Source organism: Aythya marila, assembly GCF_965140915.1.
Source record: "Aythya marila genome assembly, contig: HAP1_HAP1_SCAFFOLD_169, whole genome shotgun sequence".
In the NCBI taxonomy this organism is placed as follows: domain Eukaryota; kingdom Metazoa; phylum Chordata; class Aves; order Anseriformes; family Anatidae; genus Aythya; species Aythya marila.
Genome location: NW_028137768.1, coordinates 267,053 through 339,141, shown reverse-complemented (window position 1 = coordinate 339,141; position 72,089 = coordinate 267,053). Strand labels below are relative to the sequence as shown.

General features: G+C 48.7%; 2 protein-coding genes across 2 annotated transcripts; both read left to right on the top strand.

Annotated features, from left to right (window-relative positions):
• Positions 1-26,618: 26,618 nt before the first annotated feature.
• On the top strand, positions 26,619-27,551 carry LOC309890549 (olfactory receptor 14C36-like; the record flags this gene model as incomplete). The annotated part of the gene is made up of 1 exon (XM_082784976.1): positions 26,619-27,551. The coding sequence occupies one exon, from the start codon at positions 26,619-26,621 to the stop codon at positions 27,549-27,551; it is 933 nt and encodes a 310-aa protein (XP_082641102.1).
• Positions 27,552-40,731: 13,180 nt separating this feature from the next.
• On the top strand, positions 40,732-41,655 carry LOC309890548 (olfactory receptor 14A16-like; the record flags this gene model as incomplete). The annotated part of the gene is made up of 1 exon (XM_082784975.1): positions 40,732-41,655. One exon carries the CDS (start codon positions 40,732-40,734, stop codon positions 41,653-41,655), a length of 924 nt encoding a protein of 307 aa, XP_082641101.1.
• Between the last annotated feature and the right edge of the window lie 30,434 nt (positions 41,656-72,089).

Here is a 72,089-nt window from a genome sequence, read left to right as displayed (position 1 = left end):
CTTACTCCTAACCCCAAATCTCACCTGGCGTGGGTTAGCCAAGTCCCAAATCCATAAGGCCTTACCGTACACACTCTTAGCTCATTTCTCACCCTATTCCTCAGCCTTTCATCCCTAGCATTGAATTCCAGCCTTAACATGATTCCTCAACAGAGCCCTGAAGAAAATCCCAACAGATAACAGCATCTCCAACCTAGACACAGACTAGAAGCCAACGCAGTAAACACAGGCCTCCCTCTAATACTCTGCCCAAACACTAACCCTGGAAGGCAAAATCTAATCCCTAAACCCTAACCTGAACACCTACTCCCCAAATCCTGCATTCCTGTGGTCTAGTCACCTAACTGAAACAGTTTGGCCTCATGAAGCTGAGCAGGGCATGAGAGGTCCTGCAGCAATCACTTGGTCATGGAGGAGGCAGGTGAGGTGACATGGATGTGGTCAGGTCACAGGACTCAAAGAGGAGATGGGTGGGGATGTTCTGCTGAGGTCAGCTGTGCCTCAGGCTCTCACGAGGCAGCAGGAGGCCCATGGCTATGCAGGTGGTTGTCAGGGCACATTCTCAAAGCTTGTTTGACTATTACTTGAACTCCACAGGCTGGAAATACTGCACTGAGCACTTTGGGGAGCTTTCCAGCTCAGAGTAGGGTTAGTACATGCCCTGAGCCAAGCTGCAACATCCCTGAGGAGTCCCCCTGGACCTGGAATCACCAGCGTGTGTGTCACCCAATGTGTCCTGTCAGGAAATGCATGGGTGTGCAGAGCTGGGCCATGATAGTGTGGTCCCTGTTGCTCTGCGATGCGTGTGTGTGTGTTGGGTTTGGTGCAAACACCTAGGCTTGTTTCTAATCTCCCACCTAAGCACAAGTGTGGAATAGCTCACCCCCTGCCAAAACCCTCCTTATTCTATCTCTTCCATGGAGGGAAGAGCCAAAAAAAAAGCTCTGAGCAATTTTCCCAGGGTTTTCATCTGCTAGCAGCCCCAAAGCAGCAGCAGTGTCTTGCCATTGCTGGCTCATAGGTCTGCTGGTGCTCGTCTGGGCTCTGCTTTTACCTTGCAGGTGGGAGGTTGTATTGGGTTTACATGGAATTGGTAGGGCACGGTGATAAGTGTTTTCAGATTCTAAAGGGGGTTAGGCAAAATTCTCTGAAATTGTCTTTCTCACAGGAGAGATGCTGTCCGTTTCTCTAACTGGAAAGCTCTTCAAGACTTGAAGGAGGATGTACAGCCTCTAGGGTGGGTTTCAACCTCCCTAAATTTACTTATGTTTAATTATAAATACCTAATCCCCACTCACTCCCAGGGAGCCACTCAGCCTGTCTACTTTCCAGGGCAATCCCACTATATTATTAAGCTGGAACAGAGCTTCCCTGACATTACTGGCATGGTGGCTCAGCTTGAGCTGGAGGACTGAAGTATGCTTTCTTCCCTTGTTCAAATTGAAGTGCTTGTGAGGAATGCTTTACATGTGGTTGATGCCTGAGTACAGCCTTGGGCTCCTGTCTCCTGGTAGCATGGTCACATGGAAGTGGGCAGGATCTTTAATTTTCTCACAGATGGATTTTGTTGTAGGCCATGCAATGGGTCATGGTCGGAATAGAGGTGTCTCTTTGCTTTTACTTAGCCAGCTTAGATAGATGAAAGAAAGGAACATTTTCACAGCCTACTTTGGGTATGAAAGCCTAGGAAACATTTAGATGAAGTAGGAAGTACTTCAAGTAATGTAAGCAGGCCTAGAAAGTGACCTATTGACTGGACTAGCTATGTGCAGCTTATGAGTGTTGCAGCTGTTTACATGCCAGCTTCAATCAGGCTCATGAGGCTTCATCTATTTTAACATTTCTTGTGCGCACCAGAGCCTCATCTGAACTGGGAACCGAAATACCATCCTCCCTCCTCCTCCTCTTTTCTAAACACTAGACCAATATTTCTTAATGAGGATATATATTTTTTTCCCCTTTCCTTTTTCTCCCGTTCTCATGTATATTTATGAAACAAAAAACAAAACAAACCTATCCCTTACCAAATCATTTAACAAAACAAAATATATTTTTATCCTTCAGTTCTGATCTGCTCAAGCTGGTACTATTATGATGATGATTGACTGTGCATTGACATAAGTTGATCTGTTTTCTTTTATGGAAAGAAAATTCTAATGACTGGAGCATTTTTTTTTAATTTAATTTAATTTAATTTAATTTAATTTAATTTTATTTTATTTTATTTTATTTTATTTTATTTTATTTTATTTTATTTATTTATTTATTTTGTTCTACTCTTGAAAGAACAGCTTATTTAAAGAAGCATAACAGCTCTTTCTCTGAGCATTTAATGAGAGGCAGCCAGTTGAATCACTTCCATCAGCCTGAAGCTCTGGTTCCTGAACTTTGCATGGAAGTCCTTCATTGCATTTTTGCTTGAATTTGAGGGCAGTGTCACCACAGATGAAGACACGGAATGAAGAACAGTAATGCAAGCATACAAAGGGTAGATACAATGAAATGGCTTCTGGAGACTGACTGGTCAAAGACTCATACAAATGTTCTGCACTAGAAAACATTTTTGACAGAGAAATTAAACCTGAAAACACCTTCACTCTGTCTTCATTAGAGACCAGTTACAACTTTTTTTTTTTTTTTTTTTCTTTTGAGATGAATCCTCAATAGTATCCTCATTAAACTGTCTGGTTGTTTTTGCCTTCCTCTGCTGCAGTTGGCACTGACCTCCGCTGGAGGCAGGATATGAGACCGGATGAATCAACAGTTTGACTGGTATTGTGGTGGTGCTTCTAAGGTAGTCGCCTCCATGATTATCCCCTTATGGCTAAAGAGATGTTCATTCCCACATCAATAAAAGGTAATATGGCTGAGAAGCCTGTTTATTCTAATTAGTCTGTTTATTATTGAAGTGTTTTAGAGCTCCCTTCTGAGCTCTACTTTTGAAGGCTTAATTCTATAACTAGATATAACTATGTATGGGCAGATTCAACTTTCAGGATTTGGATGCACTATACCGGGGCACATCCTTGAGAAAGGTGGAATTACTTCTGTGAACTAAAACAGAAGGAGGCTATCACAGTTTATCACTTCAATATAGGCCTTATGTGTTACATAGCCTTGTGCCAGCTCTTTGCCTCTGGCTAAATTGCACTTCAAGCCCTGAGTCAAATATGCAAATTGAAAGCTACCTTGAGAGTCAGGGTTGGAGAATGTTCTACTTGACTGGGGATAAAATAAAACTTAAATAACATCTTTGGATTTGGTTAAAAATGAGCTGGTTAAGCAGCACTGGCTGCTTTATCATAAGAAATGACAGTATTTGCTGTAAGTGGTGCCTAAAAAAGACATGAAACTACTTGATCTAATTGGAACCATTTCATAATATGTTCATTTTAAACATGAGCAGCAAATTCTATCAGTATGGCCAGAGAACTTTATCAAGAGAACTTTGTGATGCTTAGATGATGATTTTTACCATTTATTATTACAGCTGTGGCAAAAATAGTAGTAAACTTTTACAGTTTATTTCTCCCAGTAGAATAGACACATATGGTCACAATTACATCTATGGTTATCACCATACCGTAAGAACCTTGTTTTAGTATCTTAAAATATCAATAATTTAGGCTGAAACATACTAGGTGGGTATACCTATATATACCTATAGCTGAAGTGTCTGGAAAGTTTCACTGCATCTTTTTACAAGAACGGAGGTAGAAAAACTGTTCTAAGGTTGGAACTGTTCTCCAACAAAATTAGCGTTTGGATCAAGCACTTGGAATTCGTCAGCAAGTTTATCTAGTGTTAAGGATGGGGCTTTCAAAACTTCCAATAGTTAGTTCAGATTTGATCAAATCACAGTTGCTGAAGATATTTCTGGAATGAACTGTTTGGGTCAGGTGACTCAATGCTTTTTTTTTTTTTTTTTTTTTTTTTTTTCCTCATGGTAAATTTTAATACAGAAATTAAAATTACTGCAAAAAAATGTTTTTAATGCCATGGAATCTTGTCCAATCTTTATGACATGTCTACGGCTTTCTTCCTGCCTTCTCTGTTTTTATTTTTATAGTTGCCTGACCTGGGTGAGTTACGTTGCCCTACTAGCATTAGCAAGATTTGATTATGTGCTTAAAAGTTGATTCAGATTTTGTGATCAATACCCACTTGTTTTGAAATCCTGTTGTTAATGTTTATGAAAAGACTTATTTATTGACAAATGGTACTCCTCTGTGTCTAAGGACTTCCAGAATGCTTCAGCCTATGTGTCTTGAATAATGTTTTTATTTTAGAATATTAGAAAGCTCTATAGCACATTATCATTCATTAATGGAAATAGCATCCAGGTGCATTATATTAAATAAATATTGTGTTTATTGTATTTATTTGAGTCATATATCAAAATTCTGGAACCTATAATGTTACAATGCACACATGCTACTTGATCTCCACCTACTATATTTTACCACCAGCAGTTATTGCCATGAATACTGCACCAAATATATCAAAAAGTTGCATGAACTCTATCATACAGGAAAATTATATATTATATTTTCTATTTTAGAAGTGTATCTGATTTTAAGCGGCACTTAGGTACTCACTCTAAGAATTTTTTAGTAGGAAGAGTGCGTGCTGTAAAGCTTTAATAGGATGTAAAATGCTTCATTAAGCATTATCTAACATGTCTAAAACAAAATGCAGACTAAATATGTGGTACTTTGGATGTTATTATAATTTCCCCTAGCATCATATGTAGAATTACAATGCCAAGTGATTAATTTCCACACTTAAATGTAAGCAGAAAATGAAGTTCTAAGTTTGATTTCAGAATATAAATGTACTGCGGTAGTGGAGAATAATTAAGGGCTTGATGTTCTCGTGTACTTTCTTGCAGATGGTTGGAGTCCTGTTAACTGAACCATAGGCTCCACATGGGAGAATAGGTCTGCCCAGGCAGACTGTAGTGCTCATGTCTCAGGCTTTCAAATGCACTGGTGTTCAGACCTTTAGGACTCCCTTTGTCACTATTTCGTAACTCTTTGGGGATAAGGAACAAAAAAAGACTGGATTTGGGGACGTGGCATTTTTCAGGCTCAAGACTGGCGAACTATACCTGATTAAACTGGTGTTTTTCAGAACTATTTTCCAACCTTTTTGCCATTTGAAATTCTCACTGTTGGAGCAAAATGTGTGAATGGCAATACTGTCTAATAAGCAATAAAATGAGAAGAGATCATGTGTTATTCAGACTCTCAAAAACAAATCTGAAAGGTTTTTTGTTTGTTTGTTTGTTTGTTTGTTTGTTTTGTTTTGTTTTGTTTTTTGTTTTTTCCTTGATGTTTTGTCTCAGTGCTAAGATGCTTGAAACAGGGTCTAATCACATTCCCTGCATGGGTATGATCTTCATTGTTTCTGTTCAGATTTCTTAAAATCATTGCAAACATCTACTGACAGTATCCATTTAGAACATTTCTCAGATCTTTCCTGTACTGATAATTATTTGGCAGGGACCAGGACTTGCTACTACAAGACTGTTTTTTACTAGGGTGAGACTACTATCAACGGAAGGAGAAATTTGTTGGATTATCGGAAATCCAGAGGAAACCAGCTGTGAGGCCTACCATTGAACACTGCTCTATGAATGCCAAGCAACATCTAAAATGTTAAAAATAGGCTTCAATCCTTAGAGCCATAGGCTTTCAAACCTCAACGTTTTTTCTAATTGTCTTGGTGTGAGAAAGCTACTGATACTCTCATTTCTTGAGTAGTTCCAGGAAGAGAAAGTCTGAGCCTCTTGCTGTGTCATGGGTTTACGTGGCAAGGTTTTGGTGTTAGGGGGCCACAGGTGTGGCTTCTGTGAGAAGGATCTAGAAGCTGCCCCATGTTTGGCAAGGGCCCCACTGCTGGCCAGAGCTGAGCCAGTAAGTGATGTTGTTTTGCACCTCTGTGAGAGCAGATTTAAGAAAAAAAAAAAAAAAACACAACACTGCGCCACGCAGCAGCTGGGGGAGTGAGAGGAGTGAGGAACAGCCTTGCAGGCGCCAAGGTCAGTGTATAAGGAGGGGGAGAGGTGCTCCAGGCATGGAGCAGAAGTCCCCTGCGGCCTGTGGTGAGGCCCATGGTGAAGCAGGCTGTCCCCCTGCAGCCCATGGAGTACCACGGTGGAGCAGGGTTCCACGCTGCAGCCCGTGGAGGAGCCCACGCAGGAGCAGGTGACCTGGATGGAGCTGCTGCCCGTGGGGGACCTGTGCTGGAGCAGTGTGCTCCCGAGGGATGGACCCCATGGTATGAAGCCATGTGGGAGCAGTTCTGGAAGAGCTGCTGCCTGTGGGAAGCCCACGCCAGGTCAGTTCAGCAAGGCCTGCATCCTGTGGGAGGGACCCCACAGCACAGGGGACAAGAGGGATTGAGAAGGAGTGGTGGAGAAGCGCTATAGACTGACCATAACCCCCATTCCCCCACTCCCCTGCGCTACTCGGGGGGAGGAGGTGGAAGAGGGTGGATGGGGGGGATAGGTGCTTTTGGTTTCTTTCCTTTGTTTCTCGCTTTTCTAGCTGCTTAGGAATAGGCAATCAATCTGACTGTCTTCCTATGCTGAGTCTGTTTTGCCAGTCACAATAATTACTGCGCGTTCTCCCTGTCCTTATCTCAACCCTTGAGCCCTTTTGATTGTATTTTCTCTTTGTTCCTCTTTGAGGAGGGGGAGTGAGAGAGAGTTTGTGGTGGAACTCGGCTGCCCACCCGAGTAAAACCACCACACTGTGTAAGGAGAAAAGCAAGACAGAGCACACATACCCACACTTCAGGTGACATAGCAATCCAGGTGGCCACACTGTGACCTGTGATGTTTATGCATGTATCTACTCCTTAGTGTTTTTCCCCTAAAACACTGTTCCTTTCAGGGACAGGATTACATACTGCTTTTTCTCTTTAATCATCAACTTGGTGATTAGTTTAGGTTTAACCTGACTTAACTACTGCATGTGTGAATATTTTTGTGTGGCTAACCTTCCAAATAATAAATGCAATTACTTTTTATAAAATGAACTTTTTTTTTTTTTTTTAAAATAGCTTCCTCAGAGATCTGAGTCCAATCTCTGTTAGCCAAAATATGGTCTTGAATCACGGTTCCTCACATTGGTGTGAGTGTCTGCCTGTAATGTGCTGTGGAGGTTGGCTATTAGGCTTTGTGCGTGGCAGCAAGGTCATTTGTGAACCTCATTCACTGCAAACAGGGAAATGTCAGAGAAACTATTGAAACGTATCGTTTCTCTCTTCACACCTAGTCTCTACTTTTCATCTGCAGTCCCTTCTCATCTACTCACATTTTTCTTCCAGCACAAGTAGCAAAACAGATGGGCTCACAGGTCATGTGGAATTTATGCTGTTACAAACGTGTGTTACTGGCTGCAAGATGCTTCTTTTCCTCTTGTTCAGTGAACGGGACTAGATAAAGCACTACACATCCCTGATACAATTGCTTTTTTTTTTTTTTTTTTTTTTTTTTTTTTTTTTTTTTCTGGCTTCATCCCTGATGAATTACTTGTATTTTGAAAATATATTCTTAAATATACCTCGGATTTTTCCCTGCGTTTCCTTTGGTGAAGCTTGATTCTTTTTGGCTACTTTTAATTTATTTAATGTTCAGTAAGGGTCTGATTTTATTTAACATGCAAGTGCAACTTACCCCCCCAGTCTTAATGGCATTGCAACCACATGCACTGCACTATACATTTATTGTAATACTCCTCCCAGCTTTCACTGTATTCATTGTGTCTAGTTTATTTCTAGTCACTATATCCACATTACCCTTTTCCTGTGGCCTGAGTGGCTTTTGAGCATATTCCATAAGGAAGCAATCCTTTTTTACTCTTATAATCATGCTTGCTTAATAGTTTTTCCCACTAACATTTTCCGAGGAAATGTCTAGGTAATTGAATTCCTCCACTGGATCATTACGCTGGATTCGATACAGACTTCCTTCATCTGTAAAAACGTTTCCTGATATGCTTTCTCATCCTCTTCTGAAAGTCTCTGGCAAGGTCCAAGGACTAACTTTTTCCATATCTCATTCTTCTGTTTACTTCAAACAGTCCCGGTTGTGTCAGCCAAAATCCTAGTGTCATTTATTTCTGTTTATTCAGTATTCTCCCTGTACGCAAATTACTCCCTCCCTCATTACTTTTGTTTTACCTCACCCATCCGCAAACTTTATCCCTTGGTAATTTTATCTCCCAGTTGATAGCTTGAATTAACCAAGTCTCTGTCATTCCAATGTAATCATAATTTTCCCTCAACACATGTTTCTAATACAGCAATCTTGTTACATATGTTTCTAGCATTTGTAAAACACATTCATCCTGTTCTTTGTCCTTTCTGATCACTTTTTTTTTTTGGAATGCGTAGAAAGAAAGGGTTTCCACATTGACTTAATTTACAAATTCAGTGCCCCTTTCTCTAAGCGTTAATGTCCTTATCTTTTTTTGTCTATGTGAACTCTGGCTTCTGAGCAATACAAGAAAATTAAGACTCTTTAAATTACTTTTCTCATCTCAGTCTGAAAGTGTTTCTACAGAGAAAATGTCTTTTGATTTTGAAGGGTTGTTAAGCCTTCTCTTTAGGGAAGAGACCTCAAACTTCTCTTCACAGAGGATTTTGAACCAGTATACCAGTAGTTTGCCTATAAGATCAATCCTTTGCCTCCTTTATTCAGATTGCCCTTTGAAAGTTACTTAAATGGTAGACCCACATGATTAGTTCTTTCTTTGTCAAGCAGTCACTCATGCTGTCAGTCCTCTCTTGGTGCCAATACCTTCAGTGTGGACTAAAATTCCTGGAAGCTTTCTGACACCCTTTCAGTATTTTGAACTTTTGTCTGGTTGAGAATTGGAATATTGATTTACTTGTCTGGGTTGCTTATACCACATGTCGTCGTTCCCCCCCTTTTATTTTCTTCACTGTTCTCCTTTTCTGACAGAGATAGGGTGATACAGAAGAGTTTGGATGCTTATTAATCAAAAATAAATCGAATTTTGGAAATGGAAAACAATCACTTATCTATCTATTTATCTATCTATCTATCTATCAACAATCTATCTGTAAATGGCAGAGAGCTGCTCTCTAGCTATCTTGCAGCTGCCCAGGGAAAGTACAAATCTGGGCTCAGAGGGATGAAATAATTACACCCTGTTCTGTTTTGAACCAGTCTAATCTTCACTCCAGCTGCTTCTGCCTAAACACAGGGCAGCACCTTAACTATCCAAATGGCAGATCAAATTGTAGATTTACCACTTTTCCTAATCTGTGAAAAGCGCAGTTCAAAACTATGTGTTTCTTAGTTGAATAAAGCCTGAAGAAAAAGTGATTCTTCCGTAACTCAGATTTATAGCTTCGCTCTTCCTTTCCTCCTTTCTCACTTTCACTATGTCCTATTGTCAGCTGTTCCTCTCCAGTTGCCTTATTTTACAGCTATTGCTTCCCACTTCTGATGTATTTACCTATAACCCATGTCTACATCTGCACACCAACCTTCTCTTGTCTAGCTAACCGGAGACATATTTCACTGCAGTTCTGTGAGCTGCATGAGCTCTTATGATTCTGCCAGCTGATGAAGATTGACCTGCTGTAGAGGGAACGAAAAACTGGGACGTCTTTTCATTCTTCCTGTCAGTAAAACACCTGCTTCTAAGCCTTCCATTAAGAAAAATAATAATAATAAAAAAATCCACCATATTATATTACAGTAAAACTACACAGTGCGGGGAGATTGATTTAGGCAATATGTGTTTATCCGGACTGGAATATACTTTGAAGTCTGAGAGTGAGGGCCTCATACTTCAAAGAGCTCTAAGGATTTATGGAACAGATCGTAAGACTGAGAGTTCCGTATGAACCCATCAGCGTGGACACAGATCCTGGAATCTAGATGTTCGTGTTTGACACATGACTGAACACATGAACCATAAATAACACTGATCCCTGTTTGTAGGAGATGAGCCTTTGATGCGTGGAAGTGGTTCTATTTTGCTGTATCATGGGATAGAGAGCATGGGAAGCAGTGCATCACTCGTTAGTTCAGGAGTGACTGATAGATAGGGTGGACCTTGCTAGCTCTTGTGTAATCTGTTTGCTACTTGGAGAACTCCTTTCTTTCTGCAGTGAGATATATCTTTCTCAGAAGTAAATGGAATCTAATTATTTGTGGGCTGAAATAAGAACAAATGGAGATATAGAAAGAACTATGTCTAGATCAGCAGAGCAATGAAGAAAAAGTCCAAGAGAGGAAAAAGTGTATGACAGCATAAGAGAGGAAAAAGGTAATTCAGAATGCAAGTGAATGCATGTAGCAGAAGAAACTAAACAAAGTTACACAACACGATTGTAGAAATAGATTAAGAATACGGATGTAAAAGATAAGTAATAGAGAGTGAAAACATGATTACACCAAGAAAACTGTGTTTAAAAACATGCATTTACCTAACTTAGTACTTTAACTTGCAAAATACCATGGCATCAGTGCCAAAGATTACTTGACTACTGTTAGCTTGTGCAGCACTGAAAGCATAATCATGTCAATTGCTTATTTGCAGGATTTTTCGTACTTCTAAGAGTTGATGTGGAAATGATCCGTTCTGTATCAGTGCAATTTCTGAACACTTGACAAGAGATACTGTGGCTTCCCCTTCAGAAAAGAATCTCGAGAGCCAAGTACAGGGGGACAATCACTTCCCTAGCCCTGCTGGCCACACTGCTTCTTATTCCAGCCAGGATGCTGTTGGCCTTCTTGGCCAGCTGAGCACACTGCTGGCTCATATTCAGCCGACTATCAACCAATACTCCTGGTCCTTCTCCGCCTGGCAGCTCTCCAACCACTCCTCTCCCAGCCTGTAGCTCTGCTTGGGGTTGTTGTGCCCCAGGTGCAGGACCCGGCACTTGGCCTTGTTGAACTTCATGCAGTTGGCCTCAGCCCATCGGTGCAGCCTATCCAGATCCTCCTGCAGAGCCTTCCTACCCTCGAGCAGATCGACACACGCACCTAACTTGGTGTCATCTTCAAACTTCCTGAGGGTGCACTCGATCCCCTCATTCAGATCAGCAATAAAGATATTAAAGAGGACTGGCCCTAGTCCTGAACCCTGGGGGACTCCACTAGTGACCGGCCTCCAAGTGGCTTTAACTCCAGTTAAATGTAACTGGATTACAACAGCAGGCATGCTTCTAGCCACACATGCCTTTTTCCAGAGAGCAAGCTGAAGAACATGGCAACCCCCAGGCTGCTGCACCCTGAGGGGCAAGGGCAGAGCAAAGCCCAGGCTGGCACAACACAAAGCGTTGGGGACGGCCATGGCTGCGGAATGCTGGCCCCAAGGGCGGTTGGGCGGTTGGGCAGTCCTGTACCGGCTGCCCGTGCTGACGGGGAGGCTGCTCTTCTGGAGAGGTAATATCACCCTAAACCACACTCACCAAGGTCCACAGCAAGCAGGAAGGTGATTCGATTGTTCCAGGATGACAGTGAGCACTCCAACAGGATGATGGGAGGCGGTAAGACTTGGTGAGATGCTCGAGAACCTCTGGCACAGAGACAGGGTCATCCTGTGGTTACACAGGGGTACTGCTCCCTTTGTTCTTTCTGATATTAAAGCCAAACACACACAGCGGTGGGAAGAGAGCACAGCACAGTCCTGGCTTCTCCCCCCTGAGAAGTCATCTGGAAGGAACTTCCAGCGCTCTCCAGGACAGGTAAGATCGCCCCAACCTATGCCCAGCAGGCTGTAAGAGCAAGGAGGACGGTGACATGATCGGGCCAGGAGGGCAGTGACTGCTGCATGAGGATGACGGGACATGGACAGCCTCAGTGAGTAACTGGAGACCCTCAGGCACAGAGGCAGGGGCTGCCCGTGTTCACAGAGGGATGCTGCTCCGTTTGGTGCTTCTTCTCTTTCACCAAGAATCACACAGCGATTGGACCATACCTCAGTACAATCTTGACCACTCTCCCCTTGAGAAGTCATCTTTGAGGAAGAGCTGCCAATGCTCTCTAGGACAGGTAAGATTGCCCCAACCCACACCCACCAGGTTCTAACAGCAAGGAGGACAGTGACATGATCGGGGTAGGACGGGAGTGGTCACTGCATCAGGATGACAGAACAATGACAGCCTCAGTGAGTTGCTGGAGACCCTCGGGCACAGAGGCAGGGCCAGCCTGTGGTCTCAGGGGGATGGCGCACCGTTTGGTGCTTCTCCTTTTGCAGCCAGATTCACACAGCGATGGGACCAAACCACAGCACACTCCTGGCCGCTCTCCCCTTGAGAAATCAGCTGGAACAAGAGTTCCCAACGCACTCCAGGACAGGTAAGATTGCCCCAGCCCACACCCCCGATGGTCCACAGCAAGCAGGAAGCTGACAGAATAGGGGCAGGATGGCAGTGAACGCTGCATCAGGAAGACTGAACAAAGACGTCCTCGGTGAGTCTCTAGATACTCTTGAGCAGAGAGGCAGGGGCTGCCCGTGTTCACAGAGGGATGTTGCTCTGTTTGGTCCTTCTTCTCTTTCAGCCAGAATCCAACAACGATTGAACCAGACCAAGGCCGCTCTCCTGTTGAGCAGTGAGCTGGAATAAGAGCTGCCAACGTTCTCCAGGACAGGTAAGATTGTCCCAACCCACACCCGCCGGGTTCTGTTAGCAAGTAGGAAGCTGACACGATCAGGCTAGGACGGGAGTGACTGCTCCATCAGGACAACGAGACACAGACGGCCTCGGTGAGTCACTGGAGACCCTTGGGCAGAGAGGCAGGGGCTGCCCGTGCTCATAGAGGGATGCTGCTCCTTTTGGTAGTTCTGTTTTGCAGCCAGAATCACACAGCACACTCCAGGCCACTCTCCCCTTGAGAAATCAGCTGGAATAAGAGCTGCCAATGCTCTGCAGAACAGGTAGTATCCCCCCAACCCACACCCACCAGGTTTTAACAGCAAGGAGGACGATGTCATTATTGGGGTAGGACGGAAGTGGCCGCTGTATGAGGACGACGGGATAATGACAGCCTTGCTGAGTCGCTGGAGACCCTCGGGCACTGAAGTAGGGGCAGCCTGTGGTCTCAGGGGGATGCTGCTCCATTTGGTGCTTTTTCTCTTTCAGCCAAAATCACATGGAGTGTGGACCAGACCACGGCACAATCCTGGCCACTCTCCCCTTGAGATGTCAGTTGTAAGGAAGAGCTGCCAACGCTCTTCAGGACAGGTAAGATTGCCCCAACCCACACCCACCAGGCTCTAACTGCAAGCAGGACAGTGACACGCTTGGCGCAGGACTGGAGTGACCGCTCCATCAGGATGACGGGAGATGGATTGACATGGTGAGACACTCGAGGTTGTTGGGCACAGAGGCAGGGTCAGCCCCTGGTCACACGGGGATGCTGCTTCGTTTTTTCTTTCTATTACTAAAGCCAGACACACACAGTGATGGGAAGCAGGCGACAGCACAATCGTGGCGACACTCCCTTTGAGAAGTCATCTGGAAGGAACATCCAGCACTCTCCAGGACAAGTAAGATCACCCTAACCCACACCCACCAGGTTCTAACAGCAAGCAGGAAGGTGACATGATCGGGGTAGGATGGTAGTGTCCTCTGTATCAGGATGACGGAACAATGACAGCCTCGGTGATTCACGGTAGAGCCTCAGGCAGACAAGCAGAGGCTGCCCGTGGTCATGGAGGGATGGTGCTCCTCTTTTTCCTTCTCTTATTAAAGGCAGACACACACAGAATTGACTCCAGACCACAGCACAATCCTGATATTTCTCCCGTTGAGAAGTCAGCTGGAAGGATCTTCCAGCATGCTCCAGGACAGGAAAGATCACCCCAAGCTACGCCTGGCAGGCTGTAACAGCAAGCAGTATGGTGACATGCTCGGGCCAGGATGGCAATGACCGCTCCATGAGGGCAACAGGTCATGGACAGCCTCGGTGCGTCACTAGATACTCTTGAGCAGAGAGGCAGGGGCTGCCCGTGTTCACAGAGGGATACTGCTCTCTTTGGTGCTTCTTCTCTTTCAGCCAAAATAACACGGAGTATGGAGCAGACTATGGCACAATCCTGGCCGCTCTCCCCTTGAGATGTCACTTGTAAGGAAGATCTGCAAACGCACTCCAGGACAGGTAAGATCGCCCCAACCCACACCCACCAGGCTCTAACTGCAAGCATGAATGTGACATGATCAGGTCAGGATGGGAATGACCTCTATATGAGGATGATGGAACACAGACAGCCTCGGTGAGTCGCTGGAGACCCTCAGGCAGAATGGCAGGGGCTGCCCGTGCTCACAGAGGGATGCTGCTCTGTTTGGTGCTTCTCTTTTGCAGCCAGAATCACACAGAAATGGCACAAAAACACAGCGCACTGCTGGCCACTCTCCCCTTGAGAAATCAGCTGGAATAAGAGCTGCCAACGCTCTCCAGGTCAGGGAAGATTTCCCCAACTCACACCCACTAGGTTCTAACAGCAAGCAGGACAGTGACATGATCGGGGTAGGACGGGAGTGACCCCAGGATCAGGATGACGGAACACAGACAGCCTCAGTGAGTCACTGGAGACACTTGGGCACTCAGGCAAATGCTGCCCATAGCTACAGGGTGATGCTTCTCCGTTTGGTGCTTTTCCTTTCAAATAGAAACATCCCTAGCGATGAGACCGGACAATGGCTCACTGCTGTCCTCCCTCGCTTTGAGAACTCAGCCAGAAAAGATGCCAACGCTCTACAGGACAGATAAGACAGCCCCAAGACATTCCCCACCATGGTGTCATTCTCGGACCAGGAGTGCAGTGACCGCTCCATGTGGACAACGGGACAGGGACAGCTTTGGTGTGTCGCTAGAGACCCTCGGGCACAGAGGCAGGGGATGCTCGTGTTCAGAGAGGGATGCTGCTCTGTCTTGTGGTGATTCTCTTTTAGCCAGAAACGCACAGCGATGGAACCAGACAACGGCACATCCTTGCCGCTCTCCCTTGAGAAGTCAGCTGTAAGGAAGAGCTACCAACGCTCTCCAGGACAGGGAAGATTTCCCCAACCCACACCCACTAGGTTCTAACAGCAAGCAGGACAGTGACATGATCGGGGTAGGACGGGAGTGACCCCTGGATCAGGATGACGAAACACAGACAGCCTCAGTGAGTCACAGTAGAGCCTCGGGCAGAGAGGCAGGGGCTGCCCATAGTCATGGAGGGATGCTGCTCCTCTTTTTTCTTCTCTTATTAAAGCCAGACACACAGAGAATTGACTCCAGACCACGGCACAATACTGGCCTCTCTCCCCTTGAGAAGTCAGCTGGAAGGAACTTCCAGTGTTCTCCAGGACAGGTAAGATCTCCTCAACGTACGCCCAGCAGGCTATAACAGCAAGCAGGATGGTGACACAATCGGACCAAGATGGCAGTGACAGCTCCATGAGGACGACGGGATACGGACAGACTCGGTGAGTCGCTAGAGACCGTTGATCACAGAGGCAGGGACTGCCCGTGCACACAGAGGGATGCTGCTCCTTTTGGTGCTTCTTCTCTTTCAGCCATAATCACACAGCGATTGGACCAGACCAAGGCACAACCTTGGCCGCCCTCCCCTTGAGAAGTCATCTTTGAGGAAGAGCTGCCAAAGCTCTCCAGGACAGGTAAGATTGCCCCAAACCACACCCACCAGGTTCTAATACCAAGCAGGACAGTGACATGATCAGGCCAGGATGGGAATGACCGCTCCATGAGGACAATGGGACAGGGACTGCCTCGGTGAGTCGCTAGAGACCCTTAGCACAGAGGCAGGGGATGCTCGTGTTCAGGGTGGGATGCTGCTCTGTCTCGTGGTGCTTCTCTTTTGTAGCCAGATTCACACAGCGATGGGACCAAACCACAGCACAATCCTGGCCACTTGAGAACTCAGCTGGAAGGAAGAGCTCCCAACGCAGTCCAGCACAGGCAAGATCACCCCAACCCACACCCTTGATGGTCCACAGCAAGCAGGAAGCTGACAGAATGGGGGCAGGACAGCAGTAAATGCTGCATCAGGAAGACGGGACACAGACAGGCTTGGTGAGTCGCTAGATACTCTTGAGCAGAGAGGCAGGGGCTGCCCATGGTCACAGGGAGGTGCTGCTCCGTTTGTTGCTTTTTCTCTTTCAGCCATAAACGGCACAATCCTGGCCTCTCTGCCCTCTTGCAATCTGCTTGACGGTAGAGCTGCCAACGCTCTCCAGGGCATGTATATGTAAGTTCGCCCCAACCCACATCCACCAGCCTCTAACAGCAAGCAGGAATGTGACACACTCAGGCCAGGGGGGCAGTGACCGCTCCATGAGGACGATGGGACAGGGGCGGCCTTGGTGAGTCGCTGGATACACTTGAGCAGAAAGGAAGAGGGTTTGTTCATTGTCTTTTGTATTATAAAAAACAAGGAGTTCTCTTTGAGGAGCAGGAGTTGCGAAAGCTCCCTGCTGAAGTAAGGAGCTGTATAATGCTTGGCTAGACGCTATGAAAATTCTTTTGCTTAAATTAACAAAAAAAGAGAGCCCCCTCCCCTTCTCTCTTTCTGCATCTCAGTTGCCTCTTTTGTTCAAAGACACTGTTGCAAAGCTCATGTAACCACCTCCTGATAAGTTGTTAAACTCGTGTCTCAACTTCCTGCCTTCCTGTCTCATGCTGGGCCAACATGACCAAATAAAAAAAAAAAAGAAGTTGAACCACAATGCCGAGGAAGACTACTGCCTTCATCTTCACGATCACCAGAGGGACAGTGACGACCCCCTAGCAACAGTGCACGCAGTCGCAGAACATACCAGGATGTGCTGCGTAATCCTGGAATTACCAAGATATAAAAAGGGACACTGGCAGGGGTGAGGTGTGCGCCGTTGGTGGAGCAGAGACTCCCTGGCTGCCCAGCGCGGTTTTGCTTGCTGTTTGCTTAATCAATAAATTCCTTTCTATGCTTAATACAATGCTCTCTGAAAATTAATTAAGGGGGCAACTTATAACATTGGTGAAGAAGAATGCAGCCTAATGTACGTCCATTTCCTGAGCCATGGCTGGCCCCAGCATGGGGGCTGCTGAGGAAGCCCAGAGTTGCATTTATCCCATCAGCTGTGGTGCCAGCAAATAGTAGCTGTCCTTTTACTGGCCTGGGAGTGTCCGAAAGGTGCTGGGACTGATGGCAAATGTTATCCTGCAGGGGAATCTGGAGCTGCCCTGTGCCTAGGGCAGGCCTCTTCTGCTGGCCCGGGGACTGGGGTTGGCCCTGCGGGACACAGGCACTCTGTGCTGGGGATCTCCCAGGCAAGAGACCAGGACTCCTACAGCTTCACGGACCTCCATTTCCCAAGCCATGGTTGGCCCCAGCCCTGGGGTTGCTGGGGAGGCCCAGAGCCACCTTTGTCCCAGCAGCTGTGGTGCCTTGCGAGAGGCTGCAGCTGTGGTGGCCATGCCCAGAGCCCTGCAGCAGCCTGTGGTGGGCACTGCCCTGGGGCGAGCCCAGACTGGGCTGTTGGGCTGGGATGGGCTGGACTGGGCTGCACTGGGCTGGGGAGAGGACATCGAAGTGGGTAGAGGTGGGCAGGGCCTGGACTGGGCTGGGAACTGCCCGGTACAGGGCAACAACAGCATCAGGGAGTGGTGGGAGCATGTAGGGGAGGGCTCCCAGCAGGGCTTGGTGCTGCAGAGCCAGGGCTGCACAAAGGAAGGCCAGAGCTGCAGGGGCAGGGGAGAGGAGGCCGCTCTGGGCCCTTGCTGTCCCAGGCAGAGCAGGAAGAGGGCCCAGGGCATTCGTCCCCTCGCCATGGCCTGCCAGGACCTGCAAGGTGGTCATGGAGCATCCAGGGCCAGGCTCTGCACTGTGGCCACAAGCCCGGCGTGCCCTCCTCCTGCCATGCTCCATGCGGTGGCTGCAGCAGAGGGGACCCCAGGCCAACCCCTACATGGGACACTGCCAATCACATCACCCCAGCCCTCTCAAGCGCCCTCCTTGCTGCTCTCTGATGCACACCAGGACCTCCCAGTGCAGGCCGGCCAGCACATCTGCTGAGGGCCAGTGCAGCTGCTGCAGGGGCAGGGAACTCAGCATGGCCCTTGCAGCCCCCTGCCCTGGGCCTGCCTCTCCCCTTGGCCTCGGCCCTGGCCTTGTCTCTGCTGGCATGAGCGCTCTTGGCATGTGCTCCCTGGCCTCCCCCCTCCTCTAGACACCTGCTGCCCACTCAGGCTGCACCACCCCTTGGGCTGCTTCTCCTGGCCTCCCCCACCCCACTGCCTTGACTCCTTATCTCTGCTGGGTCCCCTCTTTGTCACCCAAATGTGTCCCTTGGCTGACAGCTCCCTCTGCCCTGCCCCACAGGATAGTAAAGATGGGGTGGGACATATTACCATAGTGTGTGGAAGTATTTTTGTAATCTGCATTGGTGATGGCACAAAAAGACACTTCCTTCAGCAGTGATCTACATCCTTCTTCAGGTAAATTTTCAGGATCTCTGTTCATCACAGGAGAAGAAATACTGATGGTCATGAGCACTTGCATTGTCATCTCTTTGTCCATCATGGTGTACTCCCTCATCTTTCAGGCACTTCCACACATCTTGAATAAACAATCCCCGTTGAATGTCCCCTTTCCAGCTGCCTGTCTAGACCTATGCATTTCCCATGGTTCTTCTCATTTGCCCTCCCCTTACTCTTTGATCATTCAGACTTCCCTCACTGACCCAGTTGCTGCTTTGAGCTTCATTGAGTTCAAGCTTGCCCATCGATTAGCAGTCTGACTAATTGTTTCTGTAGCAAGCTCCTCATCATTTATCATTGAATTAAAATAATAGTAATCTTAATACCTATACTTTCCTATTAATCAGTATAAAACACTTAATTTACAGTCATCCTTTTGCGAGGATAAACCAGTAAGGTAAACCTGACTGGAGACATACAAGATGAGGAGCTTGCTTTGCTGTTTAGAAAATTGCTGCATGTTTTCTTGTTGTTTGTTTTAAAATAAGGAAAAACCCTTGTGTGCCTGTGTGCAGCCAGTTTTCTAAGGAAAGCAGGTGGGAGCTGGTGCAAAGGGGCTGTAACACCCAGCTGCAGACTTCAGTGCAGAAGTGTGGAGTAGCAAAAAGTGATTCAAGCACCTGGTGGCCAATGAGAGAAATGTCAGGGTTGGGGTGGTGAGGAGCAAGGTTGTCCATGCACTGTCAGACCTCAAGAGTCTGATTTTCCTCCCTATGGACGTCTCCATAGGAGAAGCCCTGGATTAATATCAATTGAAGAAAGATGCTCAAAACTGAAATGCAACAAAATTCATCCTTTAAAATGAGAAAAGATTTGTATTAGGTGCTTTTTAAATTTTCCTCCTTAACTACACCACGAAAGCTCTCCAATTAGCTGTTCAAGTCTAGAGGATATGAATAACATTATGGAATTCTTTAGTTGTTTAGGTTCTTTAGTTGTTTCTGCATTGTAATGAGTTCCATGGTGGATTCTGGTGCTGTCTGTGAACCTGAGGTAATGACAGGAGAATGATGCAATTGCTTGAGCAAGTAACGTCAGAAGGAAAATTTGAAGTGACTTGGAGTATTAATGGGCCCCACTGAGGGCCGTTACCAAGAGATTCTCCTCAGGGACTTGTTAGGGCAGATAATTGGAGGCCATGATTACAGATAGGCAAAGCACTGTGCTGAGAAAAGTCTGGGTTTGTTGTGTTGAAGTAAAAGGGCCAGGTCCTGACTCCAGCCACTAGAAGGGAATGTCCTGCACTCCCGTGTCTGGCTCTGGGCTCTTGCTTGGGGTCTGTGGGATATGGTGGGCAGTGTGATGCCACAAGAAGAACAGTGGTATGACACCTCCCTGCCTCTGCACAGGGTCTCAAGAAAGCAATGAGCCCCCTTGCAATGACTGCATCTCATCTCCTCAGAAGCTGTATCAAAGGGGACAAAAAAGTCAGGGCTGCTGGGGCCTTCCCTTCTTGCCAGCACCCACCTCTTTATCCTCTCCAGACTTTCCTATGCTGCCCCACACTTTGTCCTATTTCCTGGAAGGCTGCAGACACCCATCTCTGTTCTTCACCTTGCTGTCATGCTGGCATTTCCGTGGTTTCACCGATGTTTTGTGAACCCTCACCAGCTGTTCCTTCAAACACAAAGCCACGATCTGATCAAAGACACTCTTTGGGTGACCTCTAGTAGCACAGCACAACTTTTTGAGGGACATTTATTCTTCTTCATGGCCAATGCCAACCTTCCAAGGTGCATTTTCTGGCAGGTTTTTCTCTACTGCTGTTTCCTACTACCAAAGAAAGTTCCACCTGGGTGGAAACCTGTCCTAAAGTAGGCTTCCCAACCCATTGGCCTTCTTGCGGCCTGTCAGTCAACCAGACAGAAGTCACCTCACCAGCATCTTCCAAACCACAGTCCTGCTACTGGCCTTGTAGCTTCTTGTGTAGACACACCCAAGCCTTGTGCCTGCTGCTGTCCAGTCATGGACTTAAACAGAAGGGACAGGACAACCCATATGTGGGCCTTCTTTCTGTCTGGGTCCTCCTGGGTATGGAGGCAGAGGGGATCCCACAGTCAGCATGTCAACCAGGTACCTTCTGCTGGCCTACCAGGACCACTGGCAGATGTCAGCTGAAAAGTACAGATCCAGGGTATAAGTGTGACCTGTCAACTACTTCGGATGGAAATGACCTCACAGTCCCTTTCTGTGACATGTTCCTGCTGCTGTCCTATCAACCGCAGAGACAGAACTGACCTCACAGTCCCTTTCACAGGCCAATTCCTCCTGCTGGCTTGGGAGATCCTGAGGCAGAGCTGAGCTCATCAGATCATTCCCACCCATCTCCTCCTTGTGGCCTACAAGCTGATCAAATCCATGGCCCCTCACATTCATTTTGAATGCCATGTGACTGCACAGCAATCTCACAGTTCCTGCCCTGCCACAAGGGAACAAGAACCTAAAGTTAAGGGTTAAGAAAAGGGTTAAAGGTGAGAAGGTTAATGCACAGGAAGACAGGCTTTGAAAGTTAGTAGTTCATGTGTGGAATTAGGGACTGTGGTGAACCTTGCTGGTTGAGAGATCAAGCAGATATTTAGTGGGAGGGTTTGGTGTTCTGCTTGTGGTGTCAGGTCTGTGGTTAGGGTATGGGCAAGCTGTTTGTTTGAGGGTTTTGTTTAGGTCTGCAAGAATACCAGGGTTAAATAGAGCATTTTAATGCTATAGTGAAGTGCAGGGATGAGGGTGAGCAATAGAGGAAAGGTAATGGAAAGGGGTTATGGACTAATTTTGGCTTCAAGGGATATTGTGGTCAAAATTAGAGCAGTGGATTCCTGTCAGGGTGTGAAGTGGCATTTAGATTTAGGTATTAATGTAACAGGTTAAAATAGGGTAAGGCCCTTACATGACTGCTTTAAGTCAGCTTTATGGTGGGATCAACATTTCCTGAATATTCTTACCTCTTCAAAATAGTTAGCTTCTGCTGTCCAAGCTCCTCTTTCCTCCCCCAGATCTCACATCTCTCCTGGCCAGGCTCCTCCTGCCTTCCCCTTAAAGAAGTTTTTGCCAATATCCAACCTAAACCTCCTCTGGTGCAACTTTAGCCTATTCCTCCTTGTCCTATAAAAGGACACGTAGGAGAATAGACCAATGCCCACCTTGTTACAGCCTCCTTTCAGGTACCTATAGAGAGAGATATGGTCGCCCCTGAGTCTCCTCTTCTCCAGACTGAACAATCCCATCTCTTTCAGCCTTTCCTCGTAGGACTTGTTCTCCTGACCCGTCTCCAGCTTCGTTGCACGTCTCTGGACTCGCTTGAGAACCTCGATGTCCTTCTTGTAGCGAAGGACCCGAAACTAAACACAGTACTCAAGGTGCGGCCTCACCAGAGCTGAGCACAGCAGGACAATCACTTCCCTAGCCCTGATGGCCACACTGCTTCTTATTCCAGCCAGGATGCTTGTTGGCCTTCTTGGCACACTGCTGGCTCATATTCAGCCAACTATCCACCAATACTCACAGGTCCTTCTCTGCCAGGCAGCTTTCAAACCACTCATATCCCAGCCTGTAGCTCTGCTTGGGGTTGTTGTGCCCCAGGTGCAGGACCTGGCACTTGGCCTTGTTGAACTTCATGCAGTTGGCCTCAGCCCATCGGTGCAGCCTATCCAGATCCTCCTGCAGAGCCTTCCTACCCTCGAGCAGATTGAAACACACACCTAACTTGGTGTCATCTGCAAACTTACTGAGGGTTCACTCGATCCCCTCATCCAGATCATCGATAAAGATATTAAAGAGAACTGGCCCTAGTCCTGAGCCCTGGGGGACTCCACTAGTGACCGGCCTCCAACTGCTGGTCACTAGCAGAGTCCTCCATTCACCACAACTCTTTGGGCCCAGCTACCCAGTCACTTTTTAATCCAATGAAGTATACACCAGTCTAAGCCACGAGCAGCCACTTTCTCCAGGAAAATGCTGTGGGAAATGATGTCAAAAGCCTTACTGAAGTCAAGGTAGACCGCATCCACAGCATTTCCGTCATACACTAAGTGTGTCACTTTGTTATAGAAGAAGATCAGGTTCGTCAAGCAGGATCTGCCTTTCATAAACCCATGCTGACTGGGCCTGATTGCCTGGTTGTCCTCCAAGTGCCTCATGATGACACTCAAGATAACCTGTTCCATGAGCTTCCCTGGTACTGAAGTCAAACTAACAGGCCCATCATTTCCTGAGTCCACCCTCCAATCGTCATTGTAGATGGGCATCACATTTGCTAGTCGCCAGTCGACTGGGACCTCCCCTGATAGCCAGGACTGTTGATAAACAATTGAAAGCAGCTTGGTCAACTCTTCCACCAGTTCTCTCAGTACCCTCAGGTGGATTCCATCTGACCCCACTGATTTGTGTACATCCAAGTGCCACAGCAGGTCTCCAACCATGTCCTCATGGATTATGAGGGCCACATTCTGCTCCCCATCCCTTCCACCAGATCAGGGGGATGGGTATCTAGACAACAACTGGTCTTGCTGCTGAAGTCTGAAGCAAAGAAGGCATTAAGCACCTCAGTCTTTTCCTCATCTCTTTCCCTAAGTTTCCTCCCGTATCCGGTAAAGGATGGAGATTCTCCTTAGTCCTCCTTTTTGTGTTTCTGTATTACAAAAAAACATTTTCTGTTATCTTTAACAGCCATAGCCAGAGTGAGCTCCAGATGAGCTTTGGCCTTTCTAATTTTGTCCCTGCACAGCCTCGTGACATCCTTATAGCCCTCCTGAGAGGCCTGCCCTCTTTTCAAATGTCCTGTCGTGGTTTAACCCGACCGGCAGCTAAACACCACGCAGCCGTTCGCTCACCCTCCCCCCTCCCTCTCTGGGACGGGGGAGAGAAATGGAAAGTGAAGCCCGTGAGTTGAGATAAAGACAGTTTAATAAGACAGGAAAAAAAAATAACAAAATAATAATAACAATAATAATAATGATGATACAATGGTGATAATACGAAAGTAATAATAGTATGTACAAACAAGTGATGCACAATGCAATTGCTCACCACCCGCTGACCGATGCCCAGCCTAACCCCGAGCAGTCCGGCCCCCTCCCCCCGGCTAGCCACCCCTATATATTGTTTAGCATGACGTCAGATGGTATGGAATACCCCTTTGGCTAGTTTGGGTCACCTGTCCTGGGTCTGTCCCCTCCCAGCTCTTACTGCACCCCCCAGCCTGCCCGTTGGCAGGACAGAGCAAAGGCTGAGATGTCCTTGGCTTAGTATAAGCACTGCTCTGCAACAATTAAAGCATCGGGGTGTTATCAGCACTCTTCTCATTCTAAGCCAAAACACAGCATTCCACCAGCTACTAGGAAGAAAATTAATTCTGTGCTAACTGAAACCAGGACATGTCCCAAACCCTCCTTTTCTTCCTAAGCTCTAGCCACAACTCTCTGTTCAGCCAGGCCAGTCTTATTCCATGCTGGCTCATCTTTGGGCATGTGGGGACAGTCTGCTCCTGAGCCTTTAAGATTTCCTTCTTGGAGTGCTCAGCCTTCCTGGACTCCTCTGCTCTTCAGGACTGTCTCCCAAAGGACTCTGCCAACCAGTGTCCTGAACAGCTCAAGGTCTGCCCTCCGGAAGTCCAAGACAGCAGTTTTACTGATCCCCCTCCTGACTTCACCAAGAATAGAGAACTCTACCTTTTCATGCTCACTCTGCTCAAGCCAGCTCCTGACCACCACATCTCCCACCAGTCCTCCTCTGTTCTTGAACACCAGGTCTAGCAGGGCACCTCCCCTGGTAGGCTCACTAACCAAATGGGTCAGGAAGCTATCCTCGACACTATCCAGGAACCTCTTAGAGTGCTTCCTCTGAGCTGCATTGCATTTCCAGGCTATGTCTGCAAAGTTGAAGTCCCTCATGAGAACAAGTGCTGGTGATTGCACAACTTCTGCCAGCTGCTTGTAGAACACCTCATCCATCTCCTCATCCTGGTTTGGTGATCTATGAGACCCCCAGCACGATGCCTGCCTTGTTGGCCTTCCCGCTGACCCTAACCCATATGTACTCAACATTATCATTCCCAGACTCGAGTTCCACAACATCAAAACACTCTCTAATATAAAAAGCCACACTGCCACCCCTTCTGTGCTGCCTGTCCCTTCTGAACAGCTTATAGCCATTCATTGTAGCAGTCCAGTGATCAGCGTAGTCCCACCATGTTTCAGTTATTGCAACCAAGTCATAGCTTGCTTTTTATTTCTTTGCTCTTGAGAAATGGCTACAACTATATTATACTGAACATACATCAATAAAATCTCTGTTTATGGCCCAGAGGGATTTGGCACTTCAAATATTACACTAATGTCTCTCTGGCACCTCCATTTTCACCTGGTGTCTGCATCTGAACAGCTTCCTCCTGGCCTCTGTCTTCATTCAATGTGCTGGGAGCTGAGACAGGCAGCTGACATGCAGATTCCTGATTTGTGCATATTTAAAACAAGGCAAGAGGAATCCCAAATCCTGTGAGCTTGTGTGAGGCATGGGAGAGGCAACTAAGCCCCCTTCTAGCATCTGGACTGCAAATAAAGAAGGAGATGCCTTGACTGACCCAGCTGAAACTCTTCCCTCAGGAGAGGGAAGGCTGGGTGTTCTGACTAAAACCAGGATATGGAAAAAGTGATTCTTGGACATCATACCTCTTCTGAAATGAAAAAGGACATTGTCCCCTATCCAATGGAGGGAATCAGCATGAATGTTTACTTCGGTGTGTTTCAAAGTTGATTTCCCTGGAGGCCCAGGGATGTGTCAAGAACTCCCTGTGCTGCTGAGCTGGGCCGGGCTCCTGGGCCCAACGGGAGCTCCTGGCAAGCGGGCAGTGAGACAGAGAGACAGCTCTGCCCAGGAGCAGCTCCTCTGCACAGCACAGCAGCAGGGCTGGTGTGACACTGCCTGCAGTGACACTGCCTGCAGGGGTCAAGGGTGGCTGAGGGAAGGGAGGGAGATGTTAAAGGCAGTGTGGAGGGGGGATGCTGAGAGCTCAGTGCGGGAGAAATCCTCACAGACCTGAACAGGGTAAGTCTCTGGCTTCAGGGCAGCACAGCTGTTGTTCCTGGTGCCATCTCCAGATTTGCCGGCAAATCCCTCAACCTATGGGAGCTTTCAGGAGGACTCTCAGTGTTTGGATAAGAGGAGAACAACAAGCTCCAGAACAGTGATTATCTGCCATAAATAACTGAAGGACAGGACATGATGGTTCTTTCTCACAGGGCTGGCTGCAGCCAGGTTGCAGTCAGGGGTGTCCAGGGCTGTGGTGCAGAGTAGGGTCCCTGCTGTGCCCCAGGGGCTGTGTGCTGGGGCAGGGCCTCTGCTGCCTGCCAGGCTCAGCACTCAGCCTGCCTGGGGAGCTGCCCAGGGTGCTGCAGGGAGAAGCTGTGGGTGGAAGCAGCCCCCCTCCCCTGGCAGGGCAGGGCAGGGTCCTGCTGCTGTTGCCCAGAGGCTGCTTCCTGGGGTAGGCAGCTCTCAGCTCTACAGCATCCCCAGGGCATCTCTGGGGGTGACTCTTGACAAGATGAACCAACTCCTGCACTACCTGCATGGAAGGCACTCTCTAGAGTCTCTGCTCTCATTTTCCTGCCCTGAAGAGCAGTCAGGAGAATGCAAAAGGAGTTGTCTGGTTGTGTCAGTCAGTGAGGCTGTTAGATTATTCCACTGAAAGAGATCTGTAGGTCTGTGAGGAATCTCACAGTTTTCCACCACACTCTATAACCTATATACTTCTTTGTTTTGTGACAGATTTTTGGATGTTGTACTCAGCACCTAAAATACTGAGATGCCTATGGCCACTGGACACCTGAGATCCATCCCCACTGGTTTTCAGCAGACGCTGTAGGGCAGTACTGACTCTGGCTGAGCCCACACAGGATCTGTCTGGTCCTTCTACACCCTTAGGAAGTAAAACTGAGTGCTAGAGGCAAGAGCACATCTTCCTAAAAGGGAAGGAGTAGGACAACCTCCTCTTGCTGAGGAGGTTTTGATGAAACATAATCTATAGCTATAGGTATTGCACAGAGAAATCTCTCTAAATTGTTCTGTGTCTTTTCCACCATTGACAGCCATCCATGCTCTGAGGCAGCAAATGTCCAACAGCAGCTTCCCCACTGAGTTCCTCCTCCTGCCATTCGCAGACACGCATGAACTGCAGCTCCTGCACTTCGCGCTCTTCCTGGGCATCTACCTGGCTGCCCTCCTGGGCAACGGCCTCATCCTCACTGCTATAGCCTGCAACCACCGCCTCCACACCGCAATGTACTTCTTCCTCCTAAACCTCGCCCTCCTCGACCTGGGCACTATTACCACCACTGTTCCCAAAGCCATGGCCAATTCCCTGTGGGACACCACAGCCATTTCCTATGCAGGTTGTGCTTCTCAGGTATTTTTCTTTTTCTTTTTCCTTTCAGCAGAGTTTTATCTTCTCACCATCATGGCCTATGACCGCTATGTCGCCATCTGCAAACCCCTGCACTATGGGACAATAATGACCAGCAGAACTTGTGCCAACATGGCAGCAGCTGCTTGGGGCAGTGGCTTTCTCTATGCTGTGCTGCACACTGCCAATACCTTTTCCTTCCCCCTCTGCCAAGGCAATGCCCTGGACCAGTTCTTCTGTGAAATACCCCAGATCCTCAGGCTCTCCTGCTCAGATGCCTACCTCCAAGAAGTTGGGCTTATTGTGGTTAGTGCCTGTTTATTATTTGTGTGTTTTGTCTTCCTTGTACTGACCTATATACAGATCTTCAGGGTCGTGCTGAGGATCCCCACCCATCAAGGACGGCACAAAGCCTTTTCCACATGCCTCCCTCACCTGGCCGTGGTCTCCCTGTTCATCAGCAGTGGCACATTTGCCTACCTGAAGCCTCCCTCTATGTCCTCCTCTTCTCTGAATCTTTTGCTGGCAGTTCTATACTCAGTGGTGCCTCCAGCAGTGAACCCCCTTGTCTACAGCATGAGGAACCAGGAGCTGAAGGATGCAGTGTGGAAAGTGATGTCTGGAGTTTTTCAGAAGCAATAAATGGCCTGTTTTTTTCTGCATATCACTTATAATGTAACTCGTTATATTCCCAAATGTTTGTTTTCTGTGAGTGTGCCTTGCTCACGTATGTTTAAATAAAAGAAACGACCCTGCAGTGACTTTCTTGCCTGAGATCCTTCCTCAGATACCTTTGGTGGAACTGCAGGGGCACTTGGCTGTGTGCAGAGGTGGAGGGGAGAAGAGTCCTGGCACAGCAGCATTGCCAGGGAGCCCGAGGGCTTGGTCTGTCCTGGGGTGCTCTCTTTCACCTCCCACACTCTCCTTCAGAGCCCTTCTCTTGCTGTGAGTTCTGATTGCTTTTGTTGCTTGCTCATTGAGCAGCTGTGGGGAAGTCCTTTGTCCACAGGCCAGGGTCTCTAACACAGCTGGCTCCGTACCAGCACCTCCAGCATGAAAGGCTCAGCTCTTCTCCCACATCTCATCTCATGGATATTGCAAAGGATCGGACTTAAAGGAGGCTCCTTGCTTAGCTTGTTTCTCTGTGGGCTCAGGGCGACGAGATCAGCTGATCATCAAGGATCAGCTTTTAGGCAGGAAGGGCTGATTTCGGAATTGCCAGCTGGTGTCTGGCACCCATAGAGATGGTGACTTCACTTGCCTGTATCCACAGCATGCAATAGGTGTGAAGGCAGGCAGGTGTCTTTCTGGAGGGAAGTGGAAGTCACCAGGAGAGCCCAGGGGATTGGCAGGGACAGTGTGTGCCAGGGAGTCAACAGGACATGGAGCCCCCAGAGCATGAGCATGTCCAAGGTGGAGCCACCCAGAGGTAAGATGCTAAACTTGGGATGGAACAGGCAAAGAAGAGCTCTGCAACTGCAGGGAACACAGCAAGCACAGAGAAAGCAGTCTGCTGAATTAGTTGTTAAACCTCTGGTGAAATTTCAAAGACTAGATTGAATGAATCACTCCAAAATGTCTCTGCCATTGAAAATGAGTTGGACTCAATGAGCTTTGTGTGTCTCTTCTACAAGGGGAAGGCGAGGAGGTGAGGTAATTTGCAGATGTCAGCAGCAGGGACACTGCCACTGCCCTCCACTTTTCCACTTGCTGCTTTGGGGGCATTCCAGCCTGGGCCGCTCTGCTGGGCTTGGCTGGGGAGAGGACAGGGAGGTGTGGAGAGCTGGGGAGGGTCTGGGCTGTGCTGGTCTCCTGGCAAAGACAAGGAGGAGCAGCAGAGCAGGGGCTGGGCTGGGCCCTTGTTCTCTGGACACCCTGGCAGATGCTGTCCCAGGGCAATGGTCCCAGAGCAGCCCCTCACAAAGACCATTCCCAGCACTGGGCTCTTGACCCAGCTCACACAGGTGGTTTGGAAGGATGTGGAAGGACACCAAATGACTACATCAGGAATCCACGCTTGCCCTGTCTATATGAGACGGCCCATAGTATTGGTGCAGTGAGATGAGCCTGAGTGAACACAAGTGCCAGAAACTATTCCCTAAGGCTGCTATCATGTGGACAGACAGAGTCTCAAGGTCCCCTCTCTTTAGAGGTATGGTCTCCTGGGAAACCAGCTAAATAAAGCAAAATTAGACATCATGACTTTCACACCAACTCCTCTGTAGAATTCTCACCATTTTCCTAAAATTCATTTCTTGATTCATTTTTCCACACAGAGATGGGCATTTCCTTCAGGATGCACTGGTGTTGCTAAATGCTACGTGGGGAAACATGAGGGACTGTGCAGGGCATCCCCTGCACCCACTGCTCCTGGGGGGGGGAGGACGTAGGCTGGGAAGAGACCTCCTGAGCGCAACTACTCCTTGTAGCCCTGTGGATGCTGGCTGTGAGGTCACTTCTGTCCCAGCCCCTGGCTGGCCAACAGCAGAGAGGCAGAGCCTCCGGGGTCATAAAGGCTATTAGAAAGCTGCCCCCGGCAAGATGACATGTATGGGAGGCCAGGGGAAGGCCAGGAAAATAAAGTGGCAGATTGGTGGAGAGAAGACTGAAGTGGCTAAGAGAAAGGAAAGATTTGGAAGAGAGAAAAGGGTTTCAGGTAAGGGTGCTGATGCTGGAAAATATTCAAGTTTGGCAATATTTCTTACTTGCAACCTTAGGACATACATGTAGTTCTACCCGAAATGCCATCCCTCACCCTGAACAAATCCACTGCTCTAATCCCCAGCATCAAATCCTACCTTGAACTCAAACTCCAAACACATCTCCTGTTACCATTAGTCTTAACCTATTGATCACCCTTATCTCAGGCCTTTAATTTATATTATTAAATTCACAGTTTTAATAGCAGCCCTTATCCCCAAACAAAGCAGATAATAAAACCGTAACCAAAAATCTAGCCCATACCTTAAACAGTAACTGGCTACCCAAAGCAGAACACCAAAGCCTCCCTCTAAGACTCTGCCAAATCCCTAAACCTGGAAAGTAAGATCTAATCCCTAGACCCTAACCTGAAGACCTAACTCCCAAATCCCTGCACTCTGATCATGTAATCAAATCAGGTTGGCCCCAAGAGCCTGATATAGATCTGGCCAGGTCATAGGGCTCAAGGAGATGGGTGGGGATGTTCTTCTGAGGTAGGTCACCTGTGCCTCAGGATCTCAAGAGGAGGCCCATGGCTGTGCAGGTGGGTGTTGGAGTATTGTGCCTAAGGGCCTGATAGGCCGCCTTCAGGCACATGGCTGGTGTATCATAGAATGATAGAATATCCCGAGTTGGAAGGGACCCATAAGGATCATCGAGCTCAACTACTGGCACCACACAAGTCTACCCAAAAATTCAGACCATATGACTGAGAGCACTGTCCAAACCCTTCTTAAACTTCAGCAGGCTTGGTGCCGTGACTATGTCCGTGGGGAGCCTGTTCCAGTGGGCGACCACTGAAAACAATAAAATAATAAACAAAGAAAATAATTTGGCGCCTGCCCCTCCATTCTCCCTCATGAGGAAGCTGTAGACCACGATGAGGTCTCCCCTCAGCCTCCTCTTTTCCAGGCTGAACAGGCCAAGTGCCCTCAGCCGCTCCTCATACGTCTACCCCTTAGGCCCTTCATCATCTCTGTAGTCCTCTGGACGCTCTCCAATAGTTCCACAAAGAAACCCATGTGAGCCTCACCCATAACCTAAATCTCCCCTCTTTTAGTTTAAAACCATTCCCCCTTCTCCTGTCATTAAGTGATTGAGAAAATAAAATAATAAAAAAAAAGCCCTCCATCTTTTTAATAAACCCTCTTTAAGTACTGACAATTTGCAATGAGGTCACCCCGGAGCCTTCTCATCTCCAGGCTGAACATCCCCAGCTGTCCCCCGGGGGTCAGTACTGGGTCCAGTCTTGTTCAACTTATTCATCCTAGACAATGCAACAGAGTGCAACCTTAGCAAATGTGCTGAAGATACAAAACTGGGAGGAGGGGCTGATACTCCAGAAGTCTGTGCCGCCATTTGGAGGGACCTCGGTAGACTGTAGAGCAAGGCAGTGAGGAACCTCCTTAAGTTCAAGAAAGGCAAGTGCAAGGTCCTTCTCCTAGGAGGAATAACCCCATTGTCCTGGTTTCAGTTAGCACAGAATTAATTTTCTTCCTAGTAGCTGGTGGAATGCTGTGTTTTGGCTTAGAATGAGAAGAGTGCTGATAACACCCCGATGCTTTAATTGTTGCAGAGCAGTGCTTATACTAAGCCAAGGACATCTCAGCCTTTGCTCTGTCCTGCCAACGGGCAGGCTGGGGGGTGCAGTAAGAGCTGGGAGGGGACAGACCCAGGACAGGTGACCCAAACTAGCCAAAGGGGTATTCCATACCATCTGACGTCATGCTAAACAATATATAGGGGTGGCTAGCCGGGGGGAGGGGGCCGGACTGCTCGGGGTTAGGCTGGGCATCGGTCAGCGGGTGGTGAGCAATTGCATTGTGCATCACTTGTTTGTACATACTATTATTACTTTCGTATTATCACCATTGTATCATCATTATTATTATTGTTATTATTATTTTTGTTATTTTTTTTTTTCTTTTCCTGTCTTATTAAACTGTCTTTATCTCAACTCACGGGTTTCACTTTCCATTTCTCTCCCCCGTCCCAGAGAGGGAGGGGGGAGGGTGAGCGAACGGCTGCGTGGTGTTTAGCTGCCGGTCGGGTTAAACCACGACAGTCTTTTTGGCGCCCAACGTGGGGCCCGAAAGGTTGAGATAACGGCAGATCTGATCAGAGTGTGTTAAACTAAAATTGGTGTAAGGATTAGACCTGCTTAATAGTCACTTGTCATGATGCTGATTGCTTTAATCACAACTCTGCTGCGCCTGTTTTCCAAATTGAGTATTATAGTACATTATTTTCCGTATTTGCTCTCTGTAGTGTTGTTTCTCCTCTCCGGGCCCTGGTTTCAGACCATTATGGTACTAAGTGTTATAGCAATGGCTTATGAGACGATAAGATATCTGGTCATGACTCTAACTTGGTATTTATACTCAGTAACATCGTGGACTCTGTACTTTGGAAACAGCATCTTGGGAACTATTAGCAATTATACCTATTGTTTTTCTCCATTAGAGAGTCAATCTGTGGAGGGGAAAGGGGAGGATATTTTTCCTTACTTGCTTACTCTCCCTTTCTCCTTCACCACCCCTGTATCCTCCTGGGTCACTCTGCCTTCCTCCTTCACCACCCTCTTATCCCCTGAGCTTGTCACAATAGCTCTCCAAGATATTGAATATTTCTGGAATACTCAGAATACCATAGTCTTGTTGTTCTGCCTCATGAATGCACTTCAGATTCGGCTTAAAGTTAAACAACTACTTATGAAGCTCATCCGGAGATCTGCCCGGAGGCAGTATAGTTGTGGGTGGCAGGGAGTATGGGTGGATATGGGCAGGCATCTAGAGCAGTTGGCACCCCCAGTGTGTTGGAAATTCACCCCTGAACAATGGCAAAATCCTCAAAAACTGGCAGAATGCTTGAAAAAAAGGTGTAATGATTCTGGCAGTTCCAAAGTAACACAAATCATTGTAACGTGCTGGGGCCTGGCTCATGCCTATCGAGCTGCCATTGATACTGCTGTCAACTTAGTGACAGACCCTGCGACCACTCCAAACCCTGTGACAGATCCAACGGCCACTGTGACCCCTACGGTGGATTCTGCAGCCGCTCCAGTCCCAGCTCCTGCAGCCGCTCCAGTCCCAGCTCCTGCAGCCGCTCCAGCTCCAGCTCCTGCAGCCGCTCCAGTCCCAGCTCCTGCAGCCGCTCCAGTCCCAGCTCCTGCAGCTGCTCCAGTCCCAGTTCCTGCAGTCGCTCCAGTTCCAGCTCCGGCCGCTACTCCAGTCCCAGTTCCTGCAACTGCTCCAGTCCCAGCTCCTGAAGCTGCTCCAGCTCCAGCTCCTGAAGCCGCTCCAGCTCCAGCTCCTGCAGCTGCTCCAGTCCCAGTTCCTGCAGTCGCTCCAGTTCCAGCTCCGGCCGCTACTCCAGTCCCAGTTCCTGCAACTGCTCCAGTCCCAGCTCCTGAAGTCGCTCCAGCTCCAGCTCCTGAAGCCGCTCCAGCTCCAGCTCCTACTGCTGCTCCAGTCCCAGCTCCTGCAACTGCTCCAGCTCCAACTCCAGCTCCTGTAGCCGCTACAGCTCCGGTTCCTGCAACTGCTCCAGCTCCTGTAGCCGCTCCAGCTCCTGTGGCCGTGTCAGAGAAACGAGCTGTAGCAGTGCAAGTTGACCCTGCAGAGGGCATTCCAACCCCTGTGGCAGACCCTGTAACAAAGTCAGAGAAACGAGCAGTAGCAGTGCAAGCTGCCCCTGTAGAGAAGGTGAAAATATGGTATAGAAATTCAAGTCGTTTAGAACGCAGAGAGTCTTCTGCCAATCCAGGTAAGGCTTCTGCCAAAACTAAGTATAGAGATGACGAAGATGATGACGACGCTGGGCCGTCAAGGATTCAGGAGGAGGAAGATGAGGATGCCGAAAGAGCAACAGTAACTACCCGAAGCCTAAACGAGCGCGAGCTACGAGATGTGCGAAAAGATTTTGGTCGCTGTATAGGTGAGCAGCTTGTCACCTGGCTGCTCCGGTGCTGGGACTCTGGAGCCAATTGTGTGGAATTAGACGGCAGGGAAGCCAAGCGGCTGGGATCCCTTGCTCGAGACGCCGGCATTGACAAAGCAATTGCAGATGGAGCACGACCCACCAGCCTCTGGAGGCGTCTCCTCTCAGCTGTGAGGGAAAGGTATCCCTTCAAGGAAGATATTTTATGTCTACCAGGCAAGTGGACCACTATGGAGAAGGGAATCCAGTACCTGAGGGAATTAGCCGTACGGGAAGTGATTTATGAGGATCCAGACCTCAAACAAACATCCACAGATCCAGATGAAGTCAAGTGTACACGACCCATGTGGCGGAAGTTTGTACGGAGTGCACCATCATCATATGCCAGCTCATTGGCAATAATGGCCTGGAAAGAGGATGAGGAACCCACAGTGGGTGAAGCGGCTAAACAACTCCGGCAGTACGAAGAAAGTCTCTCCTCTTCCTTACAGGCCTGCGTCTCAGCTGTGGAGAAACTTTCTGAAAAGGTTCACCAACTTGAAGAGAATCTATTGTCCTCCCCACCTGAACCAACCAGTGCCCACCGACCAAAGGAGAACACTTGGGAGAAACTTTCTGAAAAGGTTCACCAACTTGAAGAGAGATTATTCTCCTTCGCACCTGTACAAAGCAGTGTCTCAGCTGTCAGGGGTAGGCGTTCACCCACACAAGGAAGACGATATGGTGGGTACTCACCCCGTGCCACCCTGTGGTTTTACTTACGAGACCATGGAGAGGACATGAGAAAGTGGGATGGAAAATCTACCGCGACCCTAGAGGCACGGGTACGTGAGTTGCAAAAGAAAACAATCAGGAAAAAGGGATTCTCCGAAAAGTTTGCTGCTCCAACTTCCAGCAGACAGTCCTTCAAACACAGAAACGAAGAAGATTCTGACCAGGATTAGGGGGGCCCTGCCTCCAGCCAGGGGGAGGAAAGGGACAATCGAGTTTATTGGACTGTGTGGATTCGATGGCCTGGCACATCACGCGCACAGAAGTATAAGGCTTTAGTAGACACCGGTGCACAATGTACTATAATGCCATCGAGCTATAAAGGACCAGAGCCCATCTATATTTGTGGAGTGACAGGGGGATCTCAGCAGTTGACTGTATTGGAGGCTGAAGTGAGTCTGACTGGGAATGAGTGGGAAAAGCACCGCATTGTGACTGGTCCGGATGCTCCATGTATCCTTGGCATAGACTATCTTAGAAGAGGATACTGCAAGGACCCAAAAGGGTTCCAGTGGGCTTTTGGTATTGCTGCCTTAGAGACAGAGGGCATTAAACAATTATCTACCTTGCCTGGTCTCTCAGAGGACCCCTCTGTTGTGGGGTTGCTGAGGGTCGAAGAACAGCAAGTGCCAATTGCTACCACAACTGTGCACCGGCGGCAATATCGCACCAACCGAGACTCCCTGATTCCCATCCATAAGCTAATTCGTCAATTGGAGAGCCAAGGAGTGATCAGCAAGACTCATTCACCTTTCAATAGTCCCATATGGCCAGTGCGAAAGTCTAATGGCGAGTGGAGACTAACAGTGGACTATCGCGGCCTGAACGAAGTCACGCCACCACTGAGTGCTGCAGTGCCGGACATGCTGGAACTTCAGTATGAACTTGAATCGAAGGCAGCCAAGTGGTACGCCACAATTGATATCGCTAATGCATTTTTCTCCATCCCTCTAGCAGCAGAGTGCAGGCCACAATTTGCCTTCACTTGGAGGGGAGTCCAATATACCTGGAATAGGCTGCCCCAGGGGTGGAAACACAGCCCTACCATTTGCCATGGGCTGATCCAGTCTGCACTAGAGCAGGGGGAAGCTCCTGAACACCTGCAGTACATCGATGACATTATTGTGTGGGGTGACACAGCAGAGGAAGTTTTCGAGAAAGGGAAGAAAATAGTCCAAATCCTTCTGAAAGCCGGTTTTGCCATAAAACAAAATAAAGTCAAAGGACCTGCACGGGAGATCCAGTTTTTAGGAATAAAATGGCAAGATGGACGTCGTCAAATCCCAATGGATGTGATCAACAAAATAACAGCTATGTCTCCACCAACTAACAAAAAAGAAACACAGACTTTCCTAGGTGTTGTGGGGTTTTGGAGAATGCACATCCCAAATTACAGTCTGATTGTAAACCCACTCTACCAAGTAACTCGTAAGAAGAATGAGTTTGAATGGGGCCCTGAACAACGACAAGCCTTTGAACAAATCAAGCAGGAAATAGTCCATGCAGTAGCCCTTGGGCCAGTTCGAACAGGACCAGATGTAAAGAATGTGCTCTACACTGCAGCCGGGGAGAACGGCCCCACCTGGAGCCTCTGGCAGAAAGAACCTGGGGAAACTCGAGGTCGGCCTCTGGGGTTTTGGAGTCGGGGATACAGAGGATCTGAGGCCCGCTATACTCCAACTGAAAAGGAGATATTGGCAGCATATGAAGGAGTTCGATCTGCTTCGGAGGTGGTCGGTACTGAAGCGCAGCTCCTCCTAGCACCCCGATTACCGGTACTAGGCTGGATGTTCAAGGGAAGGGTCCCCTCTACGCATCATGCAACTGATGCTACATGGAGCAAGTGGGTTGCACTGATTACTCAGCGGGATCGAATAGGAAACCCCAGTCGCCCAGGAATATTGGAAGTGATCATGGACTGGCCAGAAGGCAAATACTTTGGGATATCATCAGAGGAGGAGGTGGGTCGTGCTGAAGAAGCCCCACTGTACAACCAGTTGCCAGAGAATGAAAAGAAATATGCCCTGTTCACTGATGGGTCCTGTCGTATTGTGGGGAAGCATCGGAGATGGAAGGCTGCTGTATGGAGTCCTACGCGACGAGTTGCAGAAGCTGCTGAGGGAGAAGGTGAATCGAGTCAGTTTGCAGAAGTGAAAGCCATTCAGCTGGCTTTAGACATTGCTGAACGAGAAAAATGGCCAGTTCTCTATCTCTACACCGATTCATGGATGGTAGCAAATGCCCTGTGGGGATGGTTACAGCAATGGAAGCAAAACAACTGGCAGCGTAGGGGCAAACCTATCTGGGCTGCTGCATTGTGGCAAGATATTGCTGCTCGGGTAGAGAACCTGGCTGTGAAAGTACGCCACGTAGATGCTCATGTGCCCAAGAATCGGGCTACTGAAGAACATCAAAACAACCAGCAGGTGGATCAGGCTGCTAAGATTGAAGTAGCTCAGGTGGACCTGGATTGGCAGCATAAAGGTGAATTATTTATAGCCCGATGGGCCCATGACACCTCAGGCCATCAAGGTAGAGATGCAACATACAGATGGGCTCGTGATCGAGGGGTGGACTTGACCATGGACGCTATAGCACAGGTTATTCATGACTGTGAAACATGTGCTGCAATCAAGCAAGCCAAACGGTTAAAGCCTCTTTGGTATGGAGGACGATGGCTGAAATATAAATATGGAGAGGCCTGGCAGATTGATTACATCACACTCCCTCAAACTCGCAATGGCAAGCGCCACGTACTTACAATGGTGGAAGCAACCACCGGATGGCTGGAAACATATCCTGTGCCTCATGCTACCGCCCGGAACACCATCCTGGGCCTTGAAAAGCAAGTCCTATGGCGACATGGCACCCCAGAAAGAATAGAATCAGACAATGGGACTCACTTCCGAAACAACCTTATAGACACTTGGGCCAAAGAACATGGTATTGAATGGGTGTATCACATCCCCTATCATGCACCAGCCTCCGGGAAAGTTGAACGATACAATGGCCTGTTAAAGACTACCTTGAAAGCAATGGGCGCTGGGACGTTCAAAAACTGGGATACGCATTTGGCAAAGGCCACCTGGTTAGTCAATACTAGGGGATCTACCAACCGAGCTGGACCTGCCCAATCAAACCTGTTACGTACTGTAGATGGGGATAAAGTTCCTGTAGTGCATGTAAAAAATATGCTGGGTAAAACAGTCTGGGCTACTCCTGCCTCAGGAAAAGGCAAACCTATTCGTGGAATTGTTTTCGCTCAGGGACCTGGATATACTTGGTGGGTGATGCAAAAGAACGGAGAGGTCCGGTGTGTACCTCAAGGAGATTTAATACTGGGTGAGAATAGCCCATGAACTGAATTGCACCATGTTAAATAGTATATTATACTGTATGTTATCACTACCATGATTACTATAGGTGACTAATTAGAATGTATGGAAAAGAGTGTAACCTGAGCATGACATAAATGGTATGGAATAAGGGGTGGATAGATGTCCTGGTTTCAGTTAGCACAGAATTAATTTTCTTCCTAGTAGCTGGTGGAATGCTGTGTTTTGGCTTAGAATGAGAAGAGTGCTGATAACACCCCGATGCTTTAATTGTTGCAGAGCAGTGCTTATACTAAGCCAAGGACATCTCAGCCTTTGCTCTGTCCTGCCAACGGGCAGGCTGGGGGGTGCAGTAAGAGCTGGGAGGGGACAGACCCAGGACAGGTGACCCAAACTAGCCAAAGGGGTATTCCATACCATCTGACGTCATGCTAAACAATATATAGGGGTGGCTAGCCGGGGGGAGGGGACCGGACTGCTCGGGGTTAGGCTGGGCATCGGTCAGCGGGTGGTGAGCAATTGCATTGTGCATCACTTGTTTGTACATACTATTATTACTTTCGTATTATCACCATTGTATCATCATTATTATTATTGTTATTATTATTTTTGTTATTTTTTTTTTCTTTTCCTGTCTTATTAAACTGTCTTTATCTCAACTCACGGGTTTCACTTTCCATTTCTCTCCCCCGTCCCAGAGAGGGAGGGGGGAGGGTGAGCGAACGGCTGCGTGGTGTTTAGCTGCCGGTCGGGTTAAACCACGACACCCATGCACCAGTAGAGGTTGGGCGGTGACCTGTTATAAAGCAGCTCTGCAGAGAAGGACAAGGCAGTCCTGGTAGACAGCATGTTAGCCATGAGTCAGCAATGTTCCCTTGCACCAGCAATGTTCCCTTGGCCAAGAAGGCCAACGGTATCCTGGGGTGCATTTCAAAGAATGTTGCCAGCAGGTCAAGAGAGGTGATCCTCCCCCTCTACTCAGCCCTGATGAGGCCTCAACTGGAGTATTGTGTCCAGTTCTGGGCCTCCCAGTACATGGAACATGGAACTGTCCCAGTACAGGGACATGGAACTACTGAAGAGTCCAGAGGAGGGCTACAAAGACGATGAGGAGACTGCAGTATCTCTTATACAAGGATAGGCTGAGAGAGCGGGGCTTGTTTAGCTTGGAGAAGAGAAGTCAGAGAGGGGATGTCCCTTAGAGGGGGATGAGAGAGAGATGTTCTAGGGGAGTTTTATATATCTTTTTAGCTAAAGGTAAAGATCCCATGTTAGGGAAAAGGCAAAAAGGAAGGCAATATTTTTAGGAGGCATACCCTGACAAAATGCTAATACTTACATTACCAGTCTCTGAAGTTCTCATGGAATCTATCTTATACAACGTCTGGCACCTCAGAAGTGCTGTACTTGAGAAGAAGTTAAGAGAAATCCCAACTTTTTGTATTGAAAGTTCTAGGCCCCAGTTGAGCCTTAAGACAACAAACTGAGGATGAGATGTCTCAACTGAGTCCTTGTGATCTCTTGCCTCAGCTTGGGAAAATGGGATTCCTGCCAGTCACAGTCTGGGTGTTCTGCCTAAAAGTGGAAGAGGACAAGGTGATTCTTTGATGCAACTCCTCCTGATAGGAGAAATGACACTGCTGAAAGTAAGTGTCACTCCTCGTCTGATGGAGGGATCATAGGGGATTGCGTCAGCCTGTTTCAAAGCTGGTTCCCTGAAGGCCCAGTGACAGACATCTCAAGGGACACAAGAGAGGGCAGGGACAGTGAGGCCTTGGGATGGAGCTCTGCAGCTGAGCTGGGCTGGGCTCCTGAGTCCAAGGGCAGCTCCTGGCAAGCGGGCAGTGCTGCAGGGACACAGCTCTGGCCAGGAGCAGCTCCTCTGCACAGCACAGCAGGGCTGGGGGCACTGCCTGCAGGGGACAAGGGCACCTGAGAGAAGGGAGGGAGATGTTAAAGGCAGTGTGGAGGCGGGATGCTGAGAGCTCACTGCGGGAGAAATCTTCACAGCCCTGAACAGGGTAAGTCTCTGTCTGCAGGGCAATGCAGATGCAAGTATCCTGGGGGTCTCTTCTACAGTTGTCAGTTCCATGGCTGGTAGTCCTGAGGGATGTGTGGCTCTAAACTACAGTAATATAGGTTTCCTGGTTTATATACTGGCTTCTCCAGTGCAGAGGATGGGGCTGTTTCCTGGATCAATGATTTCCTGCCTAAGCTGTCAGAGGGGCAGGACATGAGGTTTCCTTCTCACAGGGCTGGTGGCAGGCTGTGAAGCCAGGTTGCAGGCAGGGTGCCCAGGGCTGTGGTGCCGAGCAGGGTCCATGCTGTGCCCCAGGGGAGTGTGCTGGGGCAGGGCCTCTGCTGCCTGCCAGGCTCAGCACTCAGCCTGCAGAGGAGCTGCCCAGGGAGCTGTGGGCTGAAGCTGTGGCTGGTAGGAGCAGGGCAGGGTCCTGCTGGTGTCCAGAGGCTGCTGCCTTGTTCAGACTGCTCACAGATCCACAGCACCCCAGGGGCAACCTTAGGCGAGAACAAACGGAAAGACCAGCACATGCACTAATGGAAGGGAAGGAAATCTCTGGTGTTTCTCATTTCTTTTACCTGCTTTGAAGGAGAGTCATGGGGCATGCTAATGGAGTTGTCAGGCTGTGTCCTTCACTGAGGCTTTCAGAGCATGACACTGAAAGAGAACTGTAGGTCGATGAAGAGCCTCAGAATTTCTCTTCACACCCCTCTCCTTACAGAGAACACCAACACCACCTTTAGTGTTCCTCATGGGATTGCTGGATGTCCTGCTTGGAACCTGAAAACAGAGGTGCCTCTGGCCACTGGGCACCACAGATTCATCCCAGCGCCCTTCACTGGATATTGTAGGGTAGTACTGACTTCTGCTAAGCCCTCAGAGGATCTTCCTGGACATTGAGGCACCTCAGAGAGAATAAAACAGAGCTCATAAGGAAGACACAGTGTATCTTGATGAGGAGGAATCTCTGAAACACAGTAGCAGTTTTACTCAGACAAGTCTCACTAATGTGACTATTTTTCCTCCAGGGAAAGGCATCCATACCCAGAGGCAGCAAATGTCCAACAGCAGCTTCCCCACAGAGTTCATCCTCCTGCCATTTGCAGACACGCGCGAGCTGCAGCTCCTGCACTTCGCGCTCTTCCTGGGCATCTACCTGGCTGCCCTCCTGGGCAACGGCCTCATCCTCACAGCCGTAGCCTGCGACCACCACCTCCACACCCCCATGTACTTCTTCCTCCTCAACCTCGCCCTCCTTGACCTAGGCACTATTACCACCACTGTCCCCAAAGCCATGACCAATTCCCTGTGGGACATCAGGGCCATTTCCTATGCCGGCTGTGCTACCCAGGTCTTTTTCTTTGTTGTCTTTGTCACAGCAAAATTTTACCTACTCACAATCATGGCCTATGACCGCTACATTGCCATCTGCAAACCCCTGCACTACAGGACAATAATGACCAGCAGAACTTGTGTCAACATGGCAGCAGCTGCCTGGGGCTGTACTTTTCTCTATGCTGTGCTGCACACTGCCAATACCTTTTCCCTACCCCTATGCCAAGGCAATGCCCTGGACCAGTTCTTCTGTGAAATTCCCCAGATCCTCAGGCTCTCCTGCTCAGTTGCCTACCTCAGAGAAGTTGGGCTTCTTGGGATTAGTGTCTGTTTATTATTTGTGTGTTTTGTTTTCCTTGTGCTGTCCTATGTGCAGATCTTCAGAGTTGTGCTGAGGATCCCCTCCCATCAAGGACGGCACAAAGCCTTTTCCACATGCCTCCCTCACCTGGCTGTGGTCTCTCTGTTCATAAGCACTGCCACATTTGCCTACCTGAAACCCCCCTCCGTGTCCTCCTCATCCCTAAATCTTTTGCTGGCAGTTCTGTACTCGGTGGTGCCTCCAGCAGTGAACCCCCTCATCTACAGCATGAGGAACCAGGAGCTGAAGGATGCAGTGTGGAAAGTGATGACTGGAGGTTTTTGAGAAGCAAATAACTGCATGTCCATTGCATATCACTCATAATGTAACTCATAATGTAACTCATTAAAGGCCAAGGAAGATCTTTTTTTTTTTTTTTTTTGCTTTTTGCTTTTTGCTTTAATTATGTAGTGATATATTTAAAAAAAAAAAAAATCATTTTTCTTCCCCTTCCAGTTCACTACTGAATGTCTCATGTGACTCTGAGACTTGGTATAAAAGAGGTGTATTTAATGGGCAATTAAATATTTAATGTGTATTTAAATAAAAAGATGGTTCCTGCAGTGACTTGCTTGCCTGAGATGCTTCCTCAGAGAAAGGTGGTGGCACTTGGCTGTGTGCAGAGGTTGAGGGGAAAAGAATCCTGGCACAGCAGCAATGCCAGGGAGCCCCAGGGCTTGGTCTGTCCAAATCAGCTCTCCATTTCACCTCCCACACTCTCCTACGGAGCTCTTGTGTTGCTGCGAGGACTGATTGCACTTGTTACTTGCTCATTGTGCTGCTGCGGGCAGTCCTGTGTCTACAGGCAGGGAGAGGCCAGGGACACTTCTCTAACACAGCTGGCTCCATACCAGCATCTCCAGTATAAAAGGGGATCTGCTCAGGGCAGTGCCTGAAAGCCCAGCTCTTCTCCCAAAGATGCTCTCATGGATATTTCAAAGGAATGGACTTGAAAGAGGTTCCTGGCTTTGCTTGTTTCTCTGTGGACTCAGGCAGATAAGATAGGAGTCCCAGGATCATATTTTAGGCAGGGAGGGATGATTCCATTCCTGCCTGTTGGTGCCCAGCACCCATGAGATTTTGACTTCACCGGCCTGTATCCACAGCATGAAAGGCTGTCTTCCTGGGAGAGTCAGGGAGGACCAGCAGAGCAGGGGCTGTGCTTGGACCTTGTTCTCTGGACACCCTGGCAGATGCTGCCTCAGGCCAATGGTCCAAGAGCAGCCCCTTGCAACCACTGTTCCCAGCACTGGGCTCTCGCCCCAGCTCACACAGATGGTTTCTTCCTCTGGATATGGACACTAAATGACTACATCAGGAGTCCGTATTTCCCTTGTCCATACGAGACTGCATCCGGTGTGGGTGTGGTGAGATGAACCTGAATGAGACCAAGTGCCATAAGCTGTTCCCTAAGGGAGCCAGCCATGAATTCCAGTGGGACAGAGAGAGTCTAAAGTTCACTTCCCATTGGAGGTACAGTCCCCTAGAATACCATCTGAATAAAGCAATCCTAGTCATTGTAAATGTCACACCAACTCCTTCTCTGCAGACTTTGCCTCCTGAGCACAACAGCTTCTTGTGACCCCTGTGGATGCTGGCTGTGAGGTCACTTCTGTCCCAGCCCCTGTCTGGACAACAGCAGGGAGGCAGAGCCTCTGAGGTCACAAAGGTCTTCAGAAAGCTGCCCCCAACAGGGTGACACATTTGAGGAGGCCAGGGGAAAGCTGGGTGAAAAACAGTGGGAAATTTGGGGGAGAGAAGGGGGACTAGGCTAACAGAAAGGAAAGATCTGGAAGAGGTGAGAGGGGTTCAGATAAGGCTGTGCTGCTGCAACACTTACTAGGAAAACATCCATGTCAAACCCTGGCAATATTTAGAAGCAGTAACTGTAAGCCCTACCCCTACATCTAAATGCTATCCCTCTTTCTGCAAGGAATCCACTACTTTTCCTTCTAACCTTAAACCTCACCTGGCATGGGTTTGCAAATCCTAAATCCATAAGGCCTTACCATATATTCTTAGCTCAATTCTCACCCTATTCCTCAGCCTTTCATCCCTAGCATTGAATTCCAGCCTTAACTTGATTCCTCAACAGAGCCCTGAAGAAAATCCCAACAAATAACATAGTCTCTACACTACACACAGACTGGAACCCAAAACAGTAAACACAGGCCTCCCTCTAAAACTCTGCCCAAACACTAACCCTGGAAGGCTAGATCTAATCCCTAAACCCTAACCTGAACACCTAATCCCCAAATCCTGCATTCCTGTGGTCTAGTCACCTAACTGAAGCAGTTTGGCCTCATGAGGCTGGGCAGGGCATGAGAGGTCCTGCAGCAATCGCTTGGTCTTGGAGGAGGCAGGTGAGGTGACATGGATGTGGTCAGGTCACAGGACTCAAAGAGGAGATGGGTGGGGATGCTCTGCTGAGGTCAGCTGTGCCTCAGGCTCTCAGGAGGCAGCAGGAGGTCCATTACTGTGCAGGGGGACCATGATAGTGCGGTCCCTGTTGCTCTGGTATGTGTGTGTGTGTTGGGTTTGGTGCAAACACCTGGGCTTGTTTCTAATCTCCCACCTAAGCACAAATGTGGAATAGCTCACCCCCTGCCAAAACCCTCCTTGTTCTATCTCTTCCATGGAGGGAAGAGCCAAAAAAAAAGCTCTGAGCAATTTTCCCAGGGTTTTCATCTGCTAGCAGCCCCAAAGCAGCAGCAGTGTCTTGCCATTGCTGGCTCATTGGTCTGCTGGTGCTTGTCTGGGCTCTGCTTTTACCTTGCAGGTGGGAGGTTGTATTGGGCTTACATGGAGTTGGTAGGGCACAGTGATAAGTGTTTTCAGATTCTAAAGGGGGTTAGGCAAAATTCTCTGAAATTGTCTTTCTCACAGGGAAGATGCTGTCCGTTTCTCTAACTGGAAAGCTCTTCAAGACTTGAAGGAGGATGTACAGCCGCTGGGGTGGGTTTCAACTACCCTACATTTACTTATGTTTAGTTATAAACACCTAATTCCCACTCACTCCCAGGGATCCACTCAGCCTGTCTATTTTCCAGGGCAATCCCACTATATTATTAAGCTGGAACAGAGCTTCCCTGACATTACTGGCATGGTGGCTCAGCTTGAGCTGGAGGACTGAAGCATGCTTGCTTCCCTTGTTCAAACTGAAGTGCTTGTGAGGAATGCTTTACATGTGGTTGATGCTTGAGTACAGCCTTGGGCTCCTGTCTCCTGGTAGGACGGTCACATGGAATTGGGCAGGATCTTTAATTCTCTCACAGATGGATTTAGTTGTAGGCCTTGCAATGGGACATGGTCGGAATAGAGGCCTCTCTTTGCCTCTATGCAAAGAGGCAATGAAATGGCTTCCGGAGACTGACTGGTCAAAGACTCATACAAATGTTCTGCACTAGAAAACAGTTTTGACAGAGAAATTAAACCTGAAAATACCTTCACTCTGTCTTCATTACAGACCAGTTACAACTTTTTTTTTTTTTCTTTTGAGATGAATCCTTAATAGTATCCTCATTAAACTGTCTGGTTGTTTTTGCCTTCCTCTGCTGCAGTTGGCACTGACCTCCACTGGAGGCAGGATATGAGACCAGATGAATCAACAGTTTGACTGTGGTATTGTGGTGGTGCTTATAAGGTAGTCGCCTCCATGATTATCCCCTTATGGCTCAAGAGATGTTCATTCCCACATCAATAAAAGGTAATATGGCTGAGAAGCCTGTTTATTCTAATTAGTCTGTTTATTATTGAAGTGTTTGAGAGCTCCCTTCTGAGCTCTACTTTTGAAGGCTTAATTCTATAACTAGATATAACTATGTATGGGCAGATTCAACTTTCAGGATTTGGATGCACTATACCAGGTCACGTCCTTGAGAAAGGTGGAATTACTTCTGTGAACTAAAACAGGAGGAGGTTATCACAGTTTATAACTTCAATATAGGCCTTATGTGCTACATAGCCTTGTGCCACCTCTTTGCCTCTGGCTAAATTGCACTTCAAGCCCTGAGTCAAATATGCAAATTGAAAGCTACCTTGAGAGTCAGGGTTGGAGAATGTTCTACTTGACTGGGGATAAAATAAAACTTAAGTAACATCTTTTGATTGTTGTTAAAAATGAGCTTGTTAAGCAGCACTGGCTGCTTTATCATAAGAAATGACAGTATTTGCTGTAAGTGGTGCCTAAAAAAGACATGAAACTACTTGATCTAATTGGAACCATTTCATAATATGTTCATTTTAAACATGGGCAGCAAATTCTGTCAGTATGGCGAGAGAACTTTATCAAGACAACTTTATGATGCTTAGATGATGATTTCTACCATTTATTATTACAGCTGTGGCAAAGATAGCGGTAAAATTTACAGTTTATTTCTCCCAGTAGAATAGACACATATGGTCACAATCACATATATGGTTATCACCATACCGTAAGAACCTTGTTTTAGTATCTTAAAATATCAATAATTTAGGCTGAAACATACTAGGTGGGTATACCTATATATACCTATAGCTGAAGTGTTTGGAAAGTTTCAATGCATCTTTTTACAAGAACAGAGGTAGAAAAACTGTTCTAAGGTTGGAACTGTTCTCCAATAAAATCAGTGTTTGGATCAAGCACTTGGAATTCGTCAGCAAGTTTATCTAGTGTTAAGGATGGGGCTTTCAACACTTCCATTAGTTAGTTCAAATTTGATCAAATCACAGTGGCTGAAGATATTTCTGGAATGAACTGTTTGGGTCAGATGACTCAATGTTTTTTGTTTTTTTTTTTTCCCCTTACGGTAAATTTTAATATAGAAATTAAAATTATGGCAAAAAAAAAAAAAAGTTTTTAATGCCATGGAATCTTGTGCAATCTTTATGACTTCTCTACGGCTTTCTTCCTGCCTTCTCTGTTTTTATTTTTATAGTTGCCTGAATATTTACCTGGGTGAGTTACGTTGCCCTACTAGCATTAGCAAGATTCGATTATGTGCTTAAAAGTTGATTCGGATTTTGTATCTGTCCCATTTTTCAGTGATCAATACCCACTTGTTTTGAAATACTGTTGTTAATGTTTATGAAAAGACTTCTTTATTGACAAATGGTACTCCACTGTGTCTAAGGACTTCCAGAATGCTTCAGCCTATGTGTCTTGAATAATGTTTTTTTTTAGAATATTAGAAAGCTCTATAGCACATTATCATTCATTAATGGAAACAGCATCCAGGTGCATTATAATAAACAAATATTGTGTTTATTGTATGTATTTGAGTCACATATCAAAATTCTGGAACCTATAATGTTACAATGCACACATGCTACTTGATCTCCGCCTACTATATTTTACCACCAGCAGTTATTGCCATGAATACTGCACCAAATATACAAAAGAGTTGCATGAACTCTATCATACAGGAAAATTATATATTATGTTTTCTATTTTAGAAGTGTATCTGATTTTAAGCGGCACTTAGGCACTCACTCTAAGAATTTTTTAGTAGGAAGAGTGTGTGCTGTAAAGCTTTAATAGGATGTAAAATGCTTCATTAAGCATAATCTAACATGTCTAAAACAAAATGCAGACTAAAGATGTGGTACTTTGGATGTTATTATAATTTCCCCTAGCATCATATGTAGAATTACAATCCCAAGTGATTAATTTCCACACTTAAATGTCAGCAGAAAATGAAGCTCTAAGTTTGATTTCAGAATATAAATGTACTGCGGTAGTGGAGAATAATTAAGGGCTTGATGTTCTCGTGTACTTTCTTGCAGATGGTTGGAGTCCTGTTAACTGAACCATAGGCTCCACATGGGAGAATAGGTCTGCCCAGGCAGACTGTAGTGCTCATGTCTAAGGCCTTCAAATGCACTGGTGTTCAGACCTTTAGGACTGCCTTTGTCTCCATTTCATAATTCTTTGGGGATAAGGAGCAGAGTTTAAAAAAAGACTGGATTTAGAGACATGGCACTTTTCAGGCTCAAGACTGGCGAACTATCCCTGATTAAACTGGTGTTTTTCAGAACTATTTTCCAACCTTTTTGCCATTTGACTTTCTCATTGTTGGAGAAAAATGTGTGAATGGCAATACTGTCTAATAAGCAATAAAATGAGAAGAGATAATGTGTTATTCAGAGTCTCAGAAACAAATCTGAAAGTTGTTCTTTTCTTTGTTTGTTTTTGTTTTTGTTTTTGTTTTTCCTTGATGTTTTGTCTCAGTGCTAAGATGCTTGAAACAGGATCTAATCACATTCCCTGCATGGGTATGATCTTCAATGTTTCTGTTCAGATTTTTTAAAATCATTGCAAACATCTACTGACAGTATCCATTTAAAACATTTCTCAGATCTTTCCTGTACTGATAATTATTTGGCAGGGACCAGGACTTGCTACTACAAGACTGTTGTATACTAGGGTGAGACTGCTATCAACAGAAGGAGAAATTTCTTGGATTATCGGAAATCCAGAGGAAACCAGCTGTGAGGCCTGCCATTGAACACTGCTCTATGAATGCCAAACTACATCTAAAATGTTAAAAATAGGCTTCAATCCTTACAGCCATAGGCTTTCAAACCTCAACATTTGTTGGAATTGTCTTGGTGTGCGAAAGCTACTGATACTCTCATTTCTTGAGTAGTTCCAGGAATTTAAAGTCTGAGCCTCTTGCTGTGTCATGGGTTTATGTGGCAAGGTTTTGGTGTTAGGGGGCCACAGGCGTGGCTTCTGTGAGAAGGATCTAGAAGCTGCCCCATGTTTGGCAAGGGCCCCACTGCTGGCCAGAGCTGAGCCAGTAAGTGATGTTGTTTTGTGCCTCTGTGAGAGCAGATTTAAGAAAAAAAACCACAACACAGCAGCTGGGAGAGTGAGAGGAGTGAGGAACAGCCTTGCAGGCGCCAAGGTCAGTGAGGAAGGAGGGGGAGAGGTGCTCCAGGCATGGAGCAGAAGTCCCCTGCGGCCTGTGGTGAGGCCCATGGTGAAGCAGGCTGTCCCCCTGCAGCCCATGGAGTACCACGGTGGAGCAGGGTTCCACGCTGTAGCCCGTGGAGGAGCCCACGCAGGAGCAGGTGACCTGGTAGGAGCTGCTGCCCGTGGGGGACCTGTGCTGGAGCAGTGTGCTCCTGAGGGATGGAGCCCATGGTATGAAGCCATGTGGGAGCAGTTCTGGAAGAGCTGCTGCCTGTGGGAAGCCCACGCCAGGTCAGTTCAGCAAGGCCTGCATCCTGTGGGAGGGACCCCACAGCACAGGGGACAAGAGGGATTGAGAAGGAGCGGTGGAGAAGCGCTATAGACTGACCATAACCCCCATTCCCCCACTCCCCTGCGCTACTCGGGGGGAGGAGGTGGAAGAGGGTGGATGGGGGGGATAGGTGCTTTTGGTTTCTTTCCTTTGTTTCTCGCTTTTCTAGCTGCTTAGGAATAGGCAATCAATCTTACTGTCCCCCTATGCTGAGTCTGTTTTGCCAGTCACAATAATTACTGTGCGTTCTCCCTGTCCTTATCTCAGCCCTTGAGCCCTTTTGATTGTATTTTCTCCCTGTTCCTCTTTGAGGAGGGGGAGTGAGAGAGCGGTTGTGGTGGAGCTCGGCTACCCACCTGAGTAAAACCACCACACTGTGTAAGGAGAAAAGCAAGGCAGAGCACACATACCCACACTTCAGGTCACATAGCAATCCAGGTGGCCACACTGTGACCCGTGATGTTTATGCATGTATCTACTCCCCGTTTTTTTTACCTAAATATTGTTCCTTTCAGGGAAAGGATTGCATAACTGCTTTTTCTCTTTAATCATCAACTTGGTGATGAGCTTGAGACGTTTAGAAGCTACTTAGAGAACCAAAATTTTATATCAAACTTTGACTTAAAAGTTGGACATGCAAAATCTACAGATCCAAAGGCAGATGCAGGGATAAAACTGTATGGAAACTGACTTTTAGATCAATAAAACTCACAGATACTTTGTTGTTGTTATTATTAAAAGTCCATGCAATGGCCAATTGTACAAATTGTCAACTGTCAATTGTAGAAAACTGGAGAGCAGCTAAAACTGAGCCATACAAGGCAGTAAACTTCTGAACAATAAATGCAATTACCTTTTATAAAATGAACTTTTAAATTTTATTTTATTTATTTATTTATTTATTTATTGAGAAATAGCTTCCTGAGTCCAATCTCTGTTAGCCAAAATATGATCTTGAATCTAGGTTCCTCACATTGGTGTGAGTGTCTGCCTGTAATGTGCCGTGGAGGTTGGTTATTAGGCTTTGTGCGTGGCAGCAAGGTCATTTGTGAACCTCATTCACTGGAAGCAGGGAAATGTCAGAGAAACTATTTAAACATGTATCATTTCTCTCTTCACAGCTAGTCTCTACTTTTCATCTGCAGTCCCTTCTCATCTACTCACATTTTTCTTCCCACATAAGTAGCAAAACAGATGGGCTCACAGGTCATGGGGAATTTATGCTGTTTCAAATGTGTGTTACTGGCCACAAGATGCTTCTTTTCCTCTTGTTCAGTGAATGGGACTAGATAAAACACTACACTTCCCTGATACAATTGCAGGGTTTTTTTTTTTTGTTTTTTTTTTTTTTTTTCTGGCTTCATCCCTGATGAATTACTTGTATTTTGAAAATATGTTCTTAAATATATCTCAGATTTTTCCCTGTGTTTCCTTTGGTGAAGCTTGATTCTTTTGGGCTATCTTTAATTTATTTAATGTTCACTAAGGGTCTGATTTTATTTAACATGCAAGTGCAACTTACCCCCCCAGTCTTAATGGCATTGCAACCACATCCACTGCACTATACATTTATTGTAATACTCCTCCCAGCTTTCACTGTATTCATCGTGTCTAGTTTATTTCTAGTCTCTATATCCACATTACCCTTCTCCTGTGGCCTGAGTGGCTTTTCAGCATATTCCGTAAGGAAGCAATCCTGTATTACTCTTATATTAATGCTTGCTTGGTAGTTTTTCCCACTAACATTTTCCTAGGAAATGTCTAGGTAATTGAACTCCTCCACTGGATCATTACGCTGGATTCGATACAGACTTCCTTCATCTGTTAAAACGTTTCCTGATACACTTTCTCATCCTCTCCTGAAAGTCTCTGGCAAGGTCCAAGGACTAACTTTTTCCATATCTCATTCTTCTGTTTACTTCAAACAGTCCCTGTTGTATCAGCCAAAATCCTAGTGTCATTTATTTCTGTTTATTCAGTATTCTCCCTGTACGCAAATTACTCCCTCCCTCATTACTTTTGTTTTACCTCACCCATCCGCAAACTTTATACCTTGGTAATTTTATCTCCCAGTCGATAGCTTGATTTAACCAAGTCTCTGTCATTCCAATGTAATCATAATTTTCCCTCAACACATGTTTGAAATACAGCAATCTTTTTTCATACATGTATGTTTCTAGCATTTGTAAAACACATTCATCCTGTTCTTTGTCCTTTTTGGTCACTTTTTTTTTTGAATGTGTAGAAAGAAAGGGTTTCCACATTGACTTAATTTACAAATTCAATGCCCCTTTCTCTAAGCGTTAAAGTCCTTATCTTTTTCGTCTATGTGAACTCTGGCTTCTGAGCAATAAAAGAAAATTAAGACTCTTTAAATTACTTTTCTCATCTCAGTCTGAAAGTGTTTCTGCAAAGTCAATCTCTTTTGATTTTGAAGGGTTGTTAAGCCTTCTCTTTAGGTAAGAGACCTCAAACTTCTCTCCACAGAGGATTTTGAACCAGTATACCAGTAGTTAGCCTATCAGATCAATCCTTTGCCTCCTTTATTCAGATTGCCCTTTGAAAGTTACTTAAATGGTAGACCCACGTGATTAGTAATTTCTTTGTCCAGCAGACACTCCTGCTGTCAGTCCTCTCTTGGTGCCAATACCTTCAGTGTGGACTAAGATTCCTGGAAGCTTTCTGACACCCTTTCAGTATTTTGAACTTTTGTCTGGTTGAGAATTGGAATATTGATTTACTTGTCTGGTTTGCTTATACCACGTGTTGTCCCCTCCACCCCCCCCTCCCCCTTTTTTTTCTTCATTGTTCTCCTTTTCTGATAGAGATAGGGTGATACAGAAGAGTTTGGATGCTTATTAATCAAAAATAAATCGAATTTTGGAAATGGAAAACAATCACTTATCTACCTGTAAATGGCAGAGAGCTGCTCTCTAGCTATCTTGCAGCTGCCCATGGAAAGTAGATATCTGGGCTCAGAGGGCTGAAATAACTCCACCCTGTTCTGTTTTGCACCAGTCTAATCTTCACTCCAGCTGCTTCTGCCTAAACACAGGGCAGCACCTTAACTATCCAAATGGCTGATTAAATGATAGATTTACCACTTTTCCTAATCTGTGAAAAGCACAGTTCAAAGCTATGTGTTTCTTAGTTGAATAAAGCCAGAGGAAAAAGTGATTCTTCCATAACTCAGATTTATAGCTTCGCTCTTCCTTTCCTCCTTTCTCACTTTCACTATGTCCTATTGTCAGCTGTTCCTCTCCAGTTGCCCTATTTTACAGCTATTGCTTCCCACTTCTTTTGATATACATGTATTTACCTATAACCCATGTCTACATCTGCACACCAACCTTCTCTTGTCTAGCTAACCTGAGACATATTTCACTGCAGTTCTGTGAGCTGCATGAGCTCTTATGATTCTGCCAGCTGATGAAGATTGACCTGCTGTAGAGGGAATGAAAAACTGGGACGTCTTTTCATTCTTCCTGTCAGTAAAACACCTGCTTCTAAGCCTTCCATTAAGAGAAATAATAATAAAAAAAAATCCACCATATTATATTACAGTAAAACTACACGGTGCAGGGAGATTGATTTAGGCAATACGTGTTTATCCAGATTGGAATATACTTTGAAGTCTGAGGGTGAGGGCCTCATACTTCAAAGAGCTCTAAGGATTTATGGAACAGATGGTAAGACTGAGAGTGCCGTGTGAACCCATCAGCGTGGACACAGATCTTGGAATCTAGATGTTCGTGTTTGACACATGAATGAACACATGAACCATAAATAACACTGATCCCTGTTTGTAGGAGATGAGCCTTTGATGCGTGGAAGTGGTTCTATTTTGCTGTATCATGGGATAGCGAGCATGGGAAGGAGTGCATCACTAGTTAGTTCAGGAGTGACTGATAGATAGGGTGGACCTTGCTAGCTCTTGTGTAATCTGTTTGCTACTTGGAGAACTCCTTTCTTTCTGCAGTGAGATATATCTTGCTCAGAAGTAAATGGAATCTAATTATTTGTGGGCTGAAATAAGAACAAATGGAGATATAGAAAGAACTATGTCTAGATCAGCAGAGCAATGAAGAAAAAGTCCAAGAGAGGAAAAAGTGTATGACAGCATAAGAGAGGAAAAAGGTAATTCAGAATGCAAGTGAATGCATGTAGGAGAAGAAACTAAACAAAATTACACAAAACGATTGTAGAAATAGATTAAGAATATAGACGTAAAAGATAAGTAATAGAGAGTGAAAACATGATTACACCAAGAAAACTGTGTTTAAAAACATGCATTTACCTAACTTAGGACTTTAACTTGCAAAATACCATGGCATCAGTGCCAAAGATTACTTGACTACTGTTAGCTTGTGCAGCACTAAAAGCATAATCATGTCAATTGCTTATTTGCAGGATTTTTCGTATTTCTAAGAGTTGATATGGAAATGATCCGTTCTGTATCAGTACAATTTCTGAACACTTGATAAGAGATACTGTGGCTTCCCCTTCAGAAAAGAATCTCGAGAGCCGAGTACAGGGGGACGATCACTTCCCTAGCCCTGCTGGCCACACTGCTTCTGATACCAGCCAGGATGCTGTTGGCCTTCTTGGCCAGCTGAGCACACTGCTGGCTCATATTCAGCTGACTATCCTCCAATACTCCCAGGTCCTTCTCCTCCTGGCAGCTTTCCAACCACTCATCTCCCAGCCTGTAGCTCTGCTTGGGGTTGTTGTGCCCCAGGTGCAGGACCCGGCACTTGGCCTTGTTGAATTTCTTGCAGTTGGCCTCAGCCCATCGGTGCAGCCTATCCAGATCCTCCTGCAGAGCCTTCCTACCCTCGAGCAGATCGACACACGCACCTAACTTGGTGTCATCTGCACACTTACTGAGGGTGCACTTGATGCCCTCATTCAGATCATCGATAAAGATATTAAAGAGGACTGGCCGTAGTCCTGAGCCCTGGGGGACTCCACTAGTGACCGGCCTCCAAGTGGCTTTAGCTCCAGTTAAATGTAACTGGATTACAACAGCAGGCATGTTTCTAGCCACACGTGCCTTTTTCCAGAGAGAAAGCTGAAGCACGAGGCAACCCCCAGGCTGCTGCACCCTGAGGGGCAAGGGCAGAGCAAAGCCCAGGCTGGCACAACACAAAGCGTTGGGGACGGCCATGGCTGCGGAATGCTGGCCCCAAGGGCGGTTGGGCGGTTGGGCAGGCCTGTACCGGCTGCCCGTGCTGACGGGGAGGCTGCTCGGCTGCCTGCTCCTCCTGCTCAAGTGTCTGCTCCAGACACAACCTCAACCAGAGGGAGTCAGCTTCTTTTTCCTCTCTCTTCAAGCAGGATGGTGACACGATCGGGTCAGGAAGGGAGTGACCGCTGCATGAGGATGAGGGGACAAGGACGGCCTCGGTGAGTCGCTGGAGACCCTCAGGAACAGAGGCAAGTGCTGCCATGGTTACAGGGGGATGCTGCTCTGTTTGGTGCTTTTCCTCTTTCAGACAGAAACATCCCTCGCGATGAGACCGGACCATGGCACACTGCTGGCCTCTCTCGCTTTGAGAACTCAGCCAGAAAAGACGCCAATGCTCTCCAGGACAGATAAGACAGCCCCAAGCCATTCCCCACCACGGTGTCACCATGCTAAGTGGGAATATGACACATTTAAGCTACAACAAAGAAACATCTCCTGGACATCAGGAAGATGCGAGATGGACAGCCTTCTTGTAAGGCTGGGAGAGCCTCGTGCAAGGAGGAAGAAATGGCTTCCAGTGCTGAGAGGGGGTGGCTGCTGGTTTGTCGCCTCCTCTATTAGAGCTGGAGACACTGACAGTGCTGGAATGAAGCCATGGCACACTCCTGGACTCTCTTGCATTGAGAAGTCAGCTGGAAAAGGTGTCAACAATCTCTAGGACAGGTAATTTCGCCCCAAACCACACTCAGCAACGGTGTCATAGGAAGCAGGAAAGTGACACGCTTGGGCCAGGAGGAGAGTGACCGCTCCATCAGGATGACGGGAGACAGATTGACGTGGTGAGACACTTGAAGTTGTTGGGCACAGAGGCAGGGTCAGCCCCTGGTAACACGGGGATGCTGCTCTGTCAGTTCTTTCTCTTATTATAGCCAGACACACACAGCGATGGGAAGCAGACGATGGCACAATCGTGGCGACTCTCCCTTTGAGAAGTCAGCTGAGAGGAAGAGCTGCCAACGCTCTCCAGGACAGGTAGGATTGACCCAACCCACACCCACAAGGCTCTAACTGCAAGCAGGAAGGTGACACGCTCCGGCCAGGAGGGCAGTGACTGCTCCATGAGGACGATGGGACAGGGACAGCTTTGGGGAGTTGCTAGAGACCCTCGGGCACAGAGGCAGGGGCTGCCCGTGTTAAGAGGGATGCTGCTCTGTGTCGTGGTGCTTCTGTTTCAGCCAGAAACGCACAGGAATGGAACCAGACCATGGCACAATCCTTGCCGCTCTCCCCTTGAGAAGTCAGCTGTAAGGAAGAGCTGCCAACGCTCTCCTGGACAGGTAAGACTGCCCAAATCCATACCCACCAGATACTAACAGCAAGCAGGATGGTGACATGATCGGGGTAGGACGGGAGTGGCCGCTGTATCAGGATGATGGAACAATGACAGCCTCGGTGAGTCACTGGAGACTGTCGGGCACAGAAGTAGGGGCATCCTGTGGTCTAAGAGGGATGCTTGTCTGTTTGTTGATTCTTCTTTTTCAGCCAGAATCACACAGCGATTTGACCAGACCATGTCAAAATCCTGGCCGCTCTCCCCTTTAGAAGTCTGCTTGAATAAGTGCTGCCAATGCACTCCAGGACAGGTAAGATTGCCCAAATCCACACCCACCACTGTCCACAGTAAGCAGGACGGTGACACGATCAGGCTAGGACGGGAGTGAGAGCTCCATCAGGACGACGGGACACGGACAGCCTCGGTGAGTCACTAGATACTCTTGAGCAGAGAGGAAGGGGCTGCCCTTGATCACATGGGGGTGCTCCTCCATTTGTTTTGTCTTTTATTAAAGTCAGACACATACAGTGATGGGACGAGACCACTGCACAATCCTTGCCTCTCTCCCCTTGAGAAGTCATCTGGAAGGAACTTCCAGCGCTCTCTAGGACAGTTAAGATCTCCCCAACCTACGCCCAGCAGGCTGGGCATTGCTGCTCCGTTTGGTGCTTTTCCTCTTTCAGCCAGAACCGGCACAATCCTGCCGTCTCTGCCCTTGACCACTCATCTAGGAGGAAGAGCTGCCAACGCTCCCTAGGACAGGTAAGATCGCCCCAACCCACATCCACCAGCCTCTAACAGCAAGCAGGAAGGTGACATGATCGGGGTAGGACGGTAGCGTCCTCTGTTTCAGGATGACGGAACAATGACAGCCTTGGTGAGTAGGCGGAGATCCTCGGGAACTGAAGTAGGGGCAGCTTGTGGTCTCAGGGGGATGCTGCTCCGTTTGGTGCTTCTCTTTTGCAGCCAGATTCACACAGCGATGGCACCAAACCACAGCACACTCCTGGCCACTCTCCCCTTGAGAAATCAGCTGGAATAAGAGCTTCCAACCCTCTCCAGGACAGGTAAGATCACCCCAACCCACACCCCCGATCATCCACAACAAGCAGGAAGCTGACAGAATGGGGGCAGGATGGCAGCGAATGCTGCATGAGGATGATGGGACACAGACAGCATCGGTGAGTCGCTAGATGCTCTTGAGCAGAGAGGCAGGGGCTGTCCATGGTCACAGGGAGGTGCTGCTTTGTTTTGTGCTTCTTCTCTTTCAACCAGACACACACAGCGATTAGACCAGACCACAGCAAACTCCTAGCCTCTCTGGCCCTGACCACTCAGCTGGAAGGAAGAACTGCCAACGCTCTCCAGGACAGGTAAGATTGCCCCAACCCACACCCACCAGCCTCTAAGAGCAAGCAGGATGGTGACAAGTTCAAGTCAGGACGGGAGTGACCACTGCATGAGGATGAGGGGACAGGGACGGCCTCGGTGAGTCGCTGGAGACCCTCAGGAACAGAGGCAAGTGCTGCCATGGTTACAGGGGGATGCTGCTCCGTTTGGTGCTTTTCCTCTTTCAGACAGAAACACACCTAGCGATGAGACCGGACCATGGCACACTGCTGGCCTCTCTCGCTTTGAGAACTCAGCCAGAAAAGATGCCAACGCTCTACAGGACAGATAAGACAGCCCCAATCCATTCCCCGCCACGGTGTCACCACGCTAAGTGGGAATATGACACATTTAAGCTACAAGGAACATTTCCTGGGCATCAGGAAGATGGGAGATGGACAGCCTTGGTGTGAGGCTGAGAGAGCCTCGTGCAAGGAATGGCTTCCAGTGCTGAGAGGGGGGGGCTGCTCGGTTTGTCGCCTCCTCTATTAGAGCTGGAGACACTGACAGTGCTGGAATGAAGCCATGGCACACTCCTGGACTCTCTTGCATTGAGAAGTCAGCTGGAAAAGGTGTCAACAATCTCTAGGACAGGTAATTTCGCCCCAAACCACACTCAGCAACGGTGTCATAGGAAGCAGGAAAGTGACACGCTTGGGCCAGGACGGGAGTGACTGCTCCATCAGGATGATGGGAGATGGATTGATGTGGTGAGACGCTCGGGTCCGTTGGGCACAGAGGCAGGGTCAGCCCCTGGTCACACGGGGATGCTGCTCCATTTGTTCTTTCTCTTATTAAAGCCAGACACACACAGCAATGGGAAGCAGACGATGGCACAATCGTGGCGACTCTCCCTTTGAGAAGACATCTGGAAGGAACATCCAGCACTCTCCAGGACAGGTAAGATCACCCTAACCCACACCCACCACCCATAACAGTAAGCAGGAAGGTGACATGCTCGAGCCAGGAGTGCAGTGACCGCTCGATGAGGACGATGGGACAGGGACAGCTTTGGTAGGTCTCTAGAGACCCTCGGGCACAGAGGCAGGGGCTGCCCTGTTCACAGAGGGATGCTGCTCTGTTTGGTGCTTCTTCTCTATCAGCCAGAATCACACGGTGATTGTACCAGACCATGGCACAATCCTGGCTGCTCTCCCCTTTCGAAGTCATCTGGGAGGAAGAGCTGCCGATGCTCTCCAGGAAAGCTAAGATTGTCCCAACCCACACCCACCATGTTCTAACAGCAAGGAGGACGGTGACATGATCGGGGTAGGATGGGAGTCGTCTCTGTATCAGGATGACGGAACAATGACAGCCTCGGTGAGTTGCTGGAGACCCTCGGGCACAGAAGTAGGGGCAGCCTGTGCTCTCAGGGGGATGCTTCTCCATTTGTTGATTCTTCTTTTTCAGCCAGAATCACATGGCGATTGGACCAGACCATGTCAAAATCCTGGCCGCTCTCCCCTTGAGAAGACAGCTGTAAGGAAGAGCTGCCAATGCTCTCCAGGACAGGTAAGATTGCCCCAACCCACACCCAGCAGGTTCAGTGGCACGCAGGACGGTGACACGATCTGGTTAGGACGGGAGTGACTGCTCCATCAGGTTGACGGAACACCGACAGCCTCCGTGAGTCGCTGGAGACCCTCGGGCACAGAGACAGGGGCTTCCCAAGCTTAGAGAGGGATGATTCTGTGTTTGGGGCTTCTTCTCTTTCAGCCAGAATCACACAGTGATGGCACAAAAACACAGCGCACTCCTGGCCACTCTCCCCGTGAGAAAGCAGCTGGAATAAAAGCTGCCAACACTCTCTAGTTCAGGTAAGATCTCCCCAACCTATGCCCAGCATGCTGTAACAGCAAGCAGGATGATGACACGCTTGGGCCAGGATGGCAGTGACCTCTCCATGAGGACGACAGGACACAGACAGCCTCAGTGAGTCACTAGATACTCTTGAGCAGAGAGGCAGGAGCTGCCCATGGTCACAGGGAGGTGTTGCTTTGTTTTGTGCTTCTTCTCTTTCAACCAGACACACACAGCGATGAGACCAGACCAAGGCACACTCCTGGCCTCTCTCCCCTTGAGAAGTTAGCTGGAAGGAACTTCCAGCACTCTCCAGGACAGGTAAGACCTCATCAACCTATGCCCAGAAGCCTTTAAATGAAAGCAGTACGGTGACACGCTCAGGCAAGGAGTGCAGTGACCGCTCCATGAGGACAAACAGACACTGACAGCCTTGGTGAGTCGCTAGATACTCTTGAGCAGAGACGCAGGGACTGCCATGGTTGCAGGGGGTTGTTGTTCTGTTTGGTGCTTTCCCACTTTCAGCCAGAAACAGCACAATCCAGGAACAGACACACACAGCGACAAGACCAGACCACGGCAAACTCCTAGCCTCTCTGGCCTCGACCGCTCAGCTGGAAGGAAAATCTGCCAACTATCTTCAGGACAGGTAAGATTTCCCAAACGCACACCCATCAGGCTGTAACAGAAAGGAGGACGGTGACAGGATCAGGCCAGGAGGGCAGTGACCGCTCCATGAGGACGATGGGACAGGGACAGCCTCGGTGAGTCACTGGAGACCCTGGGGCACAGAGGCAGGGGATACTCGTGTTCAGAGAGGGATGCTGCTCTGTCTCGCGGTGCTTCTCATTTAGCCAGAAATGCACAGCGATGGAACCAGACCACAGCACACTCGTGGCCACACTCCCCTTGAGAAATCAGCTGGAATGAGCTGCCAATGCTCTCCAGGACAGGCAAGATCTCCCAAACCCACACCCACCAGGTTCTAAGAGCAAGAAGGATGGTGACATGATCGGGGTAGGACGGGAGTGACCACTGGATCAGGATGATGGAGCAATGACAGTCTCGGTGAGACGTGGTAGAGCCTTGGGCAGACAGGCAGGGGCTGCCCATGGTCATGGAGGGATGCTGCTCCTCTTTTTCCTTCTCTTATTAAAGCCAGACACACACAGAATTGACTCCAGACCACGGCACACTCCTGGCCTCTCTCCCCTTGAGAAGTCAGCTGGAAGGAAGAACTTGCCATGCTCTTCAGGAGAGGTAAGATCACCCCAAACCACACTCACCAAGGTCCACAGCAAACAGGACGGTGATTCGATTGGTCCAGGACGGCAGTGAGCACTCCAACAGGATGATGGCAGGAATCAGACTTGGTAAGATGCTGGAGAACCTCGGGCACAGAGACAGGGTCATCCTGTGTTCACACGGGGGTGCTGCTCCATTTGTTCTTTCTGATATTAAAGCCAGACACACACAGCGATGGGACGAGAGCACAGCACAGTCCTGGCCTCTCTCCCCTTGAGAAGTCATCTGGAAGGAACTTCCAGCACTCTCCAGGACAGGTAAAATCGCCCCAACCTATGCCAAGAAGGCTGTAAGAGCAAGGAGGACGGTGACACACTCGGACCAGGATGGCAGTGAGCGCTCCATGAGGACGAGAGGACACGGACAGCCTCGGTGAGACGCTAGATACTCTTGAGCAGAGAGGCAGGGGCTGCCCGTGTTCACAGAGGGATGCTTCTCCAGTTGGTGCTTCTGTTTTGCAGCCAGAGTCACACAGCGATGGAAAAAAACGACGGCACAACCTGGCCGCTCCCCTCTTGAGAAGCCATGGCACACTCCTGGACTCTCTCGCATTGAGAAGTCAGCTGGAAAAGGTGTCAATGATCTCCAGGACAGGTAATTTCGCCTCAACCCAAACCCCAGCATGGTCTCTTTGCAAGCAGGACAGTGACACACTTGGGCCAGGATGGGAGGGACCGCTCGGTCAGGATGACAGGAGACGGCTTGACGTGGTGAGACGCTCGAGGTTGTTGGGCACAGAGGCAGGGTCAGCCCCTGGTCACACGGGGATGCTGCTCCATTTGTTCTTTCTCTTATTATAGCCAGACACACACAGTGATGGGAAGCAGACGACGGCACAATCGTGGCGACTCTCCCTTTGAGAAGTCAGCTGGAAGGAACATTCAGCGCTATCTAGGACAAGTAAGATGACCCCAACCCACACCCACCAACCTCGAACAGCAAGCAGGATGGTGACATGATCGGTGTAGGATGGGAGTGGTCTCTGTATCAGGATGACGGAACAATGACAGCTTCGGTGAGTTGCTTCAGACCCTCGGGCACAGAGGCAGGGGCTGCCCGTGTTGACAGAGGGATGCTGCTCTGTTTGGTGCTTCTTCTCTTTCAGCCAAAATCACACAGAGTGTTTACCAGACCATGGCACAATCCTGGCCTCTCTCCCTTGAGAAGTCAGCTGTAAGGAAGAGCTGCCAACGCTCTCCAGGACAGGTAAGATCTCCCAAACCCACACCCACCAGGTTCTAACAGCAAGAAGGATGGTGACATGATCGGGGTAGGACGGGAGTGACCACTGGATCAGGATGACGGAGCAATGACAGCCTCGGTGAGTCGTGGTAGAGCCTCGGGCAGACAGGCAGGGGCTGCCCATGGTCATGGAGGGATGCTGCTCCTCTTTTTCCTTCTCTTATTAAAGCCAGACACACACAGAATTGACTCCAGACCACGGCACAATCCTGGCCTCTCTGCCCTTCAGAAGTCAGCTGGAAGGAACTTCCAGCGCTCTCTGGGACAGTTAAGATCTCCCCAACCAATGCCCAGCATGCTGGGCATTGCTGCTCCGTTTGGTGCTTTTCCTCTTTCAGCCAGAAACGGCACAATCCTGGCCTCTCTGCCCTCGAGCACTCAGCTGGACAGAAGAGGTGCAAATGCTCTCCAGGACAGGTAAGGTTGCCCTAACCCACACCCACCAGGTTCTAACAGCAAGCAGAACGGTGACGCGCTCGGGTCAGGAGGGCAGTAAACGCTGCATGAGGATGACAGGACACGGACAGCCTCGGTGAGTCGTGGTAGAGCCTCGGATAGAGAGGCAGGAGCTGCCCATGGTCATGGAGGGATGCTGCTCCTCTTTTTCCTTCTCTTATTAAAGCCAGACACACACAGAATTGACTCCAGACCACGGCACACTCCTGGCCTCTCTCCCCTTGAGAAGTCAGCTGGAAGGAAGAACTTGCCATGCTCTTCTGGAGAGGTAAGATCACCCCAAACCACACTCACCAAGGTCCACAGCAAACAGGACGGTGATTCGATTGGTCCAGGACGGCAGTGAGCACTCCAACAGGATGATGGCAGGAGTCAGACTTGGTAAGATGCTGGAGAACCTCGGGCACAGAGGCAGGGTCATCCTGTGGTCACACGGGGGTGCTGCTCCATTTGTTCTTTCTGATATTAAAGCCAGACACACACAGCGATGGGACGAGAGCACAGCACAGTCCTGGCCTCTGTCCCCTTGAGAAGTCATCTGGAAGGAACTTCCAGCGCTCTCCAGGACAAGTAACATTGCTCCCAGCCTCATCCACCACTGTCCACAGAAATCAGGAAGGTGACACGATCAGACTAGGATGGCAGTGACCGCTCCATGGAGACGACAAAACACGGAAAACCTCGGTGAGTTGCTGGAGACCCTCGGCTACAGAGGCAAGGGTTGCCCGTGTAGACAGAGGGATGCTGCTCTGTTTGGTGCTTCTTCTCTTTCAGCCAGAATCACACAGCGATGAGACCAGACCACGGCACACTCCTGGCTGCTCTCCCCTTGAGAAGTCAGCTGGGAGGAAGAGCTGCCAATGCTCTCTAAGACAGGTAAGTTCGCCCCAACCCACACCCACAAGGCTCTAACTGCAAGCAGGAAGGTGACACGATCGGGGTAGGACAGCAGTGACTGCTCCATCAGGACGATGGGACAGGGACAGCCTCGGTGAGTCCTGGTAGACCCTTGGGCACAGAGGCAGGTCACTGCCTATGGTCACAGGGAGATGCTGCTCTGTTTGTTCTGTCTGTTATTAAAGCCAGACACACACAACAATTGGATGAGCCCACGGCACAATCCTGGCCTCTCTCCCATTGAGAAGTCAGGTGAAAGGAAGTTCCAGCGCTCTCCAGGACAGGTAAGATCTCCCCAACCCACACCCACCAGGCACTAACAGCAAGCAGGAAGGTGACACGCTCGGGCCAAGAGGGCAGTGACCACTCCATGAGGACGATGGGACAGGGACAGCTTTGGGGAGTTGCTAGAGACCCTCGGGCACAGAGGCAGGGGCTGCCCATGTTAAGAGGGATGCTGCTCTGTGTCGTGGTGCTTCTCTTTCAGCCTGAAATGCACAGCGATGGAACCAGACAACGGTATAATCCTGGCCACTCTCCCCTTGAGAAGTCAGCTGTAAGGAAGAGCTGCCAACGCTCTCCAGGACAGGTAAGATTGCCCCAACCCACACTCACCAGGTACTAACAGCAAGGAGGACGGTGACATGATCAGGATAAGACGGGAGTGGTCGCTACATCAGGACGATGGAACAATGACAGCCTCAGTGAGTCGCTGGAGACCGTCGGGCACAGAAGTAAGGGTAGCCTGTGCTCTCAGGGGGATGCTGCTCCATTTGTTGGTTCTTCTTTTTCAGCCAGAATCACACAGCGATTGGACCAGACCATGTCAAAATCCTGGCCGCTCTCCCCTTGAGAAGTCTGCTTGAATAAGAGCTGCCAGCGCACTCCAGGACAGGTAAGATTGCACAAATCCACACCCACCACTGTCCACAGTAAGCAGGACGGTGACACGATCAGGCTAGGATGGGAGTGAGAGCTCCATCAAGATGACGGGACACGGACAGCCTCGGTGAGTCACTATATACTCTTGAGCAGAGAGGCAGGGGCTGCCCGTGGTCACAGGGAGGTGCTGCTCCGTTTGGTGCTTCTTCGTTTTGCAGCCAGATTCACACAGTGATGGGACCAAACCACAGCACAGTCCTGGCCACTCTCCCCTTGAGAAATCAGCTGGAATCAGAGCTGCCAACGCTCTTCAGGACAGGTAAGAATACCCCAGCCCACACCCACCAGGCTCTAACTCCAAGCAGGACGGTGACACGATCGGGTCAGGACAGGAGTGACCGCTGCATGAGGATTACAGGACACGGACAGCCTCGGTGAGTCGCTAGAGACCCTCGGCACAGAGGCATGGGCTGCTCATGTTCACAGAGCCATGCTGCTCTGTCTCGTGGTGCTTCTCTTTCAGCCATAAACATACAGCAATGGAACCAGACCATGGCACAACTTTCTGCTCTCCCTTTGCGAATTCAGCTGTTACCAAGACCTGCCAACGCTCTCAAGGACAGATAAGATTACCCTAAACTACACCCCCAGTGGTCCACAGCAAGCAGGAAGCTGACAGAATGGGGGCAGGATGGCAGTGAATGCTGCATCAGGAAAACGGGACGCAGACAGCCTCGGTGAGTCACTGGAGACCGTCAGGCAGAGAGGCAGGGGCTGCCCGTGTTGACAGAGGGATGCTGCTCCGTTTGCTGCTTCTCCTTTTGCAGCCCGATTCACACAGCGATGGGACCAAACCACAGCACACTCCTGGCCCTTGAGAAGTCAGCTGTAAGGAAGAGCTGCCAACGCTCTCCAGGACAGGTAAGATTGCCCCAACCCACACTCCCCGGGTTCCATTAGCAAGCAGGACGGTGACACGATCAGGCTAGGACAGGAGTGACCACTCCGTCAGGACAACGAGACACGGACTGCCTCGGTGACTCGCTGGAGACCCTCGGGCACAGAGGCAGGGGCTGCCCGTTCTCACAGAGGGATGCTGCTCTGTTTGGTGCTTCTTCTCTTTCAGCCAAAATCACACAAAGTGTGGACCAGAACATGGCACAATCATGGCCGCTCTCCCCTTGAGAAGCCAGCTGGAATAAGAGCTGCCAACGCTCTCCAGGGCAGGCAAGATTGTCCCAGGCCACACACACCAGGTTCTATTCACAAGCAGGACGGTGACATGATCAGGGTAGGACAGGATCAGCATGATGGAGCAATGACAGTCTCGGTGAGTTGTGGTAGAGCCTCGGGCAGAGAGGCAGGGGCTGCCCATGGTCATGGAGGGATGCTGCTCCTCTTTTTCCTTCTCTTACTAAAGCCAGACACACACAGAATTGACTCCAGACCACAGCACAATCCTGGCCTCTCAGCCGTTGAGAAGTCAGCTGGAAGGATCTTCCAGCGTGCTCCAGGACCGGTAAGATCTCCCCAACCTACGCCCAGCAGGCTGTAACAGTAAGCAGGATGGTGACACACTCGTGCTAAGATGGCAGTGAGAGCTCCATGAGGACGACGGGACATGGACAGACACGGTGAGTCTCTAGAGACCATTGATCACAGAGGCAGGGACTGCCCGTGCTCACAGAGGGATGCTGCTCCTTTTGGTGCTTCTCTTTTGCAGGCAGAATCACACAGCCATTGGCACATAAACACAGCACACTCCAGGCCACACTCCCTTTGAGAAATGAGCTGGAATAAGAGCTGCCAATGCTCTGCAGAACAGGTAGTATCCCCCCAACCCACACCCACCATGTTCTAACAGCAAGGAGGACGGTGTCATTATCGGGGTAGGACAGGAGTGGCCGCTGTATGAGGACGACGGGATAATGACAGCCTCGGTGAGTCGCTGGAGACCCTCGGGCACTGAAGTAGGGTTGGCCTGTGGTCTCAGGGGGATGCTGCTCCGTTTGGTGCTGCTTCTCTTTCAGCCAGAATCACACAGCGATTGGACCAGACCACGGCACAATCTTGACCGCTCTCACCTTGAGAAGTCATCTTTGAGGAAGAGCTGCCAATGCTCTCTGGGACAGGAAAGATTTCCCCAACCCACACCCACCATGCTCTAACTGCAAGGAGGACGGTGACATGAGCGGGGTAGGACGGGAGTGGTCGCTGCATCAGGATGACAGAACAATGACAGCCTCGGTGAGTTGCTGGAGACACTCGGGCAGAGAGGCAGGGGCTGCCCGTGTTGACAGAGGGATGCTGCTCTGTTTGGTGCTTCTTCTCTTTCAGCCAAAATCACATGGAGTGTGGTCCAGACCACGGCACAATCCTGGCTGCTCTCCCCTTGAGATGTCAGTTGTAAGGAAGAGCTGCCAACGCTCTTCAGAACAGGCAAGATTGCCCCAACCCACACCCACCAGGCTCTAACTGCAAGCAGGACAGTGACACGCTTGGGCCAGGACTGGAGTGACCGCTTAATCAGGATGACGGGAGACGGATTGACGTGGTGAGACACTCGAGGTTGTTGGGCACAGAGGCAGGGTCAGCCCCTGCTCACACGGGGATGCTGCTCCGTTTGTTCTTCCTATTACTAAAGCCAGACACACACAGCAGTGGGAAGCAGGCGACAGCACAATCGTGGCAACTCTCCCTTTGAGAAGTCGTCTGGAAGGAACATCCAGCGCTCTCCAGGACAGGTAAGATCGCCCTAACCCACACCCACCAGGCTCTAACTGCAAGCATGAATGTGACATGATCGGGTCACGATGGGAGTGACCTCTCTATGAGGATGATGGAACACAGACAGCCTCGGTGAGTCGCTGGAGACCCTCAGGCAGAATGGCAGGGGCTGCCCGTGCTCACAGAGGGATGCTGCTCTGTTTGGTGCTTCTCTTTTGCAGCCAGAATCACACTGCGATGGCACCAAACCACAGCACACTCCTGGCCACTCTCCCCTTGAGAAATCAGCTGGAATAAGAGCTGCCAATGCTCTCCAGGACAGGTAAGATCGCCCCAACCCACACCCACCAGTGTCCACAGTAAGCAGGAAGGTGACACGATCAGGCTAGGACGGGAGTGGCCACTGTATGAGGACGACGGGACAATGACAGCCTTGCTGAGTCGCTGGAGACCCTCGGGCACAGAAGTTGGGGCAGCCTGTGGTCTCACGGAGGTGCCTCTCCATTTGATGCATCTCTTTTCCAGCCAGAATAACACATTGATGGCACCAAACCACAGCACACTCCTGTCCGCTCTCCCCTTGAGAAGTCAGCTGGAAGGAAGAGCTTCCAACGCAGTCCAGCACAGGCAAGATCACCCCAACCCACACCCTTGATGGTCCACAGCAAGCAGGAAGATGACAGTGAATGGTGCATCAGGAAGACGGGACACAGACAGGCTTGGTGAGTCGGTAGATACTCTTGAGCGGAGAGGTAGCGGCTGCCCATGGTCAAAGGGAGGTGCTGCTTTGTTTTGTGCTGCTTCTCTTTCAGCCAGACACACACAGCGATGAGACCAGACCACGGCAAACTCCTAGCCTCTCTGCCCTCGACCGCTCAGCTGGAATGAACAGCTGCCAGCAATCTCCAGGACAGGTAGGATAGCCCCAACCCACACCCACAAGGCTCTAACTGCAAGCAGGAAGGTGACACGATCAGGGTAGGAAAGCAGTGACTGCTCCATGAGGACAATGGGACAGGGACAGCCTCGGTGAGTCCTGGTAGAGCCTTGGGCACAGAGGCAGGGGCTGCCCGTGTTGACAGAGGGATGCTGCTCCGTTTGCTGCTTCTCCTTTTGCAGCCAGATTCACACAGTGATGGGAGCAAACCACAGCACACTGCTGGCCACTCTCCCCTTGAGAAGTCAGCTGGGAGGAAGAGCTTCCAATGCTCTCCAGGACAGGTAAGATTGCCCCAACCCCTACCCACCACTGTCCACAGTAAGCAGGAAGTTGACACAATCAGGCTAGGACGTGAGTGACTGCTCCATGAGGATGATGGGACACAGACAGCCTCGGTGAGTCACTAGATACACTTGAGCAGAGAGGCAGGGGGTGCCCATTAAAATACACCATAAATGTTTGTTCATTGTCTTTTGTATTATAAAAACAAGGAGTTCTGTTTGAGGAGGGGGAGTTGCAAAAGCTCCATGCTGAAGCAAGAAGCTGTATAATGCTTGGCTAGACACTATGAAAATTCTTTTGCTTAATGTAACAAAAGAAGAGAACCCCCTCCCCTTCTCTCTTTCTGCATCTCAGTTGCCTCTTTTGTTCAAAGACACTGTTGCAAAGCTCATGTAACCATCTCCTGATAAGTTGCTAAATTAGTGTGTCAACAGCTTGCCTTCCTGTCTCATGCTGGGCCAACATGACCAAATAAAAAAAAAAAAAAAGAAGTTGAACCACAACACTGAGCAAGACTATGGCCTTCATCTTCACGACCACCAGAGGGACAGAGACGACCCCCTAGCAACAGTGCGCGCAGTCACAGAATATACCAGGATGTGCTGTGTAATCCCGGAATTACCAAGATATAAAAAGGGACCCTGGCAGGGGTGAGGTGCGCGCCGTTGACCGAGCGGAGACTCTCCGGCCGCCCAGCACTGTTTTGCTTGCTGTTGCTTACTCAATAAACAACTTACAACATTGGTGAAGAAGAATGCAGCCTAATGTCCGTCCATTTCCTGAGCCATGTCTGGCCCCAGCGTGGGGGCTGCTGAGGAAGCCCAGAGTTGCATTTGTCCCAGCAGCTGTGGTGCCAGCAAATAGTATCTGTCCTTTTACTGGCCTGGGAGTGTCCCAAAGGTGCTGGGACTGATGGCAAATGTCATCCTGCAGGGGAATCTGGAGCTGCCCTGTGCCTTGTGCTGGCCTGGGGAGTGGGGCTGGCCCTGCGGGACACAGGCACTCTGTGCTGGGGATCTCCCAGGCAAGAGACCAGGACTCCTACAGCTTCACGGACCTCCATTTCCCAAGCCATGACTGTCCCCAGCCCTGGGGTTGCTGGGGAGGCCCAGAGCCACCTTTGTCCCAGCAGCTGTGGTGCCTTGCGAGAGGCTGCAGCTGTGGTGGCCATGCCCAGAGCCCTGCAGCTGCCTGTGGTGGGCACTGCCCTGGGGCCAGCCCAGCCTGGGCTGTAGGGCTGGGCTGGGCTGTACTGGGGAGAGGGCATCAAAGTGGGGAGAGGTGGGCAGGGGCTGGGCTGGGCTGGGCAGTGCCTGGCAGAGGGCAACAGCAGCATCAGGGAGCAGTGGCAGCATTTAGGGGAGGGCTCCCAGCAGGGCTTGATGCTGCAGAGCCAGGGCTGCGCAAAGGGAGCCCAGAGCAGCAGGGGCAGGGAACTTGCATGGCCCTTGTATGGCCCTTGCAGCCCCCTGCAAGCATGGCCCTTGCAGCCCCCTGCCCTGGGCCTGCCTCTCCCCTTGGCCTCAGCCCCGGCCTTGTCTCTGCTGGCAGGAGCTCTCTTGGCATGTGCTCCCTGGCCTCGCCTCGCCTCCACAGAGCTGCTGCCCACTCAGGCTGCTGGCACAAACGTGTCCTCACAAGCAGCACCACCCCTTGGGCTGCTTCTCCTGGCCTCCCCCACCCCACTGCCTTGACTCCTTGTCTCTGCTCGGTCCCCTCCTTGTCACCCAAATGTGTCCCTTGGCTGTCAGCTCCCTCTGCCCTGCCCCACAGGATGACAAGAATTGGGTGGGACATATTACCATGGCGTGTGGAAGTATTTTTGTAATCTGCATTGGTGATGGCACAAAAAGACACTTCCTTCAGCAGTGATCTACATCCTTCTTCAGGTAAATTTTCAGGATCTCTATTCATCACAGGAGAGGAAATACTGATGTTCACCTGTACTTGCATTTCATTGCTTTGTCCATCATGGTGTACTCCCTCATCTTCCAGGCACTTTCACCCCTCTTGAATAAACTATCCATATTGAATGTCCCCTTTCTAGCTGCCTGTCTGGACCTATGCACTTCCCACGGTTCTCCTGCTTCGTCCTCCCCTTACTCTTTGATCATTCAGACCACTCTCACTGACCCAGTTGCTGCTTTGAGCTTCATTGAGTTCAAGCTTGCCCATCGATTAGCAGTCTGCCTAATGGTTTCTGTAGCAAGCTCCTCATCATTTATCATTGAATTAAGATCATATGGAATATTACCAATCTTAAAACCTATAATTTCTCATCAGTCAATATAAAATACTTAATTTACAGTCATCCTTTTGGGAAGGTAAACCTGACTGGAGACGTACAAGATGAGGAGCTTGCTTTGCTGTTTGGAAAATTGCTGCATGTTTTCTTGTTGTTTGTTTTATAATAAGGAAAAACCCTTCTCTGCTTGTGTGTAGCCAGGTCTCTAAGGAAAGCAGGTGGGAGCTGGTACAAGGGGGCTGTAACATCCAGCTGCAGACTTCAGTGCAGTTTTGTGGTGTAAGGGAAAGTGATGCAAGCGCCAGGTGGCCAATGAGAGAAACGTCCAGGTTGGGGTGGTGAGGAGCAAGGTTGTCCATGCACTGTCAGGCCTCAAGAGTCTGCTTTTCCTCCATATGTCCATCTCCATAGGGGAAGCCCTGGGTTAATATCAATTGAAGAAAGATGCTCAAAACTGAAATGCAACAAAATTCATCCTTTAAAATGAGAAGAGACTTTTATTAGGTGCTTTTTGAAATCTTCCTCCTTAACTGCACCTTGAAACTCTCCAATTAGTTCTCCAAGTCTTGAAGACTTGAATAAAACTATGGAAGACATATGGTTCCTTAGGAGTTTCTTCATTGTAATGAGTTCCATGGTGGATTTTGGTGCTCAGTCTGTGAAACTCAAGTACTGAGAGGAGAACGATGCAATTGCTTGAGAAAGTAAAGTCAGAAGGAATAGTTGAAGTGACTTGGAGTAGTGGTGGACCCCACTGAGGGCCGTTACCAAGAGATTCTCCTTGTTAGGGCAGATAATTGGAGGCCATGATTACAGATAGGCAAAGCACTGTGCTGAGAAAAGTCTCTTTGTTTTGGTCAGACAAAAGCAGAAAGGTCAAGTCCTTACCCCAGCCTGGAGGAGAGATCATGCACCCCCATATCTCACTCAGGGCTCTTCCTGGGTTCTGTGGGGTAGTGGGAGATTCCCATAATATCATGTGAAGGACAATGGTATGACACCTCCCAGTATTTGCACACAGTTGAACGGAGAATACATGGTCCCAATGCCATGAGTATAATTTGTCTCCTCATAAGCCATGGCTGCGGTCACAAAGATGTCAGTGCTACTGCAGCCTTCCATTTTTGCCAGAGCACTCTGCCTTCTCCTCTGCAGGCTTTCCTATGCTGTCCCACTCCTCTCTAAAAGCTGCAGACAGCCACTTCTCTTCTCCACCTTGCTCTCACTCTGCTATTGCCATGATTTCACTGATGCCTCTCCATTCTTGCCAGCTGTCCCTTCAAACACAAGGGCAGGGGCTGATCCAAACTACCTGTGTGTGATCTCTGGACCCACAAAACCAGTTCCAGTGCCTCACTTCCAAGCCAAGAACTTCATCTGAATATCTAATCTAAATCTACCCTCTTTCAGTTTAAAAGCATTCCCCTTGTCCTATCACTGCACACTCTGAGAAAATATCTCTCCCCTGCTTTCCTGTTGCCCCCCCTTAAGTAGTGGATGGATTCTATGAAATCTCCTCAGAGCCTTCTCTTCTCCAGGCTGAACAACCCCAATTCCTCAGCCTGTTTTAATAAGTGAGGTGCTCTAGCCCCTTGATCATCTTTGCAGTCCTCATATGGACTTGCTTTAATAGCTTCATGTCATTGTTATATTGGGAGCCACAGAGCTGAATGCAGTACTCCAGGTGGGGTCTTGGGAGAGCAGAGTGGAGGGGGAGAATCACCTTACCCATTCTCCTCCCAGCCTGAATTTGTGCTTGGGATTGCCGTGGCCCAGATCCAGGACCAGATGATGGTTGGACCAGGTGATCACAGAAACATAGAATCGTCTAGATTGGAAGAGACCTCCACGATCAACGAATCCAACCTCCAACCTAATACTAACAAGTCCTCCACTAAACCACATTGCTAAGTTCTACATCTAAACGTCTTTTAAAGATCTCCAGGGATGGTGATTGAACCACTTCCCTGGGCAGCCCATTCCAATGCCTAACAACCCTTTCAGTAAAGAAGTTCTTCCTAATATCCAACCTAAAACTCCCCTGGCACAACTTTAGTTCATCCCCCCTCATCCTGTCTCATCCTGTCACCAGGCACGTGGGAGAATAGTCCAATCCCCACCTCGCTGCAGCCTCTATTAAGGTATTTACAGAGAGCTTATTATACTTATTAGGTTCACGTTGTCCCAAATCTCAACCTTGTCCAGGTCCTTTGGATGCCATCCTTTTCTTCTATTGTATCAACTGCAACATTCAGCTTGGTGTCATCTGCAAACTTGTTGAGGGTGTACTCGATCCCACTGTCTAGATCATTGATAAAGATAATCAACAGTACCAGTCCCAGCACAGACTCCCCAAGGTGCACCACTTGTCACCGGCCTCCACTGTGCTCAAGAAAGGGGATATGGTGGGTACACACCACACGTCACCCAACGGTTTTACTTGCATGACCATGGAGAAGACACGAGAAAATGGGATAGGAAAGCTACCTTGACCCTAGAGGTATGGACATGTGAATTTCAAGGAAAAACAATGGCCAAAGAGGGGCCTTCTGAGAAAATTGCTGCTCCGGTTTCCAGTAGGCAGTCCCTGAGACACAGTAACAAATACTGTGACCAGGGCTAGAGGGGCGCTGCTTTCAGCCAGCTGGAGGGAAGAGACAGTTGGGTTTATTGGACTGTGTGGATTTGATGGCCTGGAACTTCAGACACACAAGAGTGAAAGGCTCAAGTGGACACTGGTACAAAGTGTACTGTAATGCCATCAGACCACAAAGGGGCAAGTCCATTTGTATTTCTGCAGTGACAGG